The 71,895-nt window shown below is 46.4% G+C and overlaps 2 protein-coding genes and 2 pseudogenes across 4 annotated transcripts; 3 read left to right on the top strand and 1 right to left on the bottom strand.

Annotated features, from left to right (window-relative positions):
- Positions 1-30,736: 30,736 nt before the first annotated feature.
- LOC125509840 (uncharacterized) lies at positions 30,737-44,733 on the bottom strand (annotated as a pseudogene). The gene is made up of 5 exons (XR_015603365.1): positions 44,452-44,733; positions 44,186-44,377; positions 43,930-44,091; positions 43,778-43,841; positions 30,737-31,325 (listed from the first exon to the last, which is right to left on the bottom strand). The product of XR_015603365.1 is annotated as an uncharacterized LOC125509840 (transcript).
- Positions 33,406-39,147, top strand: LOC147972035 (uncharacterized; annotated as a pseudogene).
- A 2,913-nt stretch (positions 44,734-47,646) lies between the features above and the next one.
- LOC125509838 (wall-associated receptor kinase 2) lies at positions 47,647-50,664 on the top strand. 2 transcript variants are annotated; one of them, XM_087521240.1, is made up of 4 exons: positions 47,647-47,720; positions 47,808-48,772; positions 48,877-49,044; positions 49,177-50,663. In XM_087521240.1, exons 2-4 carry the CDS (start codon positions 47,875-47,877, stop codon positions 50,253-50,255), a joined length of 2,145 nt encoding a protein of 714 aa, XP_087377366.1. In that variant the 5' UTR covers positions 47,647-47,720; positions 47,808-47,874; the 3' UTR covers positions 50,256-50,663. The 2 variants fall into 2 exon arrangements, with proteins under 2 accessions (XP_087377366.1, XP_048530820.2); XM_048674863.2 differs by lacking the exon at positions 47,647-47,720 and having other exon boundaries at positions 47,858-48,772; positions 49,177-50,664.
- Positions 50,665-55,755: 5,091 nt separating this feature from the next.
- On the top strand, positions 55,756-61,115 carry LOC147972034 (uncharacterized). The gene is made up of 5 exons (XM_087522913.1): positions 55,756-55,949; positions 56,062-56,347; positions 59,141-59,302; positions 59,393-59,456; positions 60,974-61,115. Exons 1-5 carry the CDS (start codon positions 55,809-55,811, stop codon positions 61,113-61,115), a joined length of 795 nt encoding a protein of 264 aa, XP_087379039.1. The 5' UTR covers positions 55,756-55,808.
- The last annotated feature ends 10,780 nt before the right edge of the window (positions 61,116-71,895 follow it).

The raw sequence follows: 71,895 nt of genomic DNA, 5'->3' as shown, positions 1-71,895 counted from the left end.
TCTTCTTGATCTTGGGGGTGAGTGGCAGACGTTCAATAGCAGTCAACTTATCCAGCAGCGAGTGAGTAGATTCAAGGCGCAATGCACGGAAGCCGGGCAGCGGGTTTTCACCAGCCGGAGAAGTATCTTGGCAGTAGAACCATGTCTGGTTCCAGTCCTTTGGATGACTTGGCAATTTAGCATAAGGGAACAAGCAGTCTCTCCGCCTTTGAATCGATATGCCACCAAGCTCCAGACTGGGCCCGTTGGCCCGCTCATTCTGCCGGTTCAAATAGAACAATTCCCTGAACAAAAGTAGGTTGGGTTCTTCTCCAAGGTAGACCTCACAGAAAACTTGGAAGTTGCAGATATTTGACACGGAATTGGGCTCGATGTCTTGAGGTCTTAAGTCAAAGAAGCGCAATACGTCTCTAAAGAATTTTGAACCGAAAGGAGCAAATCCCCGGCTCATGTGATCGGTAAAAATGATCACCTCCCCTTCCTTGGGTTGAGGTTTCTCCTCAGACGGGTCAGGAGCACGATAAGACATGACATCCTTCTTGGGAAGATGACCAGACTTTACAAACTCGGACAGTTTGCTCTCTGTAACAATGGATGGGACCCAGTTGCAGGTAACCGGAGGTTTAACAGCTTTGGGTGCCATTGGGTAAATTGAAGCCTACAACAAGATAAAGGAAATTTTCCGGTTTATTATAACCCGGAGAATAAGCATTACTGGGTTATTTAAGATGGCGGCTTAAGAAGGGGCCTAATGACATAGAGGTAACTATGTGATAATGTTTAATAGCTGCAGGTATTAAAGATGATTAAGGTTTTCTTAAGTCGCCAGAAGCAAGCGGTGCTGACAGCCGGTATTATCTTAAACCGGTTACACGGACTACTATGGCTGAAACAGAGTCAACAAACACAGTTTTTGGCTAAGTGTGGAGCAAACAGGTTTCACAAATTGCAATTATTATTTTGGATCAAACGATGCTCTGGAAAGGAAAATTTTCTAGACCTAAAACAGTACAGGGAAGTTCATATACTCAAGGAGGGCTTCCAAAACAAGGAAATGAGATCTGTCTTCATACAGAATAAGCACACAACATCCTCCGCAGCAGTTCTATGTGGTTTTTACAATCTGAACAAGGTATTAGAGGTAAGAACTAATGGAGGTTGTGTCGGGCGACGATGAACGTCGACGAACTCAAGACAGTACTAATGCAGATCTGAGAAAGGGGGAAAGAGAACTCACCGATGTGGAAGAACTGTGGAGGGTTGCCGTTGTTCTCTGGTCAGAAAACAGGGTGATGCAGCGGCCTGAGTCAGTGAAGACGAGGTTTCCGACGGTGGCAGCGGCGGAGCTCGAGCGGCAGAAGAGGGAGTGTGAGGAAGAAGACGACCGGAGGAAATGAAAAAGACCTAGGTCGCGCCTATTTATAAGGAGGACCGACTGAGACGGTGCAAGAAACGAGGAGACCAAGACATCATTATCCAGTGGCCCCGACGCCTCGATTTTCGGGAGGGTCAGTAAAGGCAAAGATCCGTTGAAGATATGATGAATTAAAATATAAGTTTTATTGAAGATGACGTCATGATAATTTAACCTGGAGCCACAGGATGACGTCACGGCGGTTTACAATTTTCACGCAAGACAGAAGACTAAAGGCCAGTTCATAAGGTTTTCAAAGATTGACATGAACCGATTCAAATCAATCTGGGGCCTAATGTTGGGGATATGACTATTTGTGTAAGTCATCCAGGAGGGGCCGGGTTACGCAAATAGAGGTTCATCAGAAGCCCAAGACCAAGGCATGAAGTTGGCGGTTCACTAAAAGGCTTAAAGGCCCACAGACAACTCTAAGGCCCGTAAAGATAAACCGACATGATGGTATAACTTGTACTGTAAGGTAGAAGTAACTAGTCGCCGAGCCGGACACTGTTTATGAGCCAGCCGAGACTCTGTAGGCCGCAGGGCGTCAACCCGTGTATATAAGGGGACGACCCGCCAGCGGCTTAGGGCAAGAAACAACTGATCGAGAGCCAGGCATAGCGTATCTTGCTCCCTGGTCATCGAAACCTCAAGCAATTCCAACCCAACTAGACGTAGGCCTTCCTTCACCGTAAGGGGCTGAACTAGTATAAACCTCGCGTGTCCTTGTCCCGATTAACCCCTTTAAGCTTCCTAGTTGCGATGGCTCCACGACTAAGTCCTTGCAAAAGGACATCTGCCGTGACAATTCCACGACAGTAACAGTAAAAAATTCCTATTTTGTGGAAGGGACATGGTTTATTTTACTACTTAAGTCAGCTAGCTATATTAGCATAACAGGGCAAAAAACCAAAATCATAACAGAGAGATAGAAGGAACTGTGAAATTCCAAAACACAATTAGTCTCTCGTGAACATAAATTTAGCAAGCAAATAAGTAATGAACTTCTGAAAGAAATAAGGAACGAGAAAGAGAACCATGTACTTCGGGGACATGCTGTACCCAATGTCAACCATCTTCCTAGTGTGCAGCTTGATGTAGGGGCGGTGGAGAAATAGCAATTCATCAAACACCATGAGGGCATCACTTCAGTTAGAGAAGCGAGATGAGCCGTGCAACACTTCATCTAGACAGGTGAGTTGAAATGTTACAAGTACAGAATTAACATACTATTTTACATAATTCATGCCAGCGATAGATCTAGCACCAACATAGGTGGATCTATAATCATTCTTGTAAAATATGTCTTCACTTGTATCAAATATATAAACTCACTATGCAATGTTGACAGTAAAACCAATATTAACCAATGTTGGTAAATTCAATGCACATTTAGGACCACCCTCATCCACAACTTATTGTTAAAGAATACATATCTACTCCCTCCGTCCCATAATGTAAGAACGTCTTTCAAGCAAAAATGTTCTTATATTATGGGACGGAGGAAGTAGATTTTATGAAAGCTAAATACTCATGTCATTTACAGCCAACAATATCTAATTGGCCCTATTGGTTTACATCCAAATTATGAGGCGTGCTTTCCTTAGCTTCATATCTGAAACCACCATCACAGTCTGCCATCCAATAGAGAAGCTCCTTCTTCATAATAGCACATGTCCTATTGAGAGAAAATGGAAGTTAGCACCAAGTAAATAAATCTTGAAGAAATAATAAAGTTTCCAGAGTAGCTTAATTACATAATCAATCTGCACAAATATCTGGAGACTTTACATAGCAGTTTTAATTTTGGTTTTCTTGATACAACTGAGGAATTCTAGTACGCCCGCAGGTATGTTGTCTTCACATTGGTTGTCGTTGAATGTTAGCAGTTGTCCCGGAATTTGTTTTCGGAGTTCGCATCCACCCTGTAAAACCATATTTTTGCAAAAGAATAAAATTTGTGTCACAAGTATAAAATATAATATGTGGATATTGTACAGCAAGAAGCACTATGGTTGGTACTCTTTTCCTGGATAATAATTGGGGTCAATTCCTTTGGTATAGAACCATATAATAGATTGAAAAGATCACCATTTTTTTTGTTCACATATATTGCTGCAAGATATTCTGGACGGAACATTAGAAGTTTACCGTGCCGCCATAATGGTTACTACTTGCTTGCATCAATTCAAATTGTTACTTGCTGCATATAGTTTGATAAAGGAAACAAGATGACAAACGTACAGATCGAAGAGGTGCTTGGTTGAGCCTATGGCAATAGACCAATTGCATTAAATACTTTGTCAAATCAATTTAAATTTCTATTTTAACCATCAGTAAACCCTGTCTATAAATCACTATAAATCAAACATAGCTCAATCATAATTTACACAAAGAAAAAGAGATACCTCCAGTGAAGTAGGTCTAGGCGATGGCTGATGGTCTTTCGGCAAAGTCGGCGGAGACAACATTTTGTGTAACAACAACAAAAATTGAAGTTAAAACTCCAACAATTACCTTGTTCAAACAATATTCCAGATTTTCCAAAGATGCAATCAGCATGGAGTTCAATAAAATAGGGAGCAGTTATAACAATACAGTAAATAGTGGAGTGACAGATAATCTTGAAAAGCTAATTATAAGATGCATAAGCTACTGGATGGGCCCATAGTGGAGTGATCTGGATGTTTCGTCCAAGATTATTTTGTCGGCAAGAGCAGATCATGGCTTTAATTACTTGCTAGCAGCTAGCTGGACAAACTAAAGATTCAAGCATACAGATTGAAGAGGTGCTAGTTTACCCAGTCGGCAAAAGCATATCAAGGCTTCAAGTAATTGCTAGCATTAAGTTAAGCTGGTGATTGCTGCAGCTAGCTGCACCAACTACTGATTCAGCTATAAGCTTCAAAAAAAACTACTGATTCAGCTATAACAACACACAAAGATTCAAACAAATACAGATAGTAAAGGTGCTTGCTTCAGCCTATGCCAACACACAAATTTTCCAATCAAAGCCTTACTTACTTGCATGCATCAATTCGAACTGCTACTTGTTGCAGCTACTTTCACAAACAAAATAAGCTAGCAAAATAATATAATGTTTCCAGCCTATAATTATAACTAAACTCTGGATGTAAATCAAAGATAGCTACTATAGGACCTGATCCACGCTTTCAACATCAGAGTGTTATGTACCACAATCACAACCAGTGGTAAAATAAGACCAAAGACATATCTGAAGCAATGAACATTAGGTTGCAGAAAACCAAAGACCATAATTTCAATCCTCCTTGTCTACATACCTCAAGTGGAGAACCAGCCGACGAAGTTGCGGCGAACTGTGCAACACCATCGGACAGTGGATTGTCTTCCAGCATTGGGTGGTGTTCCGACGAAGTGGGCATGCACATTTAAATATATATTTACAAGGGGTAGAGGCGGATGGAATATATTTCTTTCATAATATTAGCAGTCCTAACTTTTTGTTTATTTACTAACTGAAGTGTAGCATCTATGAATCTTTCAGACTTGAATCAAACAGGGAGCAAACAGGAACTTGTTCATAAACATATTTGTTCATGGATTTACATTAAATAGGGATTCAATAAGGGACTGGCAAACGTTGGACTAATATAAAGTATAGGCGACGCCCAGCTTACAGAGATTGGACGCCTAGTTTAAACAGAAAAATGTTCACGCAACGTTAGTGCACGTCCAGATTACAGACTGTTTTTGATTTCTTAAAAAGGGCAAATCTCCAAGCAATATCCAACAAGGTTGGACTAATATGAGTACATGTTAGTACAAGTTCGTCTTACACAGTTTGGTTCCTTACCCCCTTACATCATTTAATTACACCAACTCTATGATATATACCCAGATTTAAAAAAAGTAATGAGTAACAGCTCAAGTAAAAAATCAAGAATATTGAACCTGATATTCAATGACGGCAGTGGACATGATGAACTTGTGCTACTCGCGCTGCATCACAACCTCCAGCATCAATAGTGGCATATCATTCACACCTTGACTAATTACCTGAATACAAATGGATCAAAACTGACCCTAAATCTGTCTCTGTAGCTAATAGAGAGTAAATCTGTCTTTGTAGCCAATAGAGAGAAGCAGGGTTACTCACATCGCCCGGATCTGCTGAAAACCAATACTATCTATATATAAACGTATCGCCGTATCCATGTTTTTAGAAAATTGGTGTATCGGGCGTATCCCCGTATCGCGTATCCGATACGTATCCAAGTATCCGTGCAATGTAGCTTGGGGGACAAAGAAGTTGGTAGTTGTGACGACGATGGAGGTGCCGGGGAGGCAGTACTTGAGGTCCTCCACGCATGGCCCAACTCGTCCACCAATGCCGCCCGCGCACGCTCACTCCTCGTGGGCCTGTGGGGAATAAGGGTGAGGGGAGGTGGGGACGAGACATGGACGGAGGAGGAAGAAGGGGAGGATAGAAGAGGACGGAGCACCGGCGGTCATGTCGTCCACCACGGTTGGGCCTAGGAGGAGTAGGGGTTGGAGGAGAAGGTGGAGAAGAGGGGCGGACGGAGCACCAGCGGGCACGCCGGAGAGGCGGCGGCTCCAACCCTAGCTCGTTTGGGGGAAAGGAGGAGATGAAGCGAGGAGTAAAAAAGGAATCTTTTTTCACTCAAAAAAGGAGCGCGGGTTGAATAACAAAAATCACAAGGGCTTTTTCACAAAAACATCGCGACGGTGAACTCGGAGACTCAATCCGTGCTTTATTATTAGGGATATATATATGTATATGTATATGTATATGGTACCTTTGAATACTTACGACCCGGCCAGGGGCTTCGGCCTGGGGCGCCAACCATGGATGTTGTCGGCGTCCGTCTCGAAATCATCCGTAAGGGAGGTTTTCCCTTTCTTGGACGCTTCCGCATCTAGATCCACGGAAGTTGCCCTCTTCTTCTCCCCCCCTTAAGGGAGAATTGCTCTCTTCCTCCTCCTCTTCATCTTCGTCATGAGAGGAGAGAGTTTCGGTGTCTTCAGACACTACGTCTGAAGCGCCTTTACGGCGGAGTCCACCCTTGGCCTCCTTGCTCTTATTCTTGGCCTTATTTTCCGGCCCTGATACGGCGCCGAGACTAGCATCCTCGTCAATAGAGGAATAGCTGGGTCTTCGGGCAGCGGAGCCGAAGAGTGAATTTGCTCCGCCTTCTTCGTCTAGCCCTATGGGGAGAATGGAAAGTTTAGTATGCTCCTTGGACTTACAAAGTAAGGTTATCAAAGAACTTACGGGAGTCGCTGCATGAGTGCAGTCATGGCCGAGGTCTTCGATTGTCTCCGGCCACTTCTTCTGGGTCTTGAAGAGCAGCTTCCACATGTCTTTGTGCTTCATGCCGAAGAACCGCTGCAGGGTCCGGGGTCCGGCCGGGTCGAACTCCCACATATACTCTTGACACGCCTGACAGAGGAGAATCCAGCGAAAGAGCATCACCTGGATCACGCTGGCGAGACTGGTATTCTTGTCTACCATGCTCTTGACGTGCCTCTGCAGCGTCATTACCTCGTCGGACGATGCCCAGTCCAGGCCCTTGTTGAGCCAGGATGTCAGCCACATTGGAGGCCCGGACTTGAGCTCAGAAGGAGCAGCCATGTGGAGTAACGAGGTTCCATGACGTAGAACCACTCCTGCTGCATCCCTTCACGGTCTCCATAAAGGTGCCCTTGGGCCAGGTGATGTTGGGAAGCTTGCTCACCATGGCTCCTCCGCAATCCGTGTGTTGGCCATCCACCACTTTCGGCTTCACATTGAAGACCTTGAGCCATAGGCCGAAGTGGGGGGAATGTGTAGGAATGCCTCGCATACGACGATGAACGCTGAAATGTTGAGGAAGGAATTCGGGACTAGATCATGGGAATCTAGCCCACAGTAAAACATGAGACCACAGACGAAAGGATGAAGGGGAAACCCCAGCCCGCGAAGGAAATGGGGGATGAAAACTACCCTCTCATTGGGCTTGGGGTAGGGATGATCTGCTTTTTGGCCAGAAGCCGGTGGGTGATCTCCTTAGCCAGGTACCACGCTTCCCGGAGTTCCTTGATGTTTCCCTCCGTAATGAAGGAAGCCATCCACTTGCCCTGCGCTCCAGATCTGGACATGGCTGGAGTATTTTCTGGGAATGGAGAGGATTGAAGCATGGGCGCGGGAGCTCGAGGGCGGATGGGCTGAGGAAGAGGAAGGCGTGGAGTAAAAAGGGGGATCTTTATCTCCTTATAAAGGCAATGAATATCAGGCGTCCCCCATAAGTCTTAAAGCTCACTTATTCCCAAGGGGTCGTGCGAACGGCGCAGTTGGATTTCCCAAGCCCGTATTGATGAGAATCCCATAATAAGGGTACACGATCTTTGCTTTGACAAGACGTGTCACCGAAGACTACGTCTCGAAACACGAAACGGGAGAGAGAAAGACGATTCGAAATAATGAGGAGGCCAGATGTAACGTCTCGCCAGCAAAACTGTCAGTGAAGACGTATCATGCTTTTGGATTAAGTGTTATGCCCTTGTGGTGGAGGGTTGTGACTATTGTACAGAGCCGGATATAGTTCTGGTGATCTACTACTTTGAAGTATTCGGAGGAGGAACCCGCCTTGCAATGCCGAAGACAATCTGCGGGCCGGACATATCGTCATTGAAGCCTGGTTCAGGGGCTACTGAGGGAGTCCTGGAATAGGGGGTCCTCGGGCGTCCGGGTTATGTGACGTGGGCCGGACTCGTGGGCCGTGAAGATACAAGATGGAAGGCTTTCCCCATGTCCGGATGGGACTCCCCTTGGCGTGGAAGGCAAGCTTGGCGTTCGGATATGAAGATTCCTCTCTTTGTAAACCGACTCTGTATAACCCTAGCCCCCTCCGGTGTCTATATAAACCGGAGGGTTTAGTCCGTAGAGGCAAGCATAATCATACAGGCTAGACATCTAGGGTTTAGCCATTACGATCTCGAGGTAGATCAACTCTTGTAACCCCTATACTCATCATTTTCAATCAAGCAGGAAGTAGGGTATTACCTCCATCAAGAGGGCCCAAACCTGGGTAAACATCATGTCCCCTGCCTCCTGTTACCTTCGATCCTTAGACGCATAGTTCGGGACCCCCTACCCAAGATCTGCCGGTTTTGACACCGACACCCCCCCTAGATGGGAGGAGAGTTCCCCCTTTGGTCCATGGCCTCCATGGCGGCGGAGGGGCGGGAGCCCCTCCGAGATTGGATCTCCCTCTCTGTTCTCTTCTGTTTCATACTCCCTAGGTCTGGCCGAAAATTGTTTATTATATTCCGGGAGATCCGTAACTCCGATTGCGCTGAGATTTTAACACGATTTTTTCCGAATATAAGCTTCCTTGCGCCTGAAGTAGAGCCCCGACCGACGTACGAGGTGAGCACAACCCACCACCACGCGCCTGGAGCCTAGGGGGCGCCCTGGTGTCTCTTGGGCACTGTGGGCCTCCGTTTGCGTTGATTCCAAGTCCCAAAAATCACATATATTCCAAAATAATTCTCCATAAATTTTTATCGCATTTGGACTTCGTTTGATATGGATTTTCTGCGAAACAAAAAACATGCAAAAAACAGAAACTGGCACTGGGCACTGAATCAATAGGTTAGTCCAATAAATCATATAAAAAGTTGCCAAAAATATGTGAAAGTTGTATAACATTGGCATGAAACAATCAAAAATTATAGATATGACGGAGACGTATCAACGGTCTTGGCAGAGGGATTGTGACCAATTTGATCTCTTGATGCACGCTATGACTGCTGTTGCACACCGACTTGCGTCGTCACTGAGATACCGACCACTTGGTGGTATTCTTTTTTTCTTCTTTTATGTTTTTTTTGCATGTTGGTGCTGATGTTGTAGCAGACTATTCATTTTTTATGCACTTGAACTTCTTGCATGGAGTGGTTGTTTCATATATATAGTTGGGGAATGCTTGTTTTGAGAGATGAAAGGGGCTCAAACCAATCTATGGTTGGATGGTTAGGAGGACAGTGGTATCTCAACCCATCAGGGTTCAAGTCCTAGACTTGACACCGGTGCTCGCATTTTTCTGGATTTATTTTAGGCCTTTCGACGATGTGTGTTCAATAGGAGGAGACGTTCCCGCCGACTACGAAGGCTCTGCGTCTACTGTGTTAAAAAATGAAAGAGGCACTGTTGTTTCTATTTTATAGGTTGAAACTAAATGACAGAAGCTCTTTCTGACAAACATTTAGGTCTACCAACAATGGGTGAAGTGGACAGAAGTGGTTGCTTTCAGCACTTGATTGACACTTGACTTGATTAATAGAATATGCCAATGCTTAAAGTGATGAAAGGTGAAATTTTTATCTATACAAGGTACATAAATTTTGTTGAAATCAGTAGGCCAAGCAATCCCTTCGTATGCTATGTCTGTCTTTAAACTGCCAAAAGGGATTTGTAAGTCCATCACGGATGAAATTGCGGGATTTTGGTGGGGGTATGGAGGACAAACGAAAGATGCATGGTGGAAGCCGTGTATCCCAAAGAAGAAAGGAGGCATGGGGTTTAGCGACCTTCGCAGTTTTAATCTTGCTATGTTAGCAAAACAGTGTTGGCGACAGCTCCAGAACCCAGACTCTTTGTGTGCACGTGTTCTTAGTGCCAAATATTATCCAAATGGCGACATTTTGAGTGCAGGTCCAAAGAAGGGATCGTCATATACTTGGCAGAGTATTGTCAATGACATTTAAACTTTGGGTTTTTATCATTCATGCCACTAGTTGTGTCCCACTACTCAGCTTTGCCATTAGAAATTACTACTGCTAAAAAATGCCATCATTTTGTGAGATGTATGTTCAAAAATGCCATTAGATATCTCAAAAATGACATCGTTCCATTAGATGTTTGCTCAAAATGCCATTAGACATCGTTATAGTTAGGTCAAACTCGTTGACCATGTTATATGACAAAAGTTCCACTATACCCACATGTCAGCTCTTTGTATCTCATAATGATAAGTGTGGACCCCACTTATCAGGAGTAAGTAAGAGGATAATTTTAGAGGAAAATAAGAACGTTGTTGGTATCAAGTGGGACACACACTTTATTGCAGTGAGATAGAGGGAGAGCTAACATGTTGGACTATAGGTATTTGGTCATTATAACATGACAAACGAGATATGAGCTGACGGTAATGGTGTCCAGTGGCACTTTTGAGCATCGCCTAACGCAGCGATGACATTTTTGAGTAGTTGAAATTCTTAGTGGCAAAACTGAGTAGTGAGACGTAACCGGTGGCATAAATGATAAAAAAAACCCTTAAACTTTTAATAGAGGTTGCATATGGCGTGTTCGCACGGGATCTAAAATTGATATCTGGCAAAGATCTGTGGATCCCAACAAGTGAAAATAGAAGAGTTATTACGCCTAGTGGAGCTACGTTACTTGGTAAAGTGGAGGAACTAATCGACCCACATACAGGCGAGTGGGATGCTGATCTAATTGAGTCTGTTTTTTCACCAGTTGATGTCCGCAGAATAGTGCAGTACCACTTCGGGTGGAGCTGTTGGATGATTTTGTGGCGTGGAGTGCAACTAGATTATGGACTTTCTCTGTAAAACTAGCTTATCAAGTGGAGTTCCAACACCAGTTCGGGGATCAATGGTTGTGACAGTATGCCCGAGGTTGTATGCAAATTAATCCGATTTGAAAATCGGCTTGGCACCTTTTGTATACCTGAAAAAGTTAAGCATTTTATCTAGAAAGTTTTGAAAGGTGTTCTCCCTTGTTTTGGTGTTCTAGCAGCATGACACATCCCACTAAATGCACAGTGCACTATGTGGAGACTTGGAATGGAAGATATACAACACTAATTATTCACTTGCTCCCATGCAAAAAAAAAAATTGGGCTGAGTTGGATTTTGCCGGTGAGATCAATAAAACAGTGGCCCAAGACCGGTCGGGATCCATAACAATGGAAATCTTGGGCAGAATTGAAGGTGCAGTCAGTAGAATGGAAATTATTCGTGATTGCGGCATGGTACATCTGGTGGCAGCACTGTCAGATTGTTAAAGGCAAAATAGTACAAGCACCAGACCAAACTGCTCTTGCTATAAAAGTTCTATGTACCAATTTTGTCAAATCATCATCGCTAAAATGTCCTATTAGGAAATGTGATCACATGTGGAAAAAACGACTAGAGGATTGGTAAAGTTCAACGTTGATGTCAAGGTTGTCAGAATCATGATTCTGAATCAAATCAGAGCTCCGATGGTAGGATCGCAAATCGTAGAATCTTCACTATCAGGATCGTAAAAACGTAGATTCTACAGACCAAAATCGTAGAATCACATCGGTTAGTTTGGATCGTAAAGTCATAGAATCATTAATCATACAACAGAATCACAATTCTGACAACATTATTGATGCTTCGTTTTGTACTAAATATAATACCATGTCTGGAGCCACATGAGTTGTTGCCCGGGATGAAAAGGGTGATCTTATTGCAGCTGCCACATGGTTCTTGCCTCATGTGTGCTTAGTGCTGGAATTTTGTTTATTTTGGGCCTAGCCCAATAGCAGTTTCAGAAATTCTTAATAAATCCTAGAGGCCCACGCAGCCCATTCGTGCAAGGCAAGAGGTGGAACTAAAGTTTAGTCCCACATTGCTAGTTTAGAGGGAGTTGGACCTCTTTATAAGGGAGGTTCTTTCCCCACTTGTATGAGCATGAGAACAAGAGGGACATCCACGCGCGCTCCTCCTCCGCCGCCCGCCTCGCCCCGCCGCGTCGCGCCGCGCCATGTGAACGGTGCAGCCCTTCGGCTGCTGGCTGTTCGCTTCATCTCCGTCTCTTCGTTTCACCTCCCGTCGCTGCCCTCTCGCCTCCTTCTCTTGCGCCTATAAAAGGGAAGTCGCTCCTCCCAGAGAGAAACACCAGAACTACTCCTTCCCTCGCCATCGGTTCCATCTCTGAGCTGCTGCTGTTTTCCTCATCCCGGCTTGCGGCGTGAACCGCACGTCGGGACAGTAGGCCTCCGAAACCGCACCTTTTGAGTCCTGTACGGGAGAAGGGTGATAAGGTTTTGGGGGAGCGCTCAGCGCGACTACTGGCTGCTTCATCACGGACGATCCGGTCGCCGACGACTACTTCCCCGACGATGACTTCTTCCCCGACGTCCACGACCTCCTCGATGACATGGCAGGCAACGACACCGACCCCAAGTCCAGCGCTTCTGCTGCTGCTGTCTCGTACGTGTTCTTCTCCTTTCTATTAGAGGTCCTGCTACAGTTCCTTGTTCTAGTATTTGCCCTACATATGTTAGACTCTATTTCATATATGCAACTTGCTATACTGTCTGCTCTAGATATGTTTAGTTACAGTTCATATATGAAGATACTGTTTACCTTCTCTTTGTCAAATCGCATGGCTTGTTTTATCACTACTAAACTGGTCATGCTTTATCTAGTATTTCTGTTAATAAAATCATTCGGTAAATTGCTCATATATCCAACAATCCAAAAACCTTATAATAGGCAATTTACCCCGAGTGGTTTTGCTGCTTCCATGAGACCTCCTATGTTTGAGGGTATCCACTATAAGAGGTGGCGCGTGAGAGCGGTCTTATGGTTTCAAACCATGAGTTGCTATGACGCCACTCTTGGCAAACCTGAAGGAGAGCTTGATGCTCAACAGGCACAAGCCTTTCGGAAAATGGATACTCTGTTTAAGGCTGCTCTCTTGAGTGTTCTTGGTGATAACATAGTTGATGCTTATGCGTCAATTGATAATGGAAAAGATATGTGGGATGCACTCGAGGCCAAGTTTGGGGTCTCGGATGCTGGCACTGAGCTGTACATCATGAAGCAATTCTATGATTACAGGATGACTGAAGAGCGCTCCGTGGTTGAGCAAGCTCATGAGATACAGTCATTTGCTAGAGAACTTGAGCACTTCGGTTGTATGCTACCGGACAAGTTTGTTGCCGGAGGTATCATCACTAAGCTTCCTCCTTCACGGAGGAACTTTGCTACCTTGCTGAAGCATAAGAGGCAGGAGTTTTCCGTCCCAGATCTCATTGGCACTCTTGATGTGGAAGAAAAGGCGAGAGCAAAGGACACACGTGCTCGATGTATTGAGGGAGGATCTAGTGCCAATGTGGTACAGAAGCAGAACTTCCAGCCCCACGAGTTCAAGAACAAGGGAAAGTTTGATGGTAAAGCAAAGTTTGATGGGAAGAACAAGGCTGTCCAGCACAAGAACTTCAAGAAGAAGAATGACAAGAAGAAAGGTGTATGTCATGTGTGTGGGGATCCTGATCATTGGGCTCCTAGTTGCCCTAATCGCTATGACAAGCGTCATCCTGGGAAAGGCGGCAAGACCGCTAATGTTGTCATTGCAGACATTGATATGAAGGATGCTGGGTATGGTATATTTCCCACTATTCTTTCAGTATGTCATTCTCCTGATTGGTTGATTGACACGGGTGCTAATGTGCATGTATGCGGTGATATTTCCATGTTTTCGTCTTATCAGACCACAGGGACTTCAATCGTGCTGATGGGCAACGGTTCAATTGCTTCTGTTCGTGGTGTTGGCATGGTCGATCTGAAGTTTACTTCGGGGAAGATCGTGCGACTGAAGAACGGGCATTATGTCCCCTCCGTCAATAAAAATCTTGTTAGCGGATCTCTTCTGTGTAGAGATGGCTACAAGCTTGTCTTTGAGTCAAATAAATTTGTAATATCCAAGTATGGAACCTTTGTTGGTAAAGGCTATGAGTCAGGAGGCCTGTTTCGTTTATCCTTATCAGACGTTTTCAATAAAGTTGTTAATCATGTTTGTAACAATAGTGAATCAAATGTGTGGCATTCACGTCTTTGCCATGTTAACTTTGATTGCATGTTGCGACTAGCAAAGTTGAACTTAATCCCTAGTTTCACCACTGTCAAGGGATCTAAGTGTCAAGTGTGTGTGCAAGCTAAGCAACCTCGTAAGTCTCACACGACCGCGGAAACGAGAAATCTTGCACCACTAGAGCTCATACATTCAGATCTATGTGAAATGAATGGTGTTTTGACAAAAGGTGGAAAGAAATATTTCATGACGTTAATTGACGACTCCACTAGATACTGCCGTGTGTATCTTCTAAAATCTAAGGATGAGGCTTTGACCTTTTTCAAGATCTATAAAGCTGAAGTGGAAAACCAACTTGAACGGAAAATCAAGAGGCTTAGGTCCGACCGTGGTGGAGAGTATTTTTCCAATGAATTTCATGCTTTTTGTGCGGAACATGGTATAATCCATGAGAGGACGCCTCCGTACTCACCTCAGTCAAATGGGGTGGCCGAAAGAAAGAATCGTACTCTAACTGATTTGGTTAACGCCATGTTAGACACATCGGGTCTCTCCAAGGCATGGTGGGGGGAGGCGATATTGACGGCATGTCATGTCCTAAACCGAGTTCCCACAAAGAACAAAGAGATAACTCCATTCGAGGAATGGGAGAAGAAAAGGTTAAAACTCTCTTATCAACGAACATGGGGTTGTTTGGCGAAAGTAAATGTTCCAATTCCAAAGAAGCAGAAGCTTGGACCAAAGACTGTGGATTGTGTTTTCCTGGGATACGCTTTTCATAGCATTGGCTATAGATTCTTGGTTGTAAAATCTAAGGTACCTGACATGCATGTCGGTATGATCATGGAGTCGAATGATGTGACTTTCTTTCAAGATATCTTTCCCATGAAGGATATGGTTACCTCATCTAATCAGGAGATGCCTAGTTCATCGAATCAGGAACCAGTTACAATTACCAAACCTGCCATTTCGATAGAACACTTTGAAAGTCATGTGGAGGAGAACAATGAAGTTCCTACTAGGAGCAAGAGACAGAGGACTGCAAAGTCCTTTGGTGATGATTTTCTTGTGTATCTCATAGATGACACTCCCAGTTCTATTTCAGAGCCTATGCATCTGAAGATGCTGACTATTGGAAAGAAGCAGTTCGTAGCAAGATGGATTCCATCTTGGCGAATGAAACTTGGGAGATAACTGATCATCCTTATGGGTGCAAACCTATAGGATGCAAATGGGTATTCAAGAAGAAGCTTAGGCCTGATGGTACTGTTGAAAAGTACAAGGCTCGGCTCGTGGCTAAGGGTTATACCCAAAAGGAAGGTGAAGACTTCTTTGATACTTACTCACATGTGGCTCGACTGACCACTATTCGAGTTCTACTTTCACTAGCTGCCTCACATGGTCTTCTCGTTCATCAAATGGATGTTAAGACTGCTTTCCTAAATGGAGAGTTGGAGGAGGAAATTTATATGGAACAACCAGATGGGTTTGTACTAGATGGTCAGGAAGAAAAAGTGTGCAAGTTGCTGAAGTCTTTGTATGGACTCAAGCAAGCACCTAAACAATGTAAGCACAACTCACAGCACTAGATACAGCTACAGTCGAAGCAGATTGGCTTCGTCGGCTCTTGAATGACATGCCGGTTGTTGAGAAACTTGTACCGGGTATCCTTATGAACTGCGACAATCAAACTGTGATCACGAAAGTGAGCAGCTCAAAGGATAACATGAAGTCATCAAGACACGTTCAGAGAAGGTTAAAGTTTGTCAGGAAAATGAAAAACTCCGGAGTTATTGCATTGGATTATATCCAAACGTCTAAAAATCTAGCAGATCCTTTTACTAAGGGTCTATCACGTAATGTGATAGATAATGCATCGAGGGAGATGGGTATGAGACCCACAATATGAGTTGTTCACAGTGGTAACCTATTCTTTGTGATCGGAGATCCCGTGAATTAGATGTGGAAGACAAGATGTTGGTCAACTGAGAGGAGAGTATCCTTACTATTCACAATACCACTCCATGAAGATGCAATACTCTCCTAATCTGCATGGCAGGTTGATGTATATCTTAACGTGTTCTAAGCGGCTCATTTAAGCAGAGATGTTATCCTGCAGAACATCTTTTGAAGAACACACCTATATGAGTCTGATTGTCAAACGTCACAATCTATGAGAGTAGGGTTCTCTCTAGTAAACTCATGAAAGGTCACGGAGTATGACGCATAAGCTCCACCCGCGGGGAAGACCCATGGTAGTCACGTATCGGTCAAGGCTTTATGTGAAGCTAGATTCACAGAAAACTTGCAGTTCAAGGCCCAGTCCACTGTTCAAGTTGCTTACTAGTGTAGCATAGAGTTCTAGATGGAAGTTCAACTTAACAGTCTCCACTGCAGTACCGGTATATAAAACAATGTTTTGGAACCAAAGCTAATTTTTGTGTGCCTCTGGGATCTGGTGGGGGATTGCTTGAATTTTGTCTATTTTGGGCCTAGCCCAATAGCAGAAATTCTTAATAAATCCTAGAGGCTCATGCAGCCCATTCGTGCAAGGCAAAAGGTGGAATTAAAGTTTAGTCCCACATTGCTAGTTTAGAGGGAGTTGGACCTCTTTATAAGGGAGGTTCTTTCCCCACTTGTATGAGCATGAGAACAAGAGGGACATCCACGCGCGCTCCTCCTGCGCCGCCCGCCTCGCCACGCCTCGTCGCGCCGCGCCGCGCCGTGGGTTGCAGGAATGAGCCGAGCTGATGTCTAAATTTTTGCCACACACTACGGGTATACGAAAGGTCACACGGAAGCTGAAAAGATTTTTGCGAAAGTGGAGTTCGAATGCGAACGGTGCGGCCCTTCGGCTGTTGGTTGTTCTCTTCATCTCCGTCTCTTCGTTTCACCTCCCGTCGCTGCCCTCTCGCCTCCTTCTCTTGCGCCTATAAAAAGGGAGGTCGCTCCTCCCAGAGAGAAGCACCAGAACTACTCCTTCCCTCGCCATCGGTTCCATCTCTAAGCTGTTGTTGTCTTCCTCATCCCGGCTTGTGGCGTGCACCACACGTCGGGACAGTAGGCCTCCGAAATCGCACCTTTTGAGTCATGTACATGAGAAGGGTGATAAGGTTTTTGGGGAGCGCTCAGCGTGACTACTGGCTGCTTCATCACGGATGATCCGGTCGCCGACGACTACTTCCCCGACGACGACTTCTTCCCCGACGTCCACGACCTCCTCGACGACATGGCAGGTGACGACACCGACCCCAAGTCCAGCGCTTCTGCTGCTGCTGTCCCATACGTGTTCTTCTCCTTTCTATTAGAGGTCCTACTACAGTTTCTTGTTCTAGTATTTGCCCTACATATGTTAGACTCTATTTCATATATGCAGCTTGCTATACTGTCTGCTCTAGATATGTTTAGTTACAGTTCATATATGAAGATACTGCTTACCTTCTCTTTGTCAAATCGTATGGCTTGTTTTATCACTACTATACTGGTCATGCTTTATCTAGTATTTCTGTTAATAAAATCATTCGATAAATTGCTCATATGTCCAACACTCGGTTGACTCTTCGGAGATACATGCAATAAGAAACGTGATTTTGTTAGCACAGAGGATCGGCTGCAACCGTTTGATCATTGAGTCTGGTAGCTTAACTGTGACAGAGGTTGTGAATCAACAGGAGGCCTTTGGACCTGATGTTGCTGTGATTACAGAGTGCAACCATGTGCGACTGGAGTTTGCATCAATGTCATGTGATCACTCCTTCAGAGAACCTAACGAAGTGGCTGATGCTTTAGCAAAACACTCCTTTAGCTCTAGATGCTCTGAAGTTTGGGAAGAGTTTATTCCTGATTTTATTTCTCCTTTCTCTACTACTTAAAAGAAGAGTAAGGTTCCTTTTCCATCGTTGGACCATGTTCTGCCCTCCCTTTGTCCACCTCCCCCATGGTCGGTTTCCTGCCCCTTCACCCCGTATTTATTTTTCTTGTGAAAAGAAGCCCACCAGAAAATATGAGACCTCCCGATCCAACTCTCTCTCGGTCCTCATCCTGATCTGGCCGCCGCTATCATTGTCGACGCCATCTACCCTTCTCTTTCTGGTCGAAGTGACAGATGAGATCATCGTCCTCCACCAACACCGCGCGCCTACGTCCCGCCTGCGGCTTCGTCCTTGTCTCGTCGTCTGTCGTCCATCGTCCACCAGCTTCGTCCTGGTCTCGTCGTCTGCCGTCCATCGTCCACCGGCTTCATCCCGGTCTCGTCGTCTGCCATCCATCATCCACCGGCTTCGTCCTGGTCTTCAAGCTCCTATCTGTTAAATTGTGAGCCAAACTATACCGTATTGGACTAGACGTAGTACATACGATGTGGGCCTTTGCGTTGGTACCAACGCGTACGAGTACAACTCGTTTACTTGTCCTCCAAGGACTCTCATGTATTGCCCTCATATATACCCCATGTAGTCGCACCTCAGACGGCATGTCGTCTCGTGCTTGTAATACTCCTCCTCATAGTGATTGCGCCTTCGTGCGTCTATGGTTTCATTATTATCTAACAAGTGGTATACAGAGCCAAGTTTACAGATACGAGATTTGAGATCGAGAGTTAGGGTTGCGGTTTGTCGGGTCGCCGCCGTTCTGCGATTCACGTGATCGCTTTTTTTTAATCCGCCGAGACCGACTCGATTTCCAACCCGCGGAAATCCCTCAAAGCTGCCATTGTTGCTGTTCCGCGTGTTGCCGCTGCTGCTCCGTACGCAGTGTTTACATCTGCTGCCGCTTAACGCCCTCACTATAGGCTTCAAGTCCCTAGGGTGGGGCAAGCAGCCTGAGTACCTGACCAGCCGGTGCTTTCTCACGTGGAGACCGAAGAAAATTTCGTATACGAGTACTAGTTCCATCGAGTACTGCTCACGTGGAAGCTAGTTGCCTGATCTAGTACTATTGCCGTCAATCTGCTACGGCCACCAGCGAACTACCAGGTGCTATTTCTTCTGATTCTTGGTCCGCATATTAATTCTATTAAGGATTTTTCTACCGGCTTGTACTACTTTGTGCACACAGATTTATCGACTCATGGCATCCATGAAGTACGATCTACCGCTGCTGGATTGTGACACAAGGTTTACCCTATGGCAAGTCAAGATGCGGGCGTTGTTGGCACAGTCCGACTATGATGAAGCACTGGATAGTTTTGGGAAGAACAGAATTCAGGAGTGGACTGATGAGGAGAAAAGAATTGATTGTAAGGCTTTGTCACAAATTCAACTCCATTTGCATAATAATATTTTGTAGGAAGTTTTGAGCGAGAAAACTGCCGCCGCTCTATGGTTAAAGCTGGAAGGGATTTGCATGACTAAAGATCTCACCAGCAAGATGCATCTGAAGCAAAAATTATTCCCGCACAGGTTACCCGAGGGAGGTAATGTTTTGAATCATATTTCTGAATTTAAAGATATCATATCCGATCTATCTGCAATGGAAGTTAAGTATGAAGAGGAAGATACTGCTTTAATGTTACTTTGTTCACTGCCAAGTTCTTATATCAATTTTAGAGACACCATATTATACAGTCGTGATACTCTCACACTTAATGAAGTTTATGAAGCTTTGAACTCTAAGGAGAAGATGAAATTAATGGTGCCTCATGATGGTTCAAGTTCATCCCAAGCAGAGGGATTATCTGTTCGTGGCAGGACAAAGGAGAAGAACTCCAATAATGGAAACAGAGGCAAAAGTAAGAACGGCCACAGGGGCCGGTCGCAATCCAGAGACAAAAAATATTGCAGATATTGCAAGAGAGACGGGCATGACATCTCAAAGTGTTTCAAGTTGCAGAACAAGGAAAAGAGGAAAGGTAACAAACAAGGTGAAAATTCTGCTAATGTTGCTCGTGATGATAATTCCGATGATGCTCTTGTCGTTATTGCTGGATGTGCTGAGACCAATGATGAGTGGGTACTTGACACTGCATGCACTTTTCATATGTGTCCACATAGAGATTGGTTTAATGCTTTTGATTCTACTACTTCTGCTGGTTCCATTTTGGGTTTTGATAATTCACCATGCAAGATTGAAGGGATAGGTTCTATTCGAATCAAGATGTTTGATGGCATAATCAGAACTTTGACAGATGTTCGGTATATTCCAAAGATGAAGAGAAATCTTATTTCTATGAGTGCCCTTGATGCAAAGGGGTACAAGTATTCAGGTGGAGATAGTGTTTTGAAAGTCACCAAAGGTTTCCTTATTGTGATGGAAGGTGATTTAAGTTCGACCAATGGTCTTTATTACCTACGAGGTTCTACCGTTTCAGGTAACGCTACTCCAGTTATTTCAAAGAAGTCTGATTGTGATGCTGCTAACCTTTGGCATATGCGACTTGGACATATGAGTGAACTTGGTTTAGCAGAGTTACATAAGAGAGGTCTTCTTGATGGATATGAACCTGGTAAATTGAAATTTTGTGAGCATTGTATTTTCGGCAAACACAAGAGGGTGAAGTTCAATACTTCGGTTCATACAACTGAAGGTATTCTTGATTATGTTCATTCTGATTTATGAGGACCATCTCGCAGAAAGTCACTAGGTGGTTCTAGTTACATGCTGACTATTATTGATGATTATTCGAGAAAAGTATGGCCTTATTTCTTGAAGCATAAATATGAAGCATTCTCAGCTTTTAAGGAGTGGAAGATTATGATTGAGAGACAAACTGAAAAGAAGATAAAAATACTTCGCACTGATAATGGTATGAAATTCTGTTCTAAGCAATTTAAGAATTATTGCAAGTCTGAAGGCATTGTCAGACATTACACCGTTCCTTATACTCCTCAACAAAACGGTGTTGCTGAGTGCATGAACAGGACCATTATTTCCAGAGCCCGTTGCATGTTGTCCAATGCAGGTTTGCATAGGCGTTGTTGGGCTGAGGCCGCTTCCACTGCTTGTTGTCTCATTTATTATCTCATTAATCGTTCACCATCTATTGCTCTTAATAAGAAAACTCCAATTGAGGTATGGTCTGGTTTACCTGCTGATTATTCACAGTTGAGAGTTTTTGGTTGCACTGCCTATGCTCATGTTGATAATGGAAAGTTGGAGCCTAGGGTTGTTAAGTGCATCTTTCTTGGTTATAAGTCTGGTGTTAAAGGTTTTAAATTGTGGAATCCTGAAACCCAGAAGGTTGTTATTAGCATAAATGTTATCTTTAATGAATCTGCTATGTTACATGATGTTTCATCTACTAATGTTCCCATTGAGAGTGAACAGCGGCCTATTGTTCAGGAGCCTACTGTTCAGGTGGAGCATGTTATTGATAAAGGTGATACATTTGGTAATGAAATTGTTGATGCATATGATGAACCCGTCGTTAATGATGATAATGTCACTCCCACTCCAAATCAGCCTATTGTTCCACCCAATTGGAATCTCGCACGTGACAGAGTCAGGCGGGGTATTAATAAACCTGACAGGTTAATTGAAGAGTGCAATATTGTTTCTTTTACTTTATCTGTTGCAGAAGAAATTGAAGATAATTCTGAGCCTTCTTCATATTTTGAGGCTATTATTTCTGGTGATAGTAATAAGTGGATGACCGCTATGCATGATGAGATGGAATCACTTGAAAAGAATGGCACTTGGGATTTAGTAAAATTACCTAGAGAGAAGAAACATATTCGTTGCAAGTGGGTTTTCAAGAGGAAAGAAGGTGTTTCTCCTAATGATGAGACAAGATATAAAGCAAGGTTAGTTGCTAAAGGTTATAGCCAGATTCTAGGTATTGACTATAACGAAGTATTTTCTCCCGTTGTGAAGCATAACTCTATTCGCACTTTACTTAGTATTGTTGCCATGCATGATCTTGAGCTTGAACAATTGGATGTTAAAACTGCATTCTTATATGGAGAATTAGAAGAGGATATTTATATGGAACAACCTGAAGGTTTTGTTATTCCTGGAAAAGAAAGGCTTGTCTGCAAGTTAAAGAAATCTCTTTATGGATTGAAGCAATCCCCTAGACAGTGGTACAAGAGATTTGACACCTTTATGCTCTCTCAAGGTTTCAAAAGGTCTAATTATGATAGTTGTGTTTATTTGAAAACTGTCAAAGGTTCAACTATTTATTTGCTCCTTTATGTTGATGATATGCTAATTGCTGCAAAGAGTATGTCAGAGATTAATGAACTAAAGAAGCAATTTAGTAATGAATTTGAGATGAAGGATTTGGGTGCAGTAAAGAAAATACTTGGCATGGAAATATCCAGAGATAGACCGTCTAGAAAAGTATATCTAAGTCAGAAGGGATATATTCATAAAGTTCTTCGTCGTTTTAATATGCATAATGCCAAGCCAGTAAGTACTCCGTTAGCTGCACACTTCAAATTATCATCAGTTTTATGTCCTAAATCAGATGCAGATATTGAGTACATGTCTAGAGTTCCCTATTCGAGTGCAGTTGGTTCACTTATGTATGCCATGGTTTGTTCTCGTACGGATTTATCATATGCATTGAGTGTTGTCAGTAGATACATGGCTAATCCTGGAAAAGAGCATTGGAAAGCAGTTCAGTGGATTTTTTAGATACCTGTGAGGTACTTCTAATACTTATTTACAGTTTGGGAAAACTAGAGATGGACTTGTTGGTTTTGTTGATTCTGATTTTGCTGGTGATTTGGATAAGAGAAGATCACTCACAGCTTATGTTTTCACCATTGGTGGTTGTGCTGTGAGTTGGAGAGCAACTTTGCAGTCTATTGTGGCTTGTTCCACTACTGATGCTGAGTATATGGCTATTTCCGAGGCATGCAAAGAAGCTATCTGGTTGAAAGGTTTATACACTAAGCTTTGTGGAGATTCATCTTGCCCTAACGTATTTTCTGACAGTCAAAGTGCCATATATCTTACAAAAAATCCAATATATCATGAGAGGACAAAGCACATTGATGTTAGATTTCATTATATTCGAGATGTTGTTGCTGAAGGCTATTTAAAGGTATGCAAGATAAGTACTCATGATAATCCTGCTGATATGATGACAAAGCCAGTTCCGACCAATAAGTTTGAGCTTTGCTCAGGCTTAGTTGGTATTTCTCACTAGTCCTGTGGACTTTGACGCACAAGGTGTTTATACTGATTTGGATGGAGTTATCTACTTTCTACGACTACTGAAGGGAATTTGGCTCAAGGTGGAGATTGTTAAATTGTGAGCCAAACTATACCGTATTGGACTAGACGTAATACATATGGTGTGCGCCTTTGCGTTGGTACCGACGCATACGAGTACAACTCGTTTACTTGTCCTCCAAGGACTCTCATATATTGCCCTCATATATACCTCATGTAGTCGCACCTCAGATGGCCTGTCGTCTCGTGCTTGTAATACTCCTCATAGTGATTGCGCCTTCATGCGTCCGTGGTTTTTTCCCGCAAGGGTTTCCACGTAAAAATCCGTGTGCTCTCGTGTCTCATTTATTCTCGTTATTATCTAACACTATCATCTCCCTCCCTCCTGAGCCTCCCAATCCATCACAAGTTTCTCTCTTTCCCGTGCGCTGGCACCAAATCATGGACTCGACAGCCGGACCTAGGGCTCCGGCAATGGTGGGACATAGGCAGCTAATCCGCTTTCCCTTTCCCTTCTTGCGAGGGACCTCCCTCATCTCTTTTCTTGTTTTTGCTGAGTCAGCCAAATGACGGTTGTTAAGGATGTGTGGGGAGGCGATTCCGGGAGGGGTGTGGGCGCGCGGCTGGCTAAGGCCCTAACGGCGACCTGAGTAGCTTGTTGGATGCCTGCATCTATGGTGTTGATCCAGGGCCGGCCCTGGGGTATGGGCGACGGGGCGACGGCCCAAGGCCAGGCGAGGAGGGGGCCCATGATGAAGTATATATATATATATACTGTATATCTCAGCAAAAAACAAGTAAAAAAATTACAAAAGAACTAAAGAAAGGAAATAAGATGGGCTAGGCGGCCCAAATAGCTAGCTAGCGATCGCTGATCGATTAGCGAACGCGAAGCCGCGCCGCGACTCACGCCAGTTGCCAGGGTCAAGTACGCGACTGCTTGTTTTCCTAATTTCCTTCGTAGGTTCGTCGCCCTCGCCTGTGCGCCCGTCGGCTTTCTCACTCGGCGCCTTGCCCCTTGTCACGTTGCCCTCGCCTTGGCTGCCGCTATCCGCGCTGCCGCACAGTAGTCCGGCAGGCGGCAGCCCGGCCATCCAGCATCCGGCAAGGCGGCACCGCGGCAATACCTATACAAGTATACATCCGACTGGAAGTCTTGAAGTCTGCTCGTTTTTCATCCATGTTCCTATCCATCCCCCCAAACCCCAAATTTGACAATTCAGTAGTTTATTTATTCTTTATTTAGTATCTACGTATTCTAATATTTCAATTATTATAGTCATATTTTAAATTAAAGATGTGTGATTGAAAATTATTTTTAATAAGTTATATATATAAAACACGCATATATATATGGTCTTAGGACTTAGAACATAGAGGCCCATGTCGTCAAGTTCGGCTAGGGCCTCCCAAAACACAGGGCCGGCCCTGTGTTGATCTCTGCCCTGATTGATGTGTACGTGGTGCTTGTAATATGCGTGCAGGTGTGGTGTTGGTATTGCCCGACCTGAGGGATGCAAGAGGTACAAACTGTTGTCCCCTCTCTGACGCATGTAATTCATCGATGCGTGCGTGATTTGTACCGACATGTCCCCTATCTGTTGCATAATTTTCATGACAACCAGCAAATAGGAGCAGCCCTTGGTGATTTAGACAAAGTTCACGCCTAAGAGGATCACTGGGTGGCCATGAGAGGTAGCAAACGGACAACATGAATCTCTCCCTATATCGCCAATATAGGCCAATATTTTTTTTCTCCTACATATGTTTTAATTAGTGAAGTACTTCTTTTGAACATAATCACATTGTTTTGCTGCTTTGATGATTGATTTTCCTACACTTTAACAATTATGTATAGGGCAGAAGGTTTCACCAAGTCGTCTTATTCTCCTAGCTGCTCCCTCCACAATTTCATATCGCTTATTTTTCAGAAAACATAAGTTTCTTGTTCAAGGGAAACACAATGCTATATACTTACATTGGATATATATGACTACAAGTCATAACTTGTTGTAGGTATGCCTACGGAAGATTTCACTGCATCGAGCGAACAAACTTTAATGTTTACATCACTTACTGTAGTTGATTTCTCATATTTATTTTTGCACCGGATTTTCTATGACAGGACTTGTTGCTTAAACAATGTGATTATAAGAAATTAGGGACGGAAGTAACAAGTGTGTGAACTCAAAACTTCTGTGTGAGCTCATACCGGTAGCCTTGGCAAAAAACCCATGAAGATAGGCCGTCAAATGTTCGTGCTTGAGAAATTTTGGAAGTTTTTCTACTCCTATCACATCCGCAGAGCTTGATCCTCATGCCTTGCACATGTCTTCTTTTAAGAATGTGAGTATACTTTTTCCTCCTTTGCAGACAAAATTTTGGTTGAGTTGATTCTTGAGAGCATCACGTGAATATATCACCCATATATACATGCGTTCCCCGTTGCAATGCATGGACTTTGGTCTAATCTTTACCTAATAATAAAGCAAATTGGGTTTCTTTCGTCCGTCATGGCATTTTTCAGAAAAGTCCCTCTATTTTAGAGAATTAAACCGTAGTCCTGTTTTAAGTTAAAACGAATCGTTATTTTCGTATTTTACACAAAAGTTCCTTTCTTTTTTTGAAATCAACCCGCCGTCCGGATTTAAGTCACACCCGAACCGTTATTTTACATTTTTCGAAACCCCTCCTGATGTTTCAGGTAATTCATCCGCGGATCATATTTAAGTCAAACAAATGCTTTTTAAAATTATCCATATTTTTTAAACCGTAACTCCGATTTGAACATGTTATATATGAAATTTGATTAGAAAAATATGTAAAATATGAATATGATATTAATTTTACCTGTTAAGTACTTTTAAATATTATTTTGGAATATATTTAAGTCAAACCAAATGATTTTCTAAATTATCTGTATCTTTTAAACCGTAACTTCGATTTTAACATATTATATATGAAATTTTATTAGAAATATGTGTGGAATCTAAATATGATGTTAATTTTACATGTTAAATATTTTTAAAATATTGTTATGAAAGCAAACTTATAATTTATAGTGCAAGATTCGTTTTTTTTCATACCGACGGCGATCCGGATTGCAAATAAACATCCCAATATAACCATATATGGAAAAGAAAACATCGATAACTACACATGCATACCTCTGAAAAATGTCGTAGGGGAAAACAACAGATTTCTCATCGTGAGAGTGAGAGAAAGCGAGCGAGAGAGAGGGAGAGAGAGAGACGCCTTAGGATTAACCATATTCAACACACATTTTTTTTTGTTTTGTGTGAACACCGAGGCCATCGCCGGCGAGGGTGATAAGGGGGATAAGCGGCAACACAAATATGATGCCTTGTAAAAATAAAGGAGATGGACTTATTGTGGTCTTGAGTGATGGTTGTTGAGTTAAGAGCATGTGTTATGTTTTCTCTCCCGTTGCAACGCACGGACTCTTTTGCTAGTTTATTGTAAAAGACCCATCCATATCTGAGAAATAAAGTCTTTTAGCCGTAAAAAAAGACAGTAGTAATGCGGACCCGAAACTATGTAGACCCGATACGCGCGTACCAAGTTAGCGTCTCACGACGTAGCTAGCTAGCTAAGGGCAGTTCACAAGCAACGGCGGCGGGATGGCGGCGAAACAGCGGACGGGTTCGAACTTCGCGGTCGATCCGTATGTGGCGCGAACCAAGTGTCGCGCGTCACCGATCGATCCATGGAGTTCTGCGGCTTGTCCCCTGGCTCGGCTCTCGTCGCCGCCACGGTGGTGTCGGCGCCGTCCTCCTCTCGCCGCCTTGCGCACGCGCCGGTCCGCCTCCCGGGCCTCCGGACTACTCGCTCCCTGACGCTGGTGAGCACCGCTCGCAATCCTTGTTATATCAATCCATGTATAGATGTGTACGTTGATTCATTGGCGATCTTGACTACACTCGACTCTTACCGGTCTCGTGCAGAGCTGCGCCCGTGGCCACGGCAGCATGCCCGTGCTTCCCTGGGCGCCGTCGAGCTACGACGAGCGCTTCACCCGGGATCAGGACGCCGACAAGGAGGAGGCGGCGGTGCCGGTGGGCGCGTTCCGGCCCCTCCTGGACAACCTGAAGCACATGCTCTCCGTCCGGACCATCTTCGACGTGGAGGACTATCACGTCGGCATGCCTTTCGGTGCGTAGGAATACACGCGCATGATGATTATGTACTTATTTTGATTTATATATATGGCTTATCTTAGAATTTTGTTTTTTTGTTTTATAAGTTTTAATTTTATTGATTTCCATCATATATATGTTCAGGTTTTGAGGTGCATTAAATCATTGCATGCAAGATTAAAAAGAAAACTTACCAATTCCTCTATGCATATAAATGTTTTTGGTCATTTATTGGCCATGTATGCATGCATTTGTAATTAATGCATTGATAACACACATTTTTTTTAGAAAAAACGAGCGCATTAGTTTAGTTATTTTGTAACTACAAAAATTATTGTACCACTCATCATCTATCTTGATTGGTGAGATTTTTCAATTGAGCTATGGAATAACTGCAACACAAGTGATTAACATTGGTGTGTGCGTGAGCAGGAGCCCTCCCGGCGTGCATGGGGCTGTGGCAGGTGTGGAAGATGGATCCCTCCACATGCCTGGACTTGGTGCGTGGGGCTATGGCAGGTGTGGAAGATGGATCCCTCCTGTCATGCGTGGGGCTGTGGCAGGTGTGGAAGATGGATTCATCGACGTGCCTGGACTTGGTGCTTGCCTACGCCTTCTACAAGCTTAGCGTCCTCGCGGCCAACGTATGAAAACGGGGCTTTTGCAACGACCTTATCACCCGGGTCCAGCTCGGTTAGTCGCCACTTCCATTGATTCCTTATAAGATCCTATGTGAAAACATGGCTTCCTCTTCTTTCTGAGCTGAGCTGAACTGAACTTTTCGTGATGAATGCATAGTTATTGGCCTCACAATGGCCTTCAAGGATATCCACAAAAGCATTGGTCCCCTTGATTACATCAGGTAATTATTATTAATTCTCGTGTTTCACTAAGCCTGGTTACGATTATACAGTTCAAAAATGCCGATGTTTTAACCAGGGAGCGGAGCTGATGTATGCGTGTCTCGCGCGGGGTTCCTGTTTTCTTCCTTTATACCGTGTCGGTGCTTCCGGACTTGAGCGGCATGAAGAAGCTCGTGAGTCCTCTCTTCAACTTCCTGTTGGCGCTATCCAAGAGCAAACCCGGGAGACGCGAGCTGATGCGCATCCTGGTATTTGATGACTTCAACTACATAAAGGTGCTCATGCTATGTGGAGGTGGGCCAAAGACGGAGGGCGTATCAAATGCCCAACAGATGGAGGTGAACCAAACGAGGGAATTGCAGAAACCACCACTTATTGGGGCTGGTGTTGCGCAAAACACCTACTATACAGGTTTGTTGCGGAAAACACCACATATTGGTGTAATACATTGCAGATAGGTCTAATTTAGTATTTGGATGCATTGACGTAATTACAAACAAATGAGTCCCGCTTGTAAGTGCACGCGTGGCAATAAAAACCGGCCACATCAGCCAACATATATTAGACCAAGAAGTGAAAAGACCAGAGTTAAAAAAAAACAGTTTAATAAGTGGGCTGGAAGCCGACTAAAAAAATATATGGGCTGAAAGCCCATGTCTTCTTCTCCCTCATGAAGCCCTACATTTTTGGGCAGAAATTTTGCCGTCGATCGACGTATTTTTGTTTAGGATCCTATTTTTTTGGGCGTTTATGTTGTTAGTACTTAGGTTCTGCGCCGATATGAAGCCACAGATTGTTTTCCTACTTCACTCCAGGTCTAGGGTATCAACCTCGTCAAGAATGAATGGCGTATAGTAGTTTGTAATGGCCATGTTGCGACTTTTCAAGTACTTGGATGTTCAAACCTGATGAAAATCTAATGGGGACAATATCTACCATGTTTTTGTGTTGGTGATCTTATGCCGAACTTGCTTTATTTAAATTTGGGTTCAAAATTTAACAATTTTAGAAAAGTGTGAAAAAATTCTAGTAAATTACACATGTGTACAGTACCATTCTGGAAAGTTTTACCCCATTCATATTTTTTGTTCAAAATTTGACATTTTCAAAAAAATGTGAAATAATTCCAGTAAATACTACATGTAATAAATACTAATCTGGGAAAGTTTCGGCTCAACTGGACCACATGTTTTGAAGATAATGACAGTCTAATATGTTGGCTGATGTGGCCGGTTCTTATTGCCACGTGTGCACTTACAAGCGAGACCCATTTGTTTGTAATTACGTCAATGCCTTCAAATACTAGATTAGACCTATCTGCAATGTATTACACCAATATGTGGTGTTTTCTGCAACAAACCCGTATAGTAAGCGTTTTGCGCAACACCAGCCCCAATAAGTAGTGGTTTGTGCAATTCCCTCGAACCAAACATTGGATCGGCTGCTTCATCTGATTGATGAGCACATTGAGCCAGAGCCAGAGAAGGGCGTACTGGCTGCCGAATGGCTGATGTGCCAAATACTAGTTCTACTGCCTCGTGTGAATGGTAAGATGCTTGGGCTAAAGATGGAGGGTGCACCCGATGCCCGACCAGTGGAGGTGGACCAAACCCTAGCTCTGGTGTCTCCTTTGAATCAAACCCTAGCTCTGGTGTCTCCTGTGAATGAGGAGGAGGGTGTACCCGATGACCAGACAGTGGAGGTGCACCAAACACTAGCTCGGGTGCCTCGTGTGAATGATGAGATGATTGCTTAAAAGATGGAGGGCGTACCAAATGTCCAACGGGTGGAGTTGGGCAAAACACAAGCTCAAGTGCCTCGTGTGAATGATGAGATTACTCGGCCTAAGTCAGTCAATTAATCTGCTTTGTCTACAAATAAGGAAGATATAAGTAATGCTACTATGAATCTCAAGGAGAGTTTGATCCTGGCTTAGAATGAACGATGATGGGATGCTTAACACATGAAGTCAAACGGGAAGTGGTGTTTCTCGTGGCGAACGGGCGAGTAACGGGTAAGAACCTACACTTGAAAGGGAACAACAACTGAAAACAGTTGCTAATACCCCGTGGGCTAAGGAGCAAAAGGAGAAATCCTTCGAAGGATATGTAGAATATCCGTTTAGAGTTTGTTTTCATGTTTTTTCATTCATAACTAACATGAATCTTTCTCTGCTTCAGGGTTTGCCAGTGAACGATTGGGACTTCTGCCCAATTTTTAAACAAATCAAGCATAATATTTCTCTTTCTTCTTCGTAGGAGGCCACATATGCAGTGTAGCTTTGGGGTGCTGCGATCCGTCGCATGTGCTTATGTCCAGATACTGTACATGCACGGTCACACACAATCTTGGATTGTAGTACTCCATAAAAGCACACCTCGCACTTACAAACATCAGATACCAGCTGGTAGATGTATGTATAATGACCACCACAGAATTTCAGTAAGATTTATAGGAAAAGGGGGCAAATTTATATCTAAGATAAGTTAGATACTACTAGACATATGGTGGCTTATACAAATGAGAACTAATACGCACATATATTACAGACTGGGGCTCCCATATTCTACACCCGAACAAAGGGCTTGTTTGGATGAGGCGCTACTACACCAAATCCCTTAAACTAAACAAAATTCCTTGCAAATCTCTAGGAGTTTGATCCGATACATGCCCATCCAGAAAATACCCAAGGTGATGCAGTCTGTTTCTCATGCATGCACATCAAGAACCTGAGCCTCATAACTAGTTCGTCATAGGGAGAGACATAGCCAGGCAACCACATAATCCTGTATATCTCTTGAAGCCCACCTCTGGTTTTCAACAGATTGACAAAATAGAACAAGCCTTCCCTTCCATATTTCTTCACGCCAGCAACATCGAACAGGAATGCACAAATGTAGAGGAGAAGAACCGGCATCCTGTGTCATGAAACTATATTCAGTTACTGATTGAATGATCCATATCCAAAAGAAATGCATGAGAAAGATAATTGTATTGTTTCATTTAACTTACAAAGGCCAGAGCCAACTCCACTCTATATCATATTGATACAGCAGATACAAAATTTAGATGCTTACATGAAGTATGGCTTGGGACTGCATGTTCTACACAGAGTTTAACCAAGACTTGGCAGACTACTGAAATCTGATTACAAACATGTATATATCTACTAGATAAGATACATAAGAAAATTGACAGATAGAACAGAAAGAGTGCTAGCCTCTGTTGGGAGGATTGTACTTATCAAGACCATGGCACCGCTAACAAACACTAAGTATATCATATGTTCATGTTAAAGCTCCAATATTAGGCCACAAAGTTAATGATGAGCTTGGCAAAAATTCCAGCAGAGGCACATACGATTTAGACCAACCATGGTGAATGGCAACTCAATGACTGAATGAGATGGCATGACACGTTGAATGGAAGCATTAGACAGTTTGTGGTTTGCACATTTGTACTCTTTGCATGCAGTGCAATGAGACGAATGCAGTTTAACAATACTTCATGCCTTCTTGGACAAACAGAATTATGAACTGCATTCTCAAGGGGGGAGAAAATGTGGCGATTAAAGATTTCCTGACATACTGGACATGAAGCTAAGTTATCAGGGTTCATGTGGCTGTGAAAACATTGTACTATCTTGTTGCAGGCCATTTATGCTAGGCTAACTGCCCACACCTCATGTGTTGATTAATGTGTGTGACTCATATGCAGTCTGAATACCTTTGCCCCCCTATTATTAGTATAAGACAAACACAGCCCTTAACACTTCTCTCAAGAAGAAAACTTTAACTGGGGCAGCGGACATGCAGACAACGAAATCCAATAAGGGCAAAAAATTGTATCTTCATCTTTCTCATCCATCACTCATCTAGTATGTAAGCCTTACTGTTTCCACTTTGTATATGAATTCAACATCATGGATATATATTGTTCTAGTTCCCTTACACATATTATTTTCTACGGCTATAATGTTTCCCTAAAAACCGCATTTCCAACACAAGGTTCTTGTGGACACCAAAAAGCATTAGCTACCGCTGTATGATGGACATATAGGTCCTGAAACATAACTCCTATGATGTTGTACTGTTGGTATATCAGCTTGACAAGTTATCAAAGCTCTAAAATGTTAATGAAAAAAGATGCATAAAAAACAGAATTATGTGATGTATAAACTAGAAGGTAAGTTGTCATTCTAGAGTTTGTAATTCAATGTTAGAAGAATGATATCTGTTGTTCCAAAAATGCAAGTGATGGTTTGGGATAACACTACTGGAATTAGCTTATTTGCCGTCTGCCCATTCTTTGCCGACCGCTTGCTGACGGCAAGGAACGTCTTTGCCGTCAGCCACAAGAAAACAGACGGCAAAGATGTGGCTGATGGCAAACAAAGTCTTTGCCATCAGCCCGTTCTTTGCCGTCCGCTAGCAGACGGCAAAGAGGTGGGTGGGTCCTGTTATTGTTTAACCAACTCAAGCCCACTGGCCCCACCTCTTTGCCATCTGCAAGCGGACGGCAAAGAATCTTTCCCGACCGTTGGCGGACGGCAAAGAGGCGGGTACGTTAACGGCCCTCCCGCCCCCCTCTCTTCTCTCCACTCTCTCATTCCTCCCCACCCACACCCGCGCCGCCGCCGCCGACCCCGTCTGCCGTAGCCGGCCGCCCCACCGCCCCGCACCCCTCCCCTGCGGCCCCCCGACCTCCACCGCAGCCCCGTCACCCCTTCCACCCCCCCCCCCCCCGCCCCCTCCCCTCCATCGCCATCCCCCACCCACACCGGCCCGCGCCGTCGCCGCCGACCCCGTCCAGCGTAGCCGGCCGCCCCGCCGCCCCGCACCCCTCCCCGACCTCCGCCGCGGCCCCGCCGCCTCTTCCACGTCGGGCAGCCGCGCCGCGGCCGTCCGGCCTCCCCCTCCACCGGGTCGCCGCCTCCTCCAGCGGCCGCCACAGCCGTCTGGCCTCCCCCTCCACCAGGTGAGCTCCTCCCCTTTTTTTGTTTAATTAGTGTCATGTGGGGGCGTACGTATAGGAGACGTACAACCAGAGAGAGGAGGCCAGCGGACAGGGGGTGTCCAAATTAGTATCAATTAGTATCAGGTTTGGAAACGGAAGGGTTTTTTGTCCCAAAGAAGGTTTTCCCTACTGTTCCTAAAACAAGTAGGAGTCTGTTTCTATTTCTACTAGGAGTCGTCATGTAACTTGACTATTTATATTGCCTCCCTGTGGAGGAACGAATCAAGCAAGAAAAAAACACAACTTGGTTACCCTGTGCCTTGTGCGCCTCTCCTCTTCCCTGCCACGGGGCGACGACGAGGCTTCAAGCCTCGTCCTCCCGTAGAGCACAGCTACAACCTACGATCAACTCCCAACGCTCCTAATTCCCAAGCATCTGACAATTTGGTATCAGATTCATCGATCTCCGTTGCGCCTGCAACCATGTCGTCCTCTCCCAAGAAGCCTGATCTTCCTAAAACCCTCGAAGACCTCGCTGCCAAGGAACATGCAGATTTCGAGGACGTCCAGCAAAATCTGGGCGATCTGGCCGAGGGCGTCGAACTCCGCGGCGACATGACCAAGGCCCTAAAGGATGTCACCGATGCCCTGACGGCGTTCAGAACAGAATTCAGCGATCTATCACAACAACGGCGCGCACAAAACCTGGCCATCACCAGGTTGGAGCGTGCGAGCCGTGGCGAGCCTTCCCTCGTTACCGCCGACACCCAATCAGCGGTTGCCCGCGTCGGAGGTCAACTCAGGTTGCAGGCTCCACTTGGTTCCGCCGACGAGCGTCCACCCCGCCTTTACAAGCTCGACTTCCCTACCTACAACGGTGAAGGCGACCCTCGACCATGGTTGACTAGATGCAATTTGTTTTTCCTTGGCCAGCGCACGCCTGACACGGACAAGACTTGGATGGCGTCATACCATCTAACAGATGTGGCTGCCCTTTGGTATGGCCATCTAGAGGAGAAGATCGGCCGGACAACTTGGGCAGACTTTGTTGCGCGGGTCAGCCAGCACTTTGGCCCTCCCACACGTGCCAATCCCTTCGGTGAGCTCATCTCCCTCCCGTACAGGCTCGGTGGCGGAGTATACTAAACAGTTCCTCCAACTCTTGTCCCGCATCAACCCCATCCCAGATGACGAGGAGCGCAACATCTTCACCAATAATCTGGGCGAGCCACTAAAAACACAGGTCGAGCTGCTGCGTCCAGCTACTCTCGAGGATGCTATGGACATGGCCGTCTCCTATGAGCACCTTGCCATGGTGACCACGGTTGCTGCTGCCACTCCGACGCGCCCTGGTTGTCCTACACGCCCTGTCCCAGCAGCCCCAGGTGCTGCCACAGGCGACCCCTCTTCTGGGGGCGGGCCTGTCTTCAAAAAGCTTAACGCCGCCGAGATGGAGGACAGACGCAGCAAGGGACTATGCTTCAACTGCGATGAGAAGTATGTCCGGGGACATCGCTGCAAGCGTCTCTTCTACATCGAGTCCGCCGACGACGAGGAGGAAGACAATGGTGACAACCTACACATCTCGCTGCTCGCAATCACCGGCGTACGTACCAGCGACACAATGCAGCTAGTGGTCCGTGTAGGCGAGCACGAATTGGTCGCTCTCCTCGACTCTGGTAGCACTCACAATTTCATCAACGAGGAGCTTGCTGCACAAGTGGGCAGCCACTTCTCCACAGGGCGCCGCCTCCGCGTAACAGTAGCCAATGGAGATCACGTCACATGTAGTGGTCTTGTTCGGCAGGCTGCCATCACCATAGGCCAAGAAGACTTCCGCGTCGATCTTTACGCCATTCCCTTGGGTGGGTTTGACGTCGTTCTCGGGACACACTGGCTCAAGACACTCGGGCCCATACTTTGGGACTTCACGCGTCTTTGGATGTCCTTCTGGCGGTCCGACCATCGCGTTGAGTGGTATGGTATCACGGCGTCAAGCCAACCCCACCACATTCACGCTTGTTCCGGGCGGGAGCTTCTTGACAGCCTCCTCAATGAATACGTTGACGTTTTCGCAGAGCCTCGGGGCCTGCCGCCGCCTCGCACTCACGACCATCGCATCCGCTTGGTGCCTGGTACCGCACCGGTGGCTGTTCGACCATATCGCTACCCGGCTATCCAAAAGACGAGCTCGAGAGACAGTGCGCGGACATGTTGGAGCGCGGCCTTATCCGCCGCAGCACTTCTAAGTTCTCTTCGCCCGTTCTTCTGGTGAAGAAGCACGACAGCTCCTGGCGATTCTGCGTCGATTTTCGTGGCGTCAACGCCAACACCATCAAGGACAAGTTCCCTATTCCTGTAGTAGACGAGCTACTGGACGAGCTAAAGGGCGCTCGCTTCTTCACAAAGCTGGACTTGCGATCTGGTTATCACCAGGTGCGCATGCATATTGAGGATATCCACAAAACAGCGTTCCGGACACACGAGGGCCTGTTTGAGTTCCTCGTCATGCCTTTTGGACTCACAAATGCGCCGGCAACCTTCCAGGCTTTGATGAACGACGTACTTCGACCCCATTTACGCAAATTTGTGTTAGTATTTTTTTGATGATATTTTGGTGTACAGCGCTTCATGGTCGGAGCATGTTTGTGCGAGTCGTTTTGGAGCTCATGCGCCAGCACCAGTTATTTCTCAAGCGCTCCAAGTGCTCTTTTGGGGAGGAGTCGGTTACGTACCTCGGTCACGTCATCTCCATCGACGGTGTCGCCATGGACAATCAAAAGGTTATGGCTGTTGTTGACTGGCCGGTGCCGCGCACAGTTCGTGCGGTCCGCGGTTTTTTGGGGTTGGCCGGCTACTATCGGAAGTTCATCCGCGATTTTGGCATTATTGCAGCACCCCTCACAGCGTTGCTCAAAAAGGATGGATTTCTCTGGTCTGAGGAGGCAACACATGCTTTTACAAGATTGAAGACTGCCCTGACTACAGCACCAGTGCTTCAACTTCCGGATTTCACCGTGCCATTCATTGTGGAATGTGATGCCTCTGGTTCGGGATTCAGCGCAGTGTTACACCAAGGTGCGGGACCCATTGCTTACTTCAGTCGGCCTATTGCTCTTCGTCATGTCTCCCTTGCTGCATACGAGCGCGAGCTCATTGGTCTCGTACAAGCTGTGCGCCATTGGCGGCCATATCTCTGGGGTTGTGCCTTCGTTGTCAAAACCGATCACTACAGCCTCAAGTTCCTTCTGGACCAGCGCCTCGCGACTATCCCACAACATCGTTGGGTTGGCAAGCTCCTGGGCTTTGATTTTACAGTGGAGTACAAGCCTGGCCGGCAGAATATTGTGGCTGACGCACTGTCGCGGCGCGACACTTCTGATGCCCGTGTGTGCGCCATAAGCGGTCCTTCCTTTGATCTATTTGAGGAACTTCGTCAGGCTGCACACACTGACCCAGCTCTCATGGCATTCCGCGAACAACTAGAGAACGGCGAGCTGGGACCCCCATGGGCACTCATCGATGGCATTGTCACTTTTGAGCGTCGTGCCTATGTGCCACCTTCCTCACCACTTGTGGCAGATATACTCGCAGCATCCCATGATACCGGCCATGAGGGTATTCAGAAATCGCTACACCGTCTTCGTCGTGACTTCCATCTACCACAGGCCCGGACAGCTATTCAGGACTACATCCGCAACTGCCTAGTTTGTCAGCGTAACAAGACCGAGCAGCTCCATCCAGCAGGCTTGCTTCAGCCCTTGACAGTACCATCTCGGATTTGGGAGGACATTGCCATGGACTTCATTGAGGGATTACCAAAAGTGGGCGGCAAGTGTGTCATTCTTACCGTTGTGGATCGTTTTTCCAAATATGCACATTTCATTCCGTTAGCGCATCCGTACACAGCTGAGACGGTGGCCAAAGCCTTCTTTGCTGACATTGTTCGTCTGCATGGCGTACCAGCCTCCATCGTTTCTGATCGAGATGTTGTTTTCACCTCTGGCTTTTGGAAGGCTCTCTTTGCTGCTTCTGGTTCTCGCCTAAACATGAGCTCAGCTTTTCACCCGCAATCTAATGGCCAATCGGAGGCCGTTAATCGGGTAATTGCTATGTACTTACGCTGCCTCACTGGTGACCAGCCCCGACAGTGGCTTCAGTGGTTGCCATGGGCGGAGTACTGCTACAACACATCTTACCACACCGCTCTCAAGGATACGCCATTTCGTGTGGTGTATGGTCGTGATCCGCCTTCCCTCCGTGCATACTCACCGGGTGAGCTGCGTAATCAGGCTGTCGAGCGCAACATTGCAGACCGCGGCCAGTTCCTTATCGATGTTCGTGACCGTCTCCTTCAGGTTGTGCAACATTACAAGCATTACTATGATGGCAAGCATCGAGAACTTTCGTTTGAGGTCGGCGAATGGGCTTGGTTGCGTTTGCAGCGCCATCCAGCAGCGTTCCTTGGATCTGCTGCCAAGGGAAAGCTCGCACCTAAGTACTTTGGTCCCTACAAAGTCCTCGCCAAAATTGATTCTGTTCCCTACCGTTTGGAGCTTCCACCCCGCGCCCGCATCCATGATGTTTTCCATGTGGGTGTTCTGAAGAAATACCAAGGCCCTCCTCCAGATGCTCCACCGGTGCTGCCAGCCATCTTCCAAGGCCGTGTTCAGCCAACACCTTCCAAGGCGCTGCGTGCACGACTGTTTAGGGGTATGCAACAGGTTCTCATCCATTGGGAGGGCCAACCGACGTCTGATGCTTCATGGGAGGATGTTCCAGCCTTCAAAGAACGCTATCCAAGCTTCCAGCTCGAGGACGAGCTGTTTCAGAATGGAGAGGGAGATGTCATGTGGGGGCGTACGTATAGGAGACGTACAACCAGAGAGAGGAGGCCAACGGACAGGGGGTGTCCAAATTAGTATCAATTAGTATCAGGTTTGGAAACGGAAGGGTTTTTTGTCCCAAAGAAGGTTTTCCCTACTGTTCCTAAAACAAGGAGTCTGTTTCTATTTCTACTAGGAGTCGTCATGTAACTTGACTATTTATATTGCCTCCCTGTGGAGGAACGAATCAAGCAAGAAAAAAACACAACTTGGTTACCCTGTGCCTTGTGCGCCTCTCCTCTTCCCTGCCACGGGGCGACGAGGCTTCAAGCCTCGTCCTCCCGTAGAGCACAGCTACAACCTACAATCAACTCCCAACGCTCCTAATTCCCAAGCATCTGACAATTAGTTTCTTTTTGTTTCTTTTAGTTTAGTTTCTGTTTTAGTTATAGTTATAGTTATAGTTTAGTTTTAGTTTAGTTTTAGTTAAGTTTATTTTATATTAGTTTTAGTTTTAGTTTAGTTTATTTTAGATTAGTTTTAGTTTTAGTTTAGTTTATTTTAGATTAGTTTATTTTAGATTAGTTTTAGTTTTAGTTTAGAAGAAGTAGGAGGAGGGAGGAACAGAAGGAGGGAGAAGAAGAAAAGAGAGACCCCGACCCCCGACCAACCGACACCCTGACACCACACCCCGACCGCGGTCGACCCCCTGACACCCTGACACCACACCCACCCTCACCCCCGACCCCTGACACCCTGACACCACACCCTGACCCCGACCCTGACACCCTGACACCACACCCTGACCCCATATATATTTGTGTTGATCGGGTGTATTTTTATTATGGTCATGATTATGATACACTTAAATTATATATATATTATTATGTTCATGTCAGGTATCCAAATTTTTTATGTTGTACTAATTTCGTTTACTTTTTGTCATTGCAGGTGTTGACAGGATGGTAGGCAAGGGTCCAGAGCGCCCCGATCCTCCTGCGAGCGCTACTGGGAGGGGTGGTTCCATTATTCTAGCCCAGCCCCTCCGGAGAGCGCTGCTAGACAGTATGCAGACAACTGCGGCAGGCGCTTCTTCGGCTGGGAGAGGTCGGGGGAGGACGAAGAAGCCTGCTAGAGGTGGACGTGGCAGCGGGAGAGGTAGGAAGGCTGTTACTCCTTCCTCGCCGCCACCCTCAGCTGATTCACCCGACCACAGGAGTGCTCCGTCTGACGTGGACCCGTCTCGGACTCCGGTCCATGAGCCTCCGGTCGCTGATCCTTTCCCCGACCAGACTCGGGTCGCCGATCCTTCGCTCCACGTGAGTCCGGTCCCATAGTCTTTGTCTTAGAAGACTCCGGTCACGGGGTCTTCGTCCCAGAAGACTCCGGTCATGGGGTCTTCGTCCCAGAAGACTCCGATCATGGGGTCCTCGGCCCACAAGACTCCGGAGGCTAGTGGCTCGGAGGATGGTAGCGAGGACACCTTTTCAGATGATAGCTACAGCGACGACGAGCTGGTTGAGAAGGGCAAGAAGGTCTACAAGTGTGGCGCTACAAAGCTCCCGCCCGTGCCGACGACCCCCGACCAGAGGTGGTTGATTGCGCCTAAAGGGTTGAAGTAAGTGCATTTACTATTTTTTAACCTTTTACCTTCATGTTCCTTCAAATTAATATCTAATGTGTTGGCCTTGTCATACTGCAGGGGCTGGGTACGCCCCAGTGGTTCCCGTAGGCCCAACCAGGTCCTTGGTGTGCTTTGCCGGCAACACTTCCCTGGGTGGGTCACGTTGCCCGGTGAGGGTCAGGTTCCACATCTAGCACTGACCTGGGAGCTGTACTCGGTTGCCCCGGCCCCGCCGGAGGAGAGGGTCGACGGTGTCTTGTGCGAGACGGTGGCCGACATTGTGTTCCGTCGGTCTTGGGTAATTTCTCCTTTACGGAATTAAAAATCAACACTACCTAGTGATTGTACTAATCAATGTTGTCTTGTTTGATTGCAGACCTTCTACAGGGTTTCAGAGGGAGAGCAGGAGGCCGCGTGTATGGTTGTCGAAAACGAGTGCAAGCGCCTACTTCAGAACTTAAGGCACGAGGCTCGGGTTGCAGGCCGTTCGAGACTACTACGCCTCGAAGGGTATTAGGAGGGGCAAGCAGAAGTGTCGCGACAAGTTTCTGAGTAAGGAGAAGTACATGCAGGTAATTACCTATTCTTAAGGCCTTGAACTTAGTTTTCTTGATTTGATTCGTAGGCGTAGCGCTGAAATTTCTCTTGACTCACTTAGGTGCCCCCGAGATGGTGTGTGGATAAGATGGACTATTGGGAGGCGTTGGTGGATGCGTGGTGCTCTCCCCAATGGAAAGTCGAACACCAAAGGGCCAAGGATAAGCGCAACCAAATGGAAGGTGTGCCACACCATCAAGGGAGCTCCAACCTGTTTGAGTACGGGGATAACTGGGTATGTGGTTTGCTACATGATTCATGCAATTCATTCTTCATGCTAGCATTTATCCCTTCCAAAATGACTTAATATGCTATAGTTAGCTCTAAAATGACATAATAACCTTGGATAGCTCAATAATGACATAATTAGCATAATTTGGTCAAAATGGCATAATAATTTTGGTTACCTAAAAAATGACCTAAACTTAGCTTATTTTCCTCGAAAATGACATAATAACCTTTCTTAGCTCCAAATGACCTATTTACATAGCAATATCATTCTTCATGCTAGCTTGAGCCCTTAACTAATATTTTGCTCCTCTCTCTCAGGCGCACTACCACAAGAAGCCTGTGCCAGGTCTGTTCGACCTCTATGGCATGGCCCATATGGCCCCGTACAAGAAGGCCAAGCCATTCACGGAGTCTGACCTAGATGATCCAGAGAGCTTCACCAACAAGACCTCCCACCACAAGCTTGTGAGGTACAGAGACGAGGGGAAGGCGAGGAAAGGGGAGGACTTTAACCCGAGCCAGGATCCTTTTGATACAAAGCTGGTGATGATATCTGGTGGCAGGAGGTCCCATGGCTCTCAAGTCATTGGTGATGGACTGATACGTTGTCCTAAGACTCCCGCAAATCAAGAAGCGCCTGAGTAGCTCTGATCCTGAGATAACGCCTTGTACACGGACCGCGGAGATCGCCATGGCGGTTAGTTATACGGACTCTCTCACCTTTCCTCCATTATATTGTGTGTGCGTTCGTCGATGATTACAATGCTAACGAGGAGTGGTGTGTTGCAGGCTATTGTTGAGAAAGAGAGATTGAAGACGAAGGAGCTTGTGGAGGAGGCAAAAAGGGAGGCAAAAAAGGAGATGGAGGAGAAGACGGCTAAGCTGTTGGAGGAGAGGAACCGGAACGACGTCGCTAACCGGGCCCTATACGAGCTCATCGTGGTATGTTTCTCGTGCATATTAGCCCAATCATGCACGTAATGTTCGCATTACTATCCAATATGACTGACTCGTGAGAACCAAATGTGCAGACCATGTGCGAGAAAAACGGTCAGGCCCCTCCGCCGATGCCCCAGATTGCTCCGGCGAACACGATGAGTTTGATTTGAATGGTCGTTGCTTACTACTATTCACATTTCAGTTTGCGAACTTGCTAACGAGACATTATTGGAAATGATCTTTGGTGCAACATGGCTCCCGACAAGCATCGACCACTCCTTCTGCCAATGCCGGAACCCCGACCGGTCCTTCACCTCCGTCTGGCACTGGCGCAGCCCCGACCATTCCTACACCTCCGTCATAACGGTATTTTTCTTCTTATTTAGCGTGTTTAGTCCATTTATGACATAATTTAGCCTATTTAGTCCACAAATGACATAATAAGATGAAGAAAATCAAGGAATAGGAAGATCTTCTTCTTCTTCTTCTAGTCTTATTATTATTATTATTATTATTATTATTATTATTATTATTATTATTATTCTAGTTTTCTTCTTCTTCTTCTCCAAAATGAAGTTAGCTCTAAGTTATATCAAAAATGGCATAATATGCTTAGTTAGGTCAAAAATGGCATAATTAGCTAGGTAAGCTCAAAAATGGAATTTTTCTTCTTATTTAGCCTATTTAGTCCATTTATGACATAATTTAGCCTATTTAGTCCACAAATGACATAATAAGATGAAGAAAATCAAGGAAGAGGAAGAAAAGAAGGAATAGGAAGAAAAGAAGAAGAAGAAAAGAAGAACTTCTTCTTCTTCTAGTCTTCTTCTTCTTCTTCTAGTTTTCTTCTTCTTCTTCTTCTAGTCTTCTTCTTCTTCTAGTTTTCTTCTTCTTCTTCTCCAAAATGAAGTAAGCTCTAAGTTATATCTCATAATATGCTTAGTTAGGTCAAAATGGCATAATTAGCTAGGTAAGCTCAAAAATGGCATTTTTCTTCTTATTTAGCCTATTTAGTCCATTTATGACATAATTTAGCTTATTTAGTCCATAAATGACATAATAAGATGAAGAAAATCCAGGAAGAGGAAGAAAAGAAGAAGAAGAAGAAGTTCTTCTAGTTTTCTTCTTCTTCTCCAAAATGAAGTTAGCTCTAAGTTATATCAAAAATGGCATAATATGCTTAGTTCACTCAAAAATGGCACAATTAGCTAGGTTAGCTCCATTTTACCTAAGTATGCTTACTTCTTCTTCTTCTTCTTCTTCTTCTTCTTCTTCTTCTTCTTCTTCTTCTGATTCTAGTCTTCTTCTTCTAACTTTCTTGTTTCCCATTTTGCAGATTTAATTCACTATATGGAAGCTTGCATGGATGGAGTGCTTGTTTCCCTTTTCTTTTTTTCGTTCTTATCGATAAAAAATGTGGAACTTTGTTATATGGATGCATGCATGGAACAATGTGTTGGATGAACATTGTGATGTTACTGTAATATGTATGGATGGAACTCTGTTTCTTATTATGTATGTATGTTGTCATGGATGGAGCTATGTGTTGGATACATCATATGTCTGCTGTGCATGTGGAAAAAAAAATTATATATATATGTATGTATATCTGTGTGTGAATTCCTGTGAAATTAAATGGATTCAAATAAAAACAGGGGGTATGTAGCCTTTTTGCGGTCTACGAGCGGACGGCAAAGAGGACACGTGGCAGCTACCTGTAAAACCTGGGAAACATTGGCTGCCTATTTGGTCACTTTGCCGTCCGCTGGCAGACGGCAAAGATTCAAATCACTTTGCCGTCCGCTGGCAGACGGCATAGCTGGCCACGTGGCAGCTCCCCAGTACTGCCTAGCTGAGCTCTTTGCCGTCTGCCGTCCGCTGGCAGACGGCAAAGAGCGCCGTTAACCCCCTAACGGCACTCACGCCACCGCACTGCCATCCGTTGTCGTTGCCATCTGCTGGCCTCGGATGGTGGATGGCAAAATCCTTTGCCGTCCGTTTCCAGGAAGCGGACGGCAAAGAAGGCCTTTGCTGGCACGTGTTCAGACGGACAGTTTGCCGTCTGCTGGCGGACGGCAAAGACGTTTGCCGTCCGTGATCCATGTCTTTGCCGTCCGGCAAAGAAGCTGATTCCAGTAGTGTAAAACTGTCGTACCTGACTACTAAATGATTTAATAGTTAGACAATACATACTGACCTAATAACATCCAGGAGGACATAGTTTTTCTTGATGTCCTTCCAAACCATGATAAGTATGATGCCTACAATGAGAAGGAGATCCAATGAATGTCCAATAATATGGCTACAAACTAGTATAACTGAAAACCAATTTTAAAAATAAAAAAATACCGAATTTCAGCCGCGTAATCAGGCTGTTGGACTTGTGGCTTCTGTGTAACTCTGAGGACAAAACACTGAGCTTGTAGAAGATGAATGCGAGCACTGCATCAACAAATATGGAAGGCGCCGTCTTCCACAGTTGGTAACAGCCAACACATCCAAGAAATGCACCTGCATTTAAACATAATCACTACAATGCAATGGATTCGGCAGACAGCAAGTTAAAACAATGAACATACACCAGAGCAATTGAAATCAAACGAACCAAAGAGGGTGCCCAGCTGATAATCCTCAATGTCGTAGACACGGCGGAGCGAAAAGAGTTCCCTAAGTTGCGAAGCTGCGGGCGGAACATGCGTCCGAACTCCGTCTTCAACACCTCCCATTCCTCGTTCCTGGTCTTCTTCTTACTGACGCGCGGCACCTCCATGTCAGGAGAAGGACAGGGGGGGCAACGCTGTAGAGGCAGTGCCTTAGAGCTTATGCACCCGAATGAACAATGGAGTTTGGGAACCCGGAAGAAGATCTTACCACTGGCCACGGGCATGAAGCGCCGACGCGGTGGGGTTGGGAGTTGGGCGAGAGGGAAACCCTAAGGCTCAGCTCCCTGGCCCCAGTTCCCGCAGCAAGAAGGGCGCTGCGGCCGCTGAAGGCTCCGCTCCGAGCAGCCGTTGTCCTCTGAGCCGTCGGGTAGGCGCCGGCGCCGCCGCCGCCGCCGCCGCCGCACCGGACAGCCAACATCGCAACGGTGTCTCCTCTGCGCTCCCCGCTACCGCTTCAGTGGAGACGGACACGGGAGAGGCCCTATTCGGCTCCTTCAGCACTGAATCTTTGATCTGGGCTCGATAGAGGATCAAGTGGGCTTTATTCGCGAAGCCCATTAGCCCAACTGCTTCGTTTCGTCGGCTGTTTCCCTCCGTTTCGTTGACTGTTTATTCTTGTTTAGCGACTTGACTGTTTCGATGGGATTTTTTAGCGACTGTGCTGTTTCGTTTCGTTAAACTCCTTTAGCGATTGGACTGTTTGGATGAAAACAATTGTTGTAAATTTATTTTTAAATAGCTCATGCTTACAAGTAATCTGGGGAAAGACCTTGGAAGTGAGACATATGCTTAAAAACAAGAAAACACTACCACATGGTATAGTCTTTAGATATTTTTTGATCTGTCTGAAAAGAAGGTTCAATTGCTTGATTACTGAAAAAACTGCGGCCTGATTCTTAAAATAAAAATTGTTCAAAGAGTTCTGAATTTTTTTGTGGAATTGAAAAAAGTTCATCAATTTTTTAAAATACGAAAATAGTTCACAAATTTGGAAAAAAAGTTCATCTAATTTTTAGGAAATTATTTGATTTTTCAAAAAACTCAAAAAATTTGAAAACATTCATCAAATTTAAAAATCATTAATTTAAAAAAACATCAGAAAATGAAAAAAGTTCATCGATTTTAAAAAAGTTCACCAAAAAAAGAAAAAGGTTCATCAACTTTAAAAAAATAGTTCATGAATTGAACGAAATTATCGAATAAGGAAGAAGAGAAAAATGATTTTTTTAAAGAAGCGAACAAGGAAAAATAAAAGAAGAAAGAAAACAAAGGGCAATGATACCATGTACCGGAGTTCCAACAACACCCAGCGATGGGGAGACATGAGACATTCAACCATTGCCATTCATTTGTGCGACATGTCGTCAAATGATCATTTGGTGTTCCCAAGATGAAATGGAGAATTCTCGGAGGCATGCCATGGTACAAACTAGAGACCCAAAAGGTGATTGTCACTGCATGCATGTGTCTCCATAATTGGATTTGTCATACCAAGTTACACGATGAGCATTTTGGCAAGTTTGACAATAATGCGTATGTGCAACCTCCATTACCGTGCCAACTCTCTACTACCAAAAGATGACGGTACCATGATCGCACACGTGAGGCTATTACTAGCAATCTCGTACCTTGAATTATTCCTTCTATTTGTAGTTGGCCCCTTTTGTAACAAAGCAAATTTTATAACCATTCCAATTGTAATATTTACCACTGTGATATTCATAAATCTTTTTTGTGTTCACACTTGACGAGAAACTGTTTGAGACAACTAAGTGTTAGCAATTTAGCACACATTTTCAGTTCAGGGACATTACATAAATTTCAGCACAAACTCATCGACATTCTGAGACAACAATCTTGAAAAAGAACTCGACAACTGATTATGTGGACAGTTTCCCAGAATCTGATTCTGAAGAATCAAAAGCTGAAAAGAACTAGGCCCAAGAAGGCCACCCACAACTTCGACGAGGCGTGGGTCATCGTCATCATAGTGAACAACGACAAGTGAAATGTAAGAAATGATGTTGTCATTGTGATCAAGAAACAATTTCTTAAATAATTACCATTTGTAACACATGGCATCATGCTCTCTGTTATTGTATCATCCCCTCTCTTAATCTCTCTAAGACCATTCGTGTACATTATCATACCCAGGGCACACCTGTCCTATCTTATTCTCCCCTCGTATTCATACTCAATCTCCCCAACCAAACTCTCAATCACAATGGGTTTCCAATTATCCATGCCATACTAATCATACCGGATTGAGTGTTCGTTGCAGTATTCTCCGTGGTTGCTAGTTCCAGCAAAATAATTACCATGATTCATCTCGATTGAGAAGTTTTTTGAGGATACACACGAGTGTGTATAATGTATTAGAGAAAGAAAAGGGGGTAAAGAGCCCCATCCACCGGAGTCTTACTTGCGGTTACACGCGATTACATGACGACTCTCCGTCTACCCTCGCTTGAGAAGTGATTATTGCATTTTTTTCCTACAACAATAGATCATTTATAGCCCTTTTGCATTTTCCACAAAAACATTACTCCCTTCGTCCCATAATATAAAAACATTTTGCAAGCTAAGTCAGCTTGTAAAATGTTCCTGTATTATGGGCCGGAGGGAATACTATCTAAAGCATGCTTATTTCCCCAACAAGTGTAAATGCCAATGTCCCAAAAGCATAATGATATAACACAAACATGCTCATGTGTGTTTATGTATACAAAAACATCATTTTCCTCACCCCATTGGCTTTTAATCAATACCCCATTTTCTCAAATCAGCAAACCCACAATTTCCGAAAACCCTGAATCCAAAAAGTCATATTTCCCCCAAATTAATGCCCATGATGAATCAGTACATTTTACATGCCCAAAATCCATGAGTTGGAAAACCTTATGGGCCTGTTTGGTTTCAATAAGTCACCTGACTTATAAGTCAGGTGACTTAAAACCAGTGACTTATAAGTCACGTTTGTTTGGTTGTCACCTGACTTATAAGTCATCTGACCACACCTTTCCATCTTGTTTTTTATATAAAGATGGTGGGACCCACACAAAAGGGGGTGACTTATAAGTTTTAAGTTGGGGTGGAGCAACTTATGACTTATAAGTTGGGTGACTTATAAGTTGAGTTTGTTTGACAAAATAAGTCATTTTTTCACTTTTTGACTTATAAGTTGGTGACTTATTTGTAACCAAACAGGCCCTAAGCCCACCAAACCCCCAATTCGTTGTCCTACATAATAGCGCCCTCACCTCGAGCACCAACCAATTTTACTCGTATTTATTCGGCCCGCAGCGCCTATTGACCATTTCCACACGCAGTGCGTTATAAATAAGGTAAGAAGTTATATCATGTCAGATATTTATTATCAACAAAAAAAAAGTTACGTCATGTCAGATAGACAGCTCCGGGCGATTAATGGTTCGAGTTCGATGTCTCGCCGTGTGCTCCCCGTCAACGAAGCTGCTGGTAAGGACGTGTCGTCCTTCCACTGCCGCTCTCTGGTCTCTGCGTTTCTTTTCTTGACATCCTCCGTCGATCACCAATCAAATCCAGGTGCTCTGCTCAGACGCCAAAGGCGGTCCATCCAGGCAGCCGCCGCTAAGCTTTGACTGCAGCAACCATGGCAATGTTTGCCGTTCTGCTGCTGCTGGCAGCGCCGCTGCTTCCACCGGCAGCAGCGCAGCGGCCGCCGGGGTGCCGGCGGCAGTGCGGCAACGTGACCGTCCCCTACCCCTTCGGAATCGGAGCGCGCTGCCACCGTGCCGAGGGCCGTGGATTCCGGCTCGAGTGCGACGACACGCGCCGCCCACCGCGCCTGACCGTGGCCGGCTACGGCCACGAGGTGGTTGCCATCTCGCTCGCCTCCGCCGAGGCCACCGTGCTGCTCAACGCCAGCCGCGCCTGCTACGACCGTGCCTCCGGCTCCGGCCGCGTTCTTGGCCGGCGGGAGTACCCCATGGCCCTCAACGGCAGCGCCTTCCTCTTCTCCTCCATGAAGAGCAAGTTCGTGGCCATCGGCTGCCCCGACCTGGCCTACTTCGTGGACGACGGGGGGTACTACGTGACCGGGTGCATGTCGGTGTGCCGGCCGTCGGAGCGCGCGCTGCCCGGGTCGTGCCGGGGCGACGACGGCTGCTGCCAGAGCAACATCCCGCTGGGGCTGGCCTCCTACCGCCCGCACCTCCGCAGCTTCGGCCGGCGCCAGCAGCAGCAGGGAGGGACGTTCCTGGCCAACTCCACGGGCTGCGCCTACGCGTTCATGGTGGACGCCTGGTGGTTCTGGTACGCCGGCTCCCACTTCAACAGGACGGGCGACTTCGCCGTGCCCGTCGTGCTGGACTGGGCCATCAGAGGCGCCGGCGCCGGGGCCTCCTGCGCCGCCGTGCGGGAGAACGCCACCGCCTACGCGTGCCGGAGCGCGCACAGCGTGTGCCTGGACTCGACCAACGGCCCGGGCTACGTCTGCAACTGCAGCAGCGGCTACGAGGGGAACCCCTATGTCCTCGGCGGCTGCATCGGTACTAGTCCGACTCCAGTATACTCTGTTCCCGAAATTCTTGTCCCGTCGCTCAGTTCTTGCTCATCGTACTGACGAATTCTGTCAAACTGGCTCAAACTGAAGATGTGGACGAATGCGCGCGACATGATTTGTACCCGTGCTACGGTGTGTGTACCAACACGCCAGGCAGCTACCTCTGCACATGCCCCAAGGGGTGGAGTGGAAACTCGACCGTGCAGGATGGTTGCCACCAGCAAGACAAATTCACATTAGCGTTGAAGGCTGTCACAGGTATAACATGCTTTGAGTCGTCAAGTTTTGTTCCAAAACATGAATTTGACAGAAATTCATGGGCAATAGCCTCTAGCTACCTTGTACTGTATTACTAATAAAACAGTTTGTAATGATGAACAAATTGTTCAGGTGTAAGCATAGGAGTGTTCATGGTGATCCTGGCGTGCTTCTGGGCACACCTGAGTCTTCAGAAGAGGAGGATGCTGAGAGCAAAGCAGAGGTTCTTCGAGCAGAACGGTGGGCTCCTCCTGCAGCAGCACCTGGGTTCGCTGGCCAGCTCCGGCGTGGCGTTCAAGATCTTTTCCGAGGAGGAGATCAAGAAGGCCACCGGCAACTTCGACGAGGCGCGGGTCCTCGGCCGAGGAGGCAACGGCGTGGTCTACAGGGGCGTCCTCCCCGGCGCCGGAGGCACCACCACCGTTGCCATCAAGAGGTCCAGGGTGGCCGATGAGAAGCAGCTCAAGGAGTTCTCCAAGGAGATGCTGATCCTCTCGCAGATCAACCACAGGAACGTGGTGAAGCTGCTGGGATGCTGCCTCGAGGTCGAGGTGCCCATGCTCGTCTACGAGTACGTCCCCAACGGCAGCCTCCACCGCTACATCCACGGCGGCGGCGGCAAGAGCGAGGAGCCCTTGCCGCCGGGGGAGCGCCTTCGCGTCGCCGCCGAGTCGGCGCACGCGCTCGCCTACATGCACTCGTCCGCCTCGCCCCCGATCCTGCACGGCGACGTCAAGTCCGCAAACATCCTGCTCGACGGCGAGCTCACCGCCAAGGTCTCCGACTTCGGCGCGTCAAGGCTCGCGCCCGCCGACGAGGCCCAGGTGGCGACGCTTGTCCAGGGAACCTGCGGGTACCTCGACCCGGAGTATTTGCTCACGTGCCAGCTCACCTGCAAGAGCGACGTGTACAGCTTCGCGGTGGTGCTGCTGGAGCTCCTCACCGGGAGGAAGGCGTTCTGCCCGGACGGCCCCGAGGAGGATGACACCAGCCTCGCATTCTCCTTCGTCATGGCTGTCCAAGGGGGAAGGCACCGGGAGATCATGGACGGAAATGTCAGGGAGGAGCTCGGGGACGAGGTGATAGACGACGCCGCGGAGCTGGTTATACGGTGCCTGAGCTTGACCGGTGAGGAGAGGCCGACAATGATGGAGGTTGCCGACAAGATCGAGAGATTGAGAAGCTGCGCATGCAGAAATGCAACCGTATAGAAAAAGAATATTACTCCGCCTCATGGAGTAGTGAGCAAATGTTTAACTATTTTCAAAATAGTTTTTTTTTCGCCTCACGATTTCTCAGCAAGATTCTACGTGCATGCATATTTGGGGTTTCAAAAAATTTCAAAATCACTTTTGATTTGAGTTTCAGAATTCAGAACCGTTTTTATCGTCGGGTTTCTTGCGACGAATGCTTCAAAACTAGATATCATATGGGTAGGTTTTGACAAACTTTTTTCATGGACAACTTTGAGTGCAATGAAGACAACTTCTATGCTCTAGGCAAGCAACTCCTTTTTTTGTCTAGTAGGGCCGCCTCTTAGGTTGGTTTATGTAAAAATCAGAAAATCACACGAAACATGAGGCGCCTTTACTGCTACATGCAATCAATTTCACTGGGCTATTTGTATCAATGTTTTATTGATAACATTATCCCAACTTGCATATCACAACTGCTCAATTGCCTATTGTTGAACGTCAGTTGCCTACGGTTGAGTCTCAGTTGCCTACAAATACTTTGAAATTGCCTGGTATGGATGCCTAGTTGCTTGATATTGGTAATTAGTTGCCTACCATTGTTGCTCAGTTGCCTAACTTTGCAAATTAGTTTTCTGTAATATTATGAAGTTGCTTATCATTGTTTTTCTAAGTTGCCTACAAACATTATAAGTTGCCTATTGGTGATGCTTAGTTTTCTGCCATTACTGTATCAGTTGCCTACAATACATTGAAAAGTTGCCTATTAGTGTTGCTAAGTTGCATATCTATGAAACTAAGTTGCTTACCATACCAAAAATTATTGCATGCAACTAAGTATGATGTTAAGCTAGTCACTAGCCATGGCAGGCAACTTAGAATAATGTTAGCCTACCTCGAAAACTAAGTTGTCTACATCACTATCAACTTCAAGGCAAAGCTAGTTATCGTAGAATACTTGCTAATGATGGTAGGAAACTTAGCAGTAAAGGTAGCTAACTTGGTAGTCATGGTAGCCAACTTTAAAGGAATTTTCTATGATAAGCAGTCATACTACACAGACTAACAAAAATTTGCTTTCCAATAGCACTAAAGTTGCTCTTGTAGAACCTAAAATTCCTCATGAAAAAAAGTTAGTCGAAACGTATTCATACCGGATCTAGTTTTGAAGAGCTCGTCGCGTGAAACCTAGCGGTGAAAACAGATCCGAGTTTTGATGCTCAGTTCAAAAGTTATACCTTTTTGAAAATTTGAAAACGCAAATTAAATGCATGCATATTTATGCTTTTTTAACACTTGAAGCCACCATACGCTTTTTGCATGTGGTCTCACGTGTGAAGAGAATTCACGGGCTGACAACCACATGAAAAATAATTCCGGGACCACGTGGGGATGGGAGACAAGAGTGTGCGCTCGCTTTTATAAAAAAGTGCAGCTACACTTTTGAGCATTTAGGTAGTTTTTTTTGCGAGTAACTATTTTCCAAATAGTTGTAATTTTTTTGCGGGAATAAATAGTTGAGACATGGGACCAATTATAGTATGATTTTTTCTATTCCTGCAGCCCGACCACAACAGCAAGTCAGGCATACCTACCACGTCACGAGCATGCACAAAACCTCACTAATAAGTAGTCCCTCTATCAATATCCGTCCTTAATTACTTGTCTCAAAAATATAAAAATTAATGTATCTAGAATTAAGAATATGTCTAGTTATATTAATTTTTGTGACAAAGTAAATGTCTTATATTTTAGGACAAAGGTAATGCAACCGTTCGATTTACTATCTCAACATAAGGATGGATGTTTTATCTATAAGAACATCCCTAGTTCTCTGACATCCATCATGCACTAGTACATTAATCCTAAGTGAATCTCATTGTATTAACTTGCCGCACGTAATTTTTATGTTCATATTCTAAATCTATTTGATTTCTAAATATTTGAAATCTACCTATTCTTACTAAACACGTAGTCATGCCCCATTAGCAAGTCATGCATGTTTGGGACATGCCATAAACCCTGCTAGCAAGCATTAGTAGCTAGATTTTTTTGTTCTCACAATTAAGGTGTGGTTTTTCTTTGAACCTCTTTGCTACCCCAGAAGAACTGACGAATGAGCTTATTCAGCTTTTCACATAAACCTTGTGGCAATTTAAAGCATGATATCGAGAAAACCGGGACGACCTGTGCTATTGATTTAATAAGATTTTCTTTTTTCTTTTTCTCGAAAAAGGCTTTCGCCCCGCTTTATAAATAAAGCAAACCATCACAACATCCAACGGATACAACAAGGTTCACACTCACACACACACACACAAAGTACCAACAAGACAAATAGTACGGGGCACTGCTGAGGGCACATCTCAACAAGCCTAAAGAAAACAGAAAACAACAACGCATGCAGGCCTGATGTATAGATAGTTTTCTCAATCCAACCTTTCATCTAAGACCATGACCTGTCTTTCAGATATTTTAAAACACCCATCCTGGAAAAACCAATATCAAAGGGCATACTCAAATATTTCTCATTAAGAGTTTCAGTATGAACGTTGAGAACCCTCTTTACTTCTTGTCTGACATTGTTTGGTGTTCCCTTGCTGAAATAAACTGAGGACTTGTTTGTATTGATCCTTTGCCCAGAAGCTTGGCAATAGGAATCCACTAGTTTTGACACTTTCATCGCCCCTGAATCATTTGCCTTGAAAAACAGTCGGCTATCGCAGCAAATAACAAAAGGTTAACTCATGGCGTTGAAGGAGCCACTTGAATCCCACTCAAATGCAACAAATGATCTCTTTTGAGGAGGCCTGAAAGGCCCTCCGCTGCTAACACAGAAAGGTAGAATGATAATGGGTCTCTCAGCCAAATACCTCTCAAAGTTTTGAAATTGTCAAGTTTCTTGCCATTGAAGAGAACCGTGTATGAGACTGATTAAACCATATTCATGACAATTGAAACCCATCTCTCACAAAAGCCAAGCTTGAGCATTACAGCCTCCAGATATGTCCATTCTACCCTGTCATACGCATTCATCATGTCTAGCTTTAGGACACAGTGGCGATGTTTCAAGGCTTTATTTCTTTTCATAAAGTGCAAGCACTTATAAGCATCAATAATGTTAATCAATGATGTTATCAGTAATATGCCTCCCTTGGACAAAGGCAGACTGCTCTGCAGAAATAATTTCTAGAAGTATCTCTTTCAGCCCGTTAGCAATGACTTTACAAGCAATCTTATGTAAAACATTGCATACGTTGATTGGAAGGAATTGGGTTAGCGCGGAGGGACTCTTTACCTTTGAGATTAAAACCAAATAAGTACTATTGATGCACCATCCACTCTCCCCACCTTCCACAAATGCAGGGATTTTTTACCTTTGAGATTAAAAGCAGATAAGTACTATTGATGCATTGTGCACTCTCCTCACCTTCCACAATGCACAGTACCACTTTAGTTACCTCGTCACCACATAATAATTTCTTGGAACGAGAAGAGCGAAAGCTGGCCAAACCCAACATAAGTAGGCCAAACCTAATTGATCTCGTAGCCTATTGATACTAGATGATACCCCGCGCGTTGCTGCGGGAATTTGAAGCACTATGTAGAAGATGGATTATGGAGTAAAAAGATAGTATAAAAATTAAAAGAGATAAATATATTTCTATTTGAACAATTGATGATATGATATGAAAAGTACAAAAAAAAATATCGCAAAGTATCTTTATATTTGCCTTCTTAGAAAGCATTCATCCTTTTCGCGGAGGAAGATGAATGCATTGTTAACATGAAAATACATGGAACATAAAGTTTGATGAACTGAAATCATGCCCAAATCAGATCAGAAATCCATATTCACTGAAACAAAGCTGAATAAAGGCCCAAGCCTAGCCCGAGGGCCTACATAAACTACTAACATGAATGCTTGTTGCTTATCCGTAATAGTCATGTAAGCCCTTCAAAAGTGTCAGAAAAAAATATACACAAATCCAGTAGCAATACTTCCGTACATCTAAATTTGTACATGACCACAAGCCAGATACCAATTGGTAAAAAAAGGAAATCAGAGCATGCACACATATGCACCTCTTTTTGTCATGGACAACACGTTTGCATGTCTTTTTTCACTAAAATGACAAATGATGTTTTTTAGCCGGCTGATCATAACGTTTTATAGATTAAAAAATCATAATGTTTCATCAGCCATGCGCGAATTAGAGGAAAGGGTCCCGTAAAGCTCATGTAACAACCAGTACGTTTAGCATTTTTGCAGTTGGATATAGCCTGCGGTCTTGAGGCTGGGCATCTCCCTCGCTATGGATGTGAACGCCGAACTGATCGTTCTCCACGTGCCCCACCACCCCGCCAAACATTATCTTCTTCCCCTGCAGCACTCGTAGCTACCCCCAACGTTGTGCTCCGCCATACCGTTACCAACTCCCCCGATCTCCCAAATTAAAAAAAAAACTGTACAGCATCACGCTCGTCGTGCTTGCTTTTCTGAGACCATCCCATAGCTCCCCTTGTCTATCGCGAGTTGTTGCAAGGGGTGGCGGCCTGGCGGGTTGGACGCTACGACTGCAATAGCCTGGAGACGATGCAAGACGGGCCACATGGTGCTGCAACGCCAGGCGCGCGGTGCTTCAAGGTCATCGCCAATGCCACAAGCGGACCATGCGGCGATGCAAGCCGGCCACGCTGCACATAGCATGATGCTACAAGGCCGCCCCAGGTGCTGCAAACCTTGTTGCAGTGAAGCCGCCAAGTGACCACATATTGCCACAAGACAGCGTCGGTGCCTCCGTTGTTGTAAAGTGACCAGACGGTGTGAGGAACGAACATATGTGCTACAAAGTGAGCACCGGTTCTCGTAATGAAAGTTTCCACCGAAGCCAGCAAAAAAATATTCAGATATGAGGCGATAAAGATGAAGGAGAAGCTCACCCCATCCAGCCGATGAGTTGTTTCTGGAGGACACCGATAGTGGGGCGCACCACCGAGAGGTATGACTTGGGCCAACAAAGCCCCGGCTGGCAGCAATCACGGGGATCCATGCCGGCATTAGTGCTCAAGTCTCTGGTGGCGATGGCCTAATAAGACTTGATCGGTGGAGGCACGGTATGGAGAGGAGCGCATATAAAGAGAGAGGGAGAAGAAGAATCAGGATGACCACGGTGGAGAGTTACTAATCATAGTGGAAATTTATTCACTGAGGGGGAGATGAAGGAATCATCCAACGAAGTGGCATTGAAAGGAAACGGCGGAAGAGATTAACTTTTGATATGAAATGTCGCATGTGAGGGAGGAGTCGGTTAGTTTTCACGGCTGAAAACAAAACGATGGTCTGCATGCGTAGAGTTGACCTATTGGTTGCTGTTTGGAAACTAAATGCTGATGTGGCATCATGTGACCTGGACAGCTTGCATGTTAAGATAAATCAGGTAGTGGGGGTGAACTTCTTAAGTATATAGGATTCTGAATATAAGCCGGGGGGCATGCGCTTGGTTAGTTACGAAGTCTAGCCCTGATCCCGTGATCCGGCTTTGCATCGATCGTTCGAGCTCGCCCGTGATGGCGCCGCCGGCCTTGCTTCCTAGGGCGAGCGCGTTGCGGCCTCTTGCCCCAGCCTCTTCTTCCCCCCTCCGCGCGCACCTCGTCGCGGCCGCCCGAACGCCCCGCGCGCCGCCACGCACAGCGCGTCCCGTGTCGTTGGTGAGCGCCGTCGATCGATCAGTCGGTCGCCCTGTACCGTTCATATGCCTGCACCTGCGGGTCTCGCCGATCGTTGCTGTGACTAACGTGTGCCGTCGCCCGTCGATCGCAGCTCTGCACCCCGCGCAGCAACGAGGACGCCGCCGCCACCGCCGCCGCCGGTGGCGCCGACAAGGAACCTTACCGGTGGCCGTGGGGATACGAGGACCCTCCCGCGTACGTGGAGGAGGACATCGTGGAAACCCAGCTCCGGTTCGTGCGCGAGTCCGGGGAGGCGGTGGCTGCGCTCAAGGCCGCAGCCGCCGACGCTTGCCGCGCGCTCGTGGACAACTTCGGCGACATCCGCTCTCTCAAGACCGTCTACGACGTCGAGGACTACCACATCGGCATGCCATTCGGTATGTATAGCTTAATCGGTTTTTCTATATACTCCCTCCGTCCGATGAAGTGTACATTTAGAGATTTTATGAAAAATTATTGAGTGAAGTAAAAAATATATTGAAAAAGTGCAAGCCATCATCTCTCTTCTCTTTAATCAATTATCCCTAATGAGCTAAGTGCATGTAGAAATTAAGAAGATCATGTGTAGATTGTCATTGGTCTTGATTACCATGTGATGAGAGAGAATTATTTTTTTCTACTTTAAAAGGCATTGGGACACGGTAATCAAGACCAATAACAATCTACACATGGTCTTCTTAATTTCTACAAGAGAGAGAAAAAATTATTCAAGTAGATATCAAGACCATTGTGTTATTGGTCTTCATGATTACACTCTTTTGTGGACAAATTTTAAAGCCAAATGTATACTCTTTACCGGATGGAGGGAGTGCAGTAAAAGCAGCTTGGTGCAAAGTTCAAACGCTGTTAATCGTTCAGCAAAAGTGGCCAAGTAAAATCTGGTGACACAATCGCCGGTAGAGTTGCCACGTACCGAATGGGGAAGCATGGGGATTACATTGGGCTTAGATCTTGAACTCACCTTAACATAGATCGGAGAACAAAAGCGGTATCGGAGGAGAGGAATTGGGTGAGGGGAGATGCCACGTACAGCGGGAGGCGTGGGGACTTGGAAGGGGGTCACTTGTTGTTTCACATGTAGATTTGCATGGTCCCACCTGTTAATTACATGAAGAAAAATGTTATTATCTCCGATCTATATTAATTGTCGCTGCTTTAGTAGAGTGGATGAACGATTGCTAAGTCAACTCTTTATAATGCCCCTAAATTTCAGGTGTACCCTGATTAAAGAATAATGTCGTTATATATATATATTACTATTTGACCGCAAAAGTGACCCTGAATTGAGAAAAAATCACAAAGAGCAAAATTACAATAGAACACCGTGTCAATGTATAGTTGAGTACAAGTAGGCACCAATCAAATATATACTACATATACACTCATTACTCACAATGGTGTTGCTATTGTTGTGATACTGTCTGATCATGACATGTGTTCATCCTTTGAATTGTGCGATCATCCTACCAGAAAACAAACATAAAAAGCTCAGGAGATTCACTACACTTTGGACAAAATTTAAGAATGCAAACATGGACCAACCAGCTAATATTGTAGAGCAAACTGTAACTTTGGTTGGATCTGGAGATATTGCTACCGGCTCGCGCTGGTGAACGACGCTAGAGGATGGAGGATGGTGGGGAGAAATGGAAAAGGTGGACCATCTGTCGGGGGCTAGAAGAAGTTGACCTGGTGGCTGCTTGATGATGGCGTGAACAAAGCCGGTGGCAGAGAGCTACATGGAGGAGGTTGTGGTTGTCCATGAGAAAATCAGGATACAGTTTGGTGAACAAGATAGGCGCCATCATTGACAACATCAGGAGGCAGAGAATCTCGAGGCAAGAGACAAGCCCGCCAGTGGTGATGTAAGCGACCGTGGCAGGATTAAGGGGAGGGGATGGGCTGAGAGATCTGGGTTGTGGGTAGGTGGCGGCAACCGACACTGGTAGGTGGTGGAACCGAAGAAGCCCTACGGGATGGAGGTGAGAGAGAATGAAAGGGGCGAAGGTGGTGTCAGAGTAGGTGGCGGCGGTGAGAAAGAACTATGGTGCACATGGGGAGCGAGGAAGAAAGAGAGAACAAGAAGGGAGCAACACGAAAATATAGAGGATTAGAGGGGAGCGAGAAGAAGAGAGAGAATGAGGAGAAAGAGGTACTCAAGAGCGGGATTAGGATATTGTGGGTCACACAGTGGTAGTGTAGCATAAATTTGTGGGAAGTTTTGAGACACCCTTATTTGGGTCTCACGAAGAATCTTGGGATACTGCTCCTTGGCAGCTTCCCGTAGATACATGCAAATCCAAGCCAACCATGGAAATAAGTGGGCCAAAAAATTTTCATTATTTCTCGCATGTGATCCCTTGGGCCTTGAGGATGTTGTGTAAGCCCAAACTAAGTGCCCCTTAGTCAGTGGCGGATCTTGAGAAAAAATTAAGAGGGGTCATGACTGTAAGGGGAACAAATTAGTAGGGAATGAGGGGCTAATCTCTAGTCGAAACACTAGTTAGGCCTAAAATCTAGCATGCTCTTCAATGAATCCAAAAATTAAGGGGGGTGGGGCACTACCCCTGTTGGTCTACACTCAGCTCCGCCATTGCCCTCAGTGGTCTTTTTGTTTCTCATTGATGCTTTATATACCTTGATTGTTAGTTTCATTTACTCTATCCAGTAAGCTTCATATATCAAACATAGGGACCAAACCCAAACGCTTGCTAGTACGCTTGCCATCGGACGTAGGAAGAAAGGAGAAGAGGACAAGAGGAATATAAAGGATCACATAAAAGGCAACGGAAGAGGGAGGCGGCCTAACTTGAATGTCAAGGTGAGAAGGTGGAAGGAGAACGATAGCAATGTGCATTATAACAAACAGGAGGAGCGCAAAGGAGTGGGAAAGAAGATGGAGGAGAGGGGGTGTTTGTACTCTAACCTCTAGAGGTGTTAGTCCTTGCCAATATCATTAGTATTCCCTCTGTAAACTAATATAGACCTTTTAGCCTTTTAGTGATCTATAAAAGGTCTCATATTAGTCTGCAAAGGGAGCACATATTATTAGTTGATATATACACAAAATGGTTTTTTGCATACATATTATGTTTTGCTGCTCTAATCTCATTCAATTGTTGGTTTTCGTCTCATCCCAAAATTTAGGAATTTATTTCTTCCTTCTTCAGGTGTGCTCATTGCATGCATTGGTTGCTATCAACTGTGGAAGCTAGATCCCTCGACATTTCTAGATGTTGTACTGGGCTACGCATTCTACAGGCTCAGTGTCTTGGGTTCACACATCCGGAGACAGGGGTTCTCGAATGACCTGTTCGGGCGCCTCAAGTTTGGTTAGTTGTTGCACTACACAGTTGGTAATTTGAACTTGTATGTCTGATGTATCAAGCCATGTAAAATGCTATACTTTCCTTTCTATGCAGTTATTGTTATAATCATGGCCGTGAAAGATTTCAGGAAAAATCTTGCTCCCATTGATTTTATCAGGTATGACTACTGCAACTTTTTCCGCGAGAGCATTTCTATATTGCGTTGAGTACCTAATTATTTTCTTGTCGAGATTACTAGAAGCAAAGATTTTAGATGTGTAATTGCACTGCAATCCACAAAGTAATTTATATACTATATCCATTCCAAAATATACATGATGTCCTACAGTAGTTGCAGTCAAACTCTTGAACATAATTTGGGTATTGATGCATACAACATTATTAAGATTGGCCAAATAATTAGGGAACACATTATTCTATGCAAAATATTACTCACATGTTTCTACAACAGTTAAATTTGCGTCTTCAACAACCGTATCCTTGCTTATAAGAGACTAAAGCATTTAGCTTGGTCCAGCGACTACAATTTGTCCTTTTTCGCACATGTATGTATGCACACGTAATATTTGTTTCCCATAATGGCCATAGGTCTGCAGTTCCGCCTTATCTTTTGACGGCATGAGTTTCCAACATACAGAAGGAATATTTGCATCCCACAAATTTGTATGGAAACATTATATGAGAAAAATAGTGTTCACACCCTACACTTCGACTCTTTGAGTATTGCACTCCACTTTAACGATGCAACAGTCTCGGAACATTTGCACTAGTACGTTTTTGATCTGGTATTACTTGTATGTGCATAATTATATGTTCAAGTTAAGGTAAATTCTGGGTGAATAAAGGTATATTTATTATGAAAATACATTGATAACATACATACATTTCAAATCCAAGTAATATTTACTTATCTTAGTGAAGAAGGGTTTAGAAGGATAATTATGTGCTTTACACAAAAATAAAAAAACCATGAAGAGTGCACACCGAATGTTCCTCAACAAAAAGTAGTTAGAAGGTAGGGACGTGGTTCCATTCAGGCCTTGATTGGAATGTCGTTTCCAGCGCTTTTACACCTGTAAAATATACAGACCACGATCCGTCGTTTTGATTCTCAGCTGGAATTAGCACACGGCCGGTAAGATACACTTGTAAAACAAATACAGGTGTAAAAAAATACACCGATTCCAAGCAGGGCCTCAGTTGTCCCATTCAGCAGAACAAAAACAACAATGTACCTGAATCTTGATTTAACAAATTAATAAAGGATGCAAGGTGCTACATTGCCAATATATTTTGATACATGCACCAAAATGAAGCAATTTAAACACTTCTGTTAGTGATACTTTGCATGCTGCTACCATTGAAAAATATGTTTATTTATGCACCAGAAATAAAGTAGAATCAACACTTTAAGAGATACTCCTAACTTCCTAAGTGTCACCATGCCAGTATATATTGATTTATGCACTGCGGAGTGTTATTTAACATCGTGTAAAAAATATTGAGTTTTCTGGTGCCTAAAAAGAAGAGAGTGGGTACTCGCGAAATGCAGTGCTTTCCATTTAATAGGTAGAGTATGTATTCGGGCTCCATGGAGCCCGGAGCCAAAAATGTACACTCACTATCTCTTAATGATGTCTCTGCTGGTTAACGTTTATTATGTTGTGCTCACAGGACACCCGTCTATGCCCTCTATTCCATATCGTTCCTTCATGACATAATTGGCCTGAAGAAGTATGGCAAATACTATTTCGCCGTGACCATCGAACTACTAAAAACTCAGGAGGGCAGATGCAAGCTAGCGAGTTTTTTCTAAATGTTTATCCTGCTAGTGGAGTGGCCATTTTTCTCTCTAGCATAATCCATATTATAAGTTCTCCATATTCCATATGATTATTAGATCAAACAATGTATATTTTTTATGGAGTTATTTCTAGATATTTGTGCCTTACAAAATCATCACTCCAAAATACTGTTGGAAATGACATTTTTTGAGTATTGATTTTGTTTTTTTAGCCACGGCTTCTACAAATGTCATTTAATGATGAAATTTCGCAAGCGTTGAAAACTTTTGTCAATGTTTGTCGCTAAAAAAATCAGAATTTGTTGAATATTTGTTTCAATATTTTTTGATTTCACTGTTCACCCAAGCTGATATGAGCTCGGGCTAAGAAACTCCATGTCCGTTTGTCTTCTCTTATGTGTAGGGATGATCCCTCGGCGTATAAGAGGCTATAGATAGTATTTTGTTATGCACAATTTTCTAGTTAAAAATAAATCACCGTATATAATATGTTGAGAGCATGCAAGTATTAATTGCTAAGGAGTAAATTGCACGGCCAACCTGGTCGCGTGTGTATGCCCCAAAATAATTTCTCGCTAGATTGTCGCTATGCGAGAGGAAACTAGGAGCACACACACTTTGTTGGCCGCACCTTTGCGGAGCAATTCATGAACTTGGTTTCGAACGTCCCATACATGTTCGTCTTCGCTATAAGTTATGCGTTGCGGAATTTACATCATAGGCGATTATAGTTAGTTGATTCATAAGTTGTTATGTTTGGATGTATAAGCTTATAAGGTGAACAGGAAGTTGGTGCGGGATGTGACCGCGCGACGCAGATGGCGGTCAACGGAAAGCTTACATGTGCCTTTGTGTGCCCCTGAAAATTTCTTGTCGCTATGCCCACTTTTATGGTGTTCGACATAATGCCTTCACCCCGTTCCACTGCTTCCTCATGCACACACGCCAGTACCTTTGGCATCAAGCGCGATATGCAAGATACACCGACGAGGTCTTTGGAGACCCGAAACCCCACACATCCGAGAGGGACCTCTCAGGGCGCGCGGGGGCTATAGGCTGCCCTAGTTTGATCTGATCTCCCCTAAGGCCGCGTGGATCGCTGCTGTCAAGCACGAAGAGCGAGGAAGAATAAAACTAGGGAAGCATAGAAAAGATAAAATATGAAAGTGATAAATTGATTTGTCGATTTTGCGTTATTCAATCTGTCATCACCTCACATCTATTTACGAGGCGACTGTACTTCCCCTACAAGAAAATATTGGAAATATGCCCTAGAGGCAATAATAAATTGGTTTTTATTATATTATATTTCATTGTTCATGATAATCGTTTATTATTCATGCTAGAATTGTATTGATAGGAAACTCAGATACATGTGTGGATACATAGACAACACCATGTCCCTAGTAAGCCTCTAGTTGACTAGCTCGTTGATCAATAGATGGTTACGGTTTCCTGACCATGGACATTGGATATCGTTGATAACGGGATCACATCATTAGGAGAATGATGTGATGGACAAGACCCAATCCTAAGCCTAGCACAAGATCGTGTAGTTCGTATGCTAAAGCTTTTCTAATGTCAAGTATCATTTCCTTAGACCATGAGATTGTGCAACTCCCGGATACCGTAGGAGTGCTTTGGGTGTACCAAACGTCACAACATAACTGGGTGGCTATAAAGATGCACTACAGGTATCTCCGAAAGTGTCTGTTGGGTTGGTACGAATCGAGACTGGGATTTGTCACTCCGTATGACGGAGAGGTATCTCTGGGCCCACTCGGTAATGCATCATCATAATGAGCTCAATGTGACTAAGCAGTTAGTCACGGGATCATGCGTTACGGAACGAGTAAAGTGACTTGCCGGTAACGAGATTGAACAAGGTAACGATCGAATCTCGGGCAAGTAACATACCGATTGACAAAGGGAATTGAATACGGGATTGATCGAATCCCCGACATCGTGGTTCATCCGATGAGATCATCGTGGAACATGTGGGAGCCAATATGGGTATCCAGATCCTGCAATTGGTTATTGGCCGGAGAGGTGTCTCGGTCATGTCTGCATGGTTCCCGAACCCGTAGGATCTACACACTTAAGGTTCGGTGACGCTAAAATTGTTATGGGAAATAGTATGTGGTTACCGAAGGTAGTTCGGAGTCCTGGATGAGATCCCGGACGTCACGAGGAGTTCCGGAATGGTCCGGCAGTGAAGATTGATATATTGGACGAAGGATATTGGAGTCCGGAAGTGTTCTGGAGGTACCAGGCTATGGCCAGCATAACCGAAAGGTGTTTCGGGAGCCCCGGCAAGTGCTGGAGGGCCTCATGGGCCAAAGAGGAAGGGGCAAACCAGCCCACTAAGGGGTGGTGCACCCCCCACACCCTTTCCCACGTTACTTGGGGAGGTGGGGCGCCTCCACCGGGCTTGGGAGGCAAGCCTCCACCTGCTTGGCTTGGGGGGCAAGTATCCCTAGGATTTTCCCTAGGGAGATCCAATCTGCTTGGCCGCCGCCCCCTAGGGGAAACCCTAGGGCGCCTCCCCCTCTCCCCTTGCCCCTATATATAGTGGGGGGGTGGGAGGGCAGCCACACCTCTTCCCTGGCGCAGCCCTTCCTCCTCCTCCTCCATAGTGCTTGGCGAAGCCCTGCTGGAGAACCACGAGCTCCATTGCCACCATGCCGTCGTGCTGCTAGAGTTCTCCCTCAACTTCTCCTCTCCCCTTGCTGGATCAAGAAGGAGGAGACGTCCCCGGGCTGTACGTGTGTTGAACGCGGAGGCGCCGTCCGTTCGGCGCTAGATCGGATCTTCCGCGATTTGAATCGCTGCGAGTACGACTCCATCAACCGCGTTCTTGTAAAGCTTCCGCTTAGCGATCTACAAGGGTATGTAGATGCACTCCCCTTCCCCTCGTTGCTAGATTACTCCATAGATTGATCTTGGTGATGCGTAGAAAATTTTAAATTTCTGCTACGATCCCCAACATAAAAAACCTTTCAAATCCCATCCAAATCCTTTTGATGCAATGTTGTATGCCGGCATGACATATGATAGATACTATGCAAAAATGCTAACTATTCGCTTCCTGTTTTGCTATCTATTTGCTATGTTTATCATGATATATGTAAGTTTATGACCCATGCAAGTTCAAAAAACGGCGGAGAGGGCCAAATGGGCAGGCAGTTTTGTCGAGCCGGACTATAGGGGACGGCGGTTAGGTGCACTGGCCGGAATGGCACAGACAAGGCCTAATTGGTGACCCAAACAGATGAAAAAGGACATCCGTTGGGTCCCTGTTGCATTTGAGTTGGCCTAACACTGCCATACAGACTGCTGCTCGGTATAGACAGATTTTTCCATAGTGAGGGGGCTTTCATCTAGTCAGACGCCAGCTCGTCGCCTAGGGCTTTCATCTAGCTGGTGTACTCGACAACAGTCATCTGGCCCTTCTTTGTTGTGGCCAAGACGATGCGGGTGTTCACTGCAGGGCTCCGTGAGGAGAAGGTCTCCTGGATCGCATTCCAGCATGCCGTGGCCGACTGGCCGTTCTGCAATGCGCCACCTGAACGAGGAGTCGAAGAGGAGCTGAGCACCTGCGAGCCCTGTGCTGCCCAAACTTCATGCGCTGGGTTCGGCCTATTGGAGACCTTGCCGTCCTTAGCTTGTCGCTGACCTCAAGCTCTGCAAGGCGGCGCCTTCTTGGAGCCGTCTAACATACCCGTTCACGAGGTAGTCGCGAGGTCATCACGTTCGTGACGTTCTGGAGCAGGCACCATGTTCGAGCTCCCGGACGAGTTCGTGGGCCTCGCCGGTCACCACTCACCGCCGACGGCCAAATCTATGCCGACGGCCCCCGTCGGCATCTGGGGTTGCCGACGGCCAAATCTATGCCGACGGCCCCCGTCGGCATCTATGGACCTATGCCGACGGCCAAGGATAGGCCGTAGGCGTAGAAAAGCCGTCGACATACACCGTCGGCATAGACGAGGCCGTCGGGACCGCCCGAGGTACGCCTATGGGGCCCGTCGGCATACACCGTCGGCATAGACGAGGCCGTCGGGACTGCCCGAGGTACGCCTATGGGGCCCGTCGGCATATCCCGGGCCCACCTGCCCGGTCAGCACTGACCATTTGACGGCGTTGATCCTACGTCGACGGGAGGTAACGGCGGCCGTCGGCATATCTGTGGCAGAGGTATGCCTATGGCATAGCCATCGGCATAGGCCCCTCTGCCACATCATCGATCCGTCTGCCACGCCACATCATCGATCCGTGGGACAACCTCCATGTGTGCACAGATTGCCGTCGACATACGTTTATTTTACTTAATTTTTTATTTTTACTTTGGTTATCTGTGGCAGAGGTATGCCTACGGCACAGCCGTCGGCATAGGCCCCTTTGCCACGTCATCGATCCGTGTGCCATGCCACGTCATCAATCCGGGGGACAACCTCCGTGTGTGCACAGATATGTCGACGGCCTTGCCGTCGGCATACGTGTATTTTACTTTATTTTTTAATTTTTTACTTTGTTTTGTTATTTTTACTTTATTTTAGTTTTTGTTTTTGCATAAGATAATTATGCCTTATCTAAAAAACATACCCGATGGTATATCGATTGCCCCCCGTTACGAACGTCGCTATCACCGTGTCACGGAGGGGGGAAACGGTCGACACGGAAGGAATTCTGGTTGGTGGGGGGTGTAGCTATGTCACCGAAACATCGCACGGGTCCCGATGCATATGTGAAAGTGTTCATGCATGCGTAGACGCCCGTCTTGGGGCTCCGGGGTTTGGCCACGGTGTCCGGGGTGTGCCCTCCCTCACGGACGGCGCTGCCGCCGGCACCTGGAGGGGGGAAACGGACGCGTGGGGTCTACACGGAGGGGATCTTGCCGTGGGTCTGGCCCGGATGTTGCTCCAAAGTGTTCCTATGGGCTGACCTAACACAACTGGGTGGGGAGGTCCACTGGTCAAAGCCCGTCCGTGCAAAGTCAAAGGGCTAGATCTCGTGGTCAAACGCTATAGGGTTAGGCGGGACAAGGGCACTGGGGGGGGGGGGGTAGCAATGCCACCGGAGCATCGCACCGGGCCCTCATACATGCGGGGTGGTGTGGTGGCATGTCCGAAGAGGCGGGACGCGTCTCCGGGGCGTGGCCCCCCCTCACGGACGGCGATGACACGGTAGTAGACGTTCTGCGGTAACGATGCGGCGTCAATATTACTAAATACTCGGAGCGCGATGAAATCATGAGTTTTTTTGCACGACGTGGGCACATGTGCTATAGGAACGATGGCATTTTTTCATAAATTTTGGTGATGGAGAAGTATCCGAAAAATTCCCTCTACGCGGATTGCCCTTTGTGCGTCTACGGCTGTGGCCGGCGGCCTCCGGGGGCTAGTATGCCGCCAAATGTTGCGTAGGTGGCCTCTCACAAGTCTGGAAGTGTTGTGGCGGTTGCAAACGCCCGGCACGCGTGTCCGGGGTGTGCCCCCCCTCACGGACGGTGCCGCCGTCGGCACCTGGAGGGGGGAAACGGACGCGTGGGGTCTACACGGAGGGGATCTTGCTGTGGGTCTGGCCCGGATGTTGCTCCAAATTGTTCCTATGGGCTGACCTAACACAACCGGGTGGGGAGGTCCACTGGTCAAAGCCCGTCCGTGCAAAGTCAAAGGGCTAGATCCCGTGGTCAAACGCTACAGGGTTAGGCGGGACGGGGGCACTGGGGGTAGCAATGCCACCGGAGCGTCGCACCAGGCCCTCATACATGTGGGGTGGTGTGGTGGCATGTCCAAAGAGGCAGGAGCGGGACACGTCTCCGGGGCGTGGCCCCCCCTCACGGACGGCGATGACACGGTAGTAGACGTTCTACGGTAACGATGCGGCGTCAATATTACTAAATACTCGGAGCGCGATAAAATCATGAGTTTTTTTGCACGACGTGGGCACATGTGCTATAGGAACGATGGTATTTTTTCATAAATTTTGGTGATGGAGAAGTATCCGAAAAATTCCCTCTACGCGGATTGCCCTTTGCGCGTCTACGACTGTGGCCGGCGGCCTCCGGGGGCTAGCATGCTGCCAAATGTTGCGTAGACGGCCTCTCACAAGTCTGGAAGTGTTGTGGCGGTTGAAAACGCCCGGCACGCATGTCCGGGGTGTGCCCCCCCTCACGGACGGCGCCGCTGCCGGCACCTGGAGGGGGGAAACGGACGTGTGGGGTCTACACGGAGGGGAGCTTGCTGTGGGTCTGGCCCGGATGTTGCTCCAAAGTGTTTGTATGGGCTGACCTAACACAACTGGGTGGGGAGGTCCACTGGTCAAAGCCCGTCCGTGCAAGGTCAAAGGGCTAGATCCCGTGGTCAAACGCTATAGGGTTAGGCGGGACGGGGGCACTGGGGGGGGGGGTAGCAATGCCACTGGAGCATCGCGCACCGGGCCCTCATACATGCGGGGTGGTGTGGTGGCATGTCCGAAGAGGCGGGACGCGTCTCCGGGGCATGCCCCCCCTCACGGACGGCGATGACACGGTAGTAGACGTTCTGCGGTAACGATGCGGCGTCAATATTACTAAATACTCGGAGCGCGATAAAATCATGAGTTTTTTTGCACGACGTGGGCACATGTGATATAGGAACGATGGTATTTTTTCATAAATTTTGGTGATGGAGAAGTATCCGAAAAATTCCCTCTACGCGGATTGCCCTTTGTGCGTCTACGGCTGTGGCCGGCGGCCTCCGGGGGCTAGCATGCCGCCAAATCTTGCGTAGGCGGCCTCTCACAAGTCTGGAAGTGTTGTGGCGGTTGCAAACGCCCGGCACGCGTGTCCAGGGTGTGCCCCCCTCACGGACGGCGCCGCCGCCGGCACCTGGAGGGGGGAAACGGACGCGTGGGGTCTACACGGAGGGGATCTTGCTGTGGGTCTGGCCCGGATGTTGCTCCAAAGTGTTCCTATGGGCTGACCTAACACAACCGGGTGGGAAGGTCCACTGGTCAAAGCCCGTCCGTGCAAAGTCAAAGGGCTAGATCCCGTGGTCAAACGCTACAGGGTTAGGCGGGACGGGGGCACTGGGGGGGGGGGGTAGCAATGCCACCGGAGCGTTGCACCGGGCCCTCATACATGCGGGGTGGTGTGGTGGCATGTCCGAAGAGGCGGGACGCGTCTCCGGGGCGTGGCCCCCCCCTCACGGACGACGATGACACGGTAGTAGACGTTCTGCGGAAACGATGCGGCGTCAATATTACTAAATACTCGGAGCGCGATAAAATCATGAGTTTTTTTGCACGACGTGGGCACATGTGCTATAGGAATGATGGTATTTTTTCATAAATTTTGGTGATGGAGAAGTATCCGAAAAATTCCCTCTACGCGGATTGCCCTTCGCGTGTCTACGGCTGTGGCCGGCAGCCTCCGGGGGCTACCATGCCGCCAAATCTTGCGTAGGCGGCCTCTCACAAGTCTGGAAGTGTTGTGGCGGTTGCAAACGCCCGGCACGCGTGTCCGGGGTGTGCCCCCCCTCACGAACGGCGCCGCCGCCGGCACCTGGAGGGGGGAAACGGACGCGTGGGGTCTACACGGAGGGTATCTTGCTGTGGGTCTGACCCGGATGTTGCTCCAAAGTGTTCCTATGGGCTCACCTAACACAACCGGGTGGGGAGGTCCACTGGTCAAAGCTCGTCCGTGCAAAGTCAAAGGGCTAGATCCCGTGGTCAAACGCTACAGGGTTAGGCGGGACGGGGGCACGGGGGGGGGGGGGGGGGTAGCAATGCCACCGGAGCGTCGCACCGGGCCCTCATACATGCGGGGTGGTGTGGTGGCATGTCCGAAGAGGCTGGATGCATCTCCGGGGCGTGGCCCCCCCTCACGGACGGCGATGACACGGTAGTAGAACTTCTGTGGTAACGATGCAGCGTCAATATTACTAAATACTCGGAGCGCGATAAAATCATGAGTTTTTTTGCACGATGTGGGAACATGTGCAATAGGAACGTTGGTATTTTTTCATAAATTTTTGTGATGGAGAAGTATCCGAAAAATTCCCTCTACGCGGATTGCCCTTCGCGCGTCTACGGCTGTGGCCGGCGGCCTCCGGGGGCTAGCATGCCGCCAAATCTTGCGTAGGCGGCCTCTCACAAGTCTGGAAGTGTTGTGGCGGCTACAAACACCCGGCACGTGTGTCCGGGGTGTGCCCCCCCTCACGGACGGCGCCGCCGCTGGTACCTAGAGGGGGGAAACGGACGCGTGGGGTCTACACGGAGGGGATCTTGCTGTGGGTCTGGCCCGGATGTTGCTCCAAAGTGTTCCTATGGGCTGACCTAACACAACCGGGTGGGGAGGTCCACTGGTCAAAGCCCGTCCGTGCAAAGTCAAAGGGCTAGATCCCGTGGTCAAACGCTACAGGGTTAGGCGGGACGGGGGCACTGGGGGGGTAGCAATGCCACCGGAGCGTCGCACCGGGCCCTCATACATGCGGGGTGGTGTGGTGGCATGTACGAAGAGGCGGGACGCGTCTCCGGGGCATGGCCCCCCCTCACGGACGGCGATGACACGGTAGTAGACGTTCTGCGGTAACGATGCGGCGTCAATATTACTAAATACTCGGAGCGCGATAAAATCATGAGTTTTTTTGCACGACGTGGGCACATGTGCTATAGGAACGATGGTATTTTTTCATAAATTTTGGTGATGGAGAAGTATCCGAAAAATTCCCTCTACGCGGATTGCCCTTCGCACGTCTACGGCTGTGGCCGGCAGCCTCCGGGGGCTAGCATGCCGCCTAATCTTGCGTAGGCGTCCTCTCACAAGTCGGGAAGTGTTGTGGCGGTTGCAAACGCCCGACACGCATGTCCGGGGGGTTCCCCCCCTCACGGACGGCACTGCCGCCGGCACCTGGAGGGGGGAAACGGACGCGTGGGGTCTACACGGAGGGGATCTTGCTGTGGGTCTGGCCCGGATGTTGCTCCAAAGTGTTCCTATGGGCTGACCTAACACAATCGGGTGGGGAGGTCCACTGGTCAAAGCCCGTCCGTGCAAAGTCAAAGGGCTAGATCCCGTGGTCAAACGCTACAGGGTTAGGCGGGACGAGGGCACTGGGGGTAGCAATGCCACCGGAGCGTCGCAACGGGCCCTCATACATGCGGGGTGGTGTGGTGGCATGTCCGAAGAGGCGGGCCGCGTCTCCGGGGCGTGGCCCCCCCTCACGGACGGCGATGACACGGTAGTAGAACTTCTGCGGTAACGATGCGGCGTCAATATTACTAAATACTCGGAGCGCGATAAAATCATGAGTTTTTTTTGCACAACGTGGGCACATGTGCTATAGGAACGATGGTATATTTTTTCATAATTTTTGGTGATGGAGAAGTATCCGAAAAATTCCCTCTACGCGGATTGCCCTTCGCGCGTCTACGGCTGTGGCCGGCGGCCTCCGGGGGCTAGCATGCCGCCAAATCTTGCGTAGGCGTCCTCTCACAAGTCTGGAAGTGTTGTGGCGGTTGCAAACGCCCGGCACGCGTGTCCGGGGTGTGCCCCCCTCACGGACGGCGCCGCCGCCGGCACCTGGAGGGGGGAAACGGACGCGTGGGGTCTACACAGAGGGGATCTTGCTATGGGTCTGGCCTGGATGTTGCTCCAAAGTGTTCCTATGGGCTGACCTAACACAACCGGGTGGGGAGGTCCACTGGTCAAAGCACGTCCGTGCAAAGTCAAAGGGCTAGATCCCGTGGTCAAACGCTACAGGGTTAGGCGGGACGGGGGCACTGGGGGGTATCAATGCCACCGGAGCGTCGCACCAGGCCCTCATACATGAGGGATGGTGTGGTGGCATGTCCGAAGAGGCGGGACGCGTCTCCGAGGCATGCCCCCCCCCCTCACGGACGTCGATGACACGGTAGTAGAACGTTAGGGGGGCCACGCCCCGGAGACGCGTCCCGCCTCTTCGGACATGCCACCACACCACACTAGTAGAAAAGGGGGCTTTGGTCCAGGCCGGGTAAGCTCATTAGTCCCGGTTCAGTCCAGAACCGGGACCAATGGGTGCATTTATCCCGGTTCGTGCGGCTAAGGCATTAGTCCCGGTTCACCTAGGCCCTTTAGTCCCGGTTCGTGCCACGAACCGGGACTAAAGGGTGCGATGCCCATTAGTCCCGGTTGGTGGCACCAACCGGGACTAATGGGCTTTGAGGCATTAGTACCGGTTCATGGCACGAACCGGTACTAAAGGTCCCATTTTCAAACTCTCCCCCCCCGGTGGACCGCCTTTTCAGTTTTAGAAAAAACAAAAGAAAATGATGGAAATGTCAAAAAAATAAAATAAAATAAGTTTCTCATATGTGATATGTGGTCTAGTTGTTGGGAAAATTTACAAATATGAATTTCGACTTTATTTACAAAATCTCTCTGGAATTTGTAAAATGGGCATAACTTTTGCACACGAACTCGGATTAAAAAGTTTTTTATATGAAAAATCATCTACTCGAAAAGTTACATCTGATGGAGATGGCCTAAGGCCTATTTGCAAATTTGTAGAATCCTCAAATTCCAAAAGGAAAAAAGTTATGCTCAAATTTCAGTTTTTTTAAATTTTCATTAAATCTGGTCAAACTATGGTCACTTATTCAAGAAGTATTAGTGTTACTTAATAATTATTCAAGAATATTAGTGTTATTAAATAATTATTTCAGTTTTTTTGAATTTTGGTCAAATCTGGTCAAACTATGGTCAAACTGTGGTCAAACAATGGTCAAACTACTTATTCAAGAAATATTAGTGTTACTAAAAAATTATTGT

The sequence above is a fragment of the Triticum urartu genome, chromosome 5A (assembly GCF_056163025.1).
Source record: "Triticum urartu cultivar PI428250 chromosome 5A, HENAU_Tu73, whole genome shotgun sequence".
Taxonomy (NCBI): Eukaryota; Viridiplantae; Streptophyta; class Magnoliopsida; order Poales; family Poaceae; genus Triticum; species Triticum urartu.
This window is presented reverse-complemented; position numbering and strand designations above follow the sequence as displayed.

What these genes read in the sequence shown, in the direction of transcription:
- LOC125509838 (XM_048674863.2), top strand. Translation starts at nt 47,875, where the DNA reads ATGGCAATGTTTGCCGTTCTGCTGCTGCTGGCAGCGCCGCTGCTTCCA. An exon ending in TGTCCTCGGCGGCTGCATCG is followed by an intron (nt 48,773 to 48,876) that starts GTACTAGTCCGA and finishes CTCAAACTGAAG; the next exon opens with ATGTGGACGAATGCGCGCGA. An exon ending in AGCGTTGAAGGCTGTCACAG is followed by an intron (nt 49,045 to 49,176) that starts GTATAACATGCT and finishes CAAATTGTTCAG; the next exon opens with GTGTAAGCATAGGAGTGTTC.
- LOC147972034 (XM_087522913.1), top strand. Translation starts at nt 55,809, where the DNA reads ATGGCGCCGCCGGCCTTGCTTCCTAGGGCGAGCGCGTTGCGGCCTCTT. An exon ending in CAGCGCGTCCCGTGTCGTTG is followed by an intron (nt 55,950 to 56,061) that starts GTGAGCGCCGTC and finishes CGTCGATCGCAG; the next exon opens with CTCTGCACCCCGCGCAGCAA. An exon ending in CCACATCGGCATGCCATTCG is followed by an intron (nt 56,348 to 59,140) that starts GTATGTATAGCT and finishes TTCCTTCTTCAG; the next exon opens with GTGTGCTCATTGCATGCATT.